Below are 72,089 nucleotides of genomic sequence, written 5' to 3' on the forward strand. Positions count from 1 at the left end.
CGGTGTAGAGATCCTTTTGTGCAGTTTCAAGAAGGTCTTTGTTAATACGTTCTGCCATTTTATAATGGAAGGAACAGATTTTGAGGTCAGAGAGCTTACCCAGTAGGTTAAGCATCTTAGAGGGAAATGGGACTCAAGCACCAGTTTCCCTGGAGTGAGCATAGTGAAGTTAAGGAACTTGGATTTTTGAACATTGAATTTGAACTTAGATAGTCTCCTGAAAGATAAGGAGTTTTAGATGAGGTACTGTGAGCCATCCAAACAAACCAACATTTAGTGACGATATAAGGAGACCCATTCTCTATATTGTGAAGTGTCTGTTGACTTATTGGACATTCCTACTAAATGTGTAGGAAATGTTTAACATAAGGCTTGCCGGGTCTGTAGTTTGGCTATGTTGGAAATAACCTCCTTGACCCAGATGTCTGCTGCCAAATCCTCTGCATCTCCAGGAGGCTGTTGTTTTCTTGTGATCCTGCATCTTCCAGTATATGTATATATATATATATATATATATATATATATATATATATATATATATATATATATATATATTTCCCTATCTCTTCCTGATTTACCTAATCAGCCATGGTAAGATCGGAATAGAATCCCTCAAAGGTGTAGTCTATGTCTTCATGAGAGGTAGCTCCACTCCCTCAAGATTAGTGCCCAGTGCAACCCTATCTCTCTGCTCTTTGGCCCTCAGCTAACATGCTAAGTGCTGCCCCTTTTTATTTACCCCTCGAGAAGTATTAATGTTTTGTATGCGGTAAGGTGTATTCCATGTTATGGCAGCCTGGAGCTTTATGTTATTTTTTGCACCAGTGTGAGTTGCCAACATATTGTGCATTCACCTGAACTTTTATGAGCATCTTTCATGGTTTTCATATGCTTATCAAAGAGTAAGGCATTTATCTCATCTCTCTTTATTAAGTCATGTTAAAATTGTTATAGAGGAGCCCCCAGTTATTGCTTTTAATGTGTCTCATATCAGGGGTAAGTTGGTATCAGCATTGTCATCATTTTCAAGGTTTTGGATGGTTTCTATAATCTCTGATTCAGCCTGCGATAATTGCATAAGGATATCATTGAGTCTCCAACTTCAACCACCTCCATCACACTAAGGAAGTGCAAGTGTGATATGTATATGAGAGTGGTCCCACACCAGTCAGACACTAATCGCCGTGTGTGTTGTGGCTAGCAAGAGGCGGGATAATGCCAAAAAGTAATCTAGCCGGTAATATGTCTGTCTGGATGTTGAAAAAAATTAATAATGTCTAGTCAGGGAATTAATTGTTCTCCAGATATCTGACAGACCCATATCTGCCAACCACTTTACCCCACCAGAGGAGATGGCACTAGATTGACCTGCCCAATTTGCCATAAAATACTATGTTAAAGTCTTTTCTGATTGGCATGTGCTTGACAAGGGTAAAGGCAACCATGGAGAGGGCATTGTGATTTAATTGTTCTTACGAGTCATTGGGATAGTATATTGTAGCCAGTGTAAAGGAGTACAATGATATGGTGATCTGGATTGTGACCAAACTTCCTGATGTTTCAGCTTAAATTTGCTGACTTTGCTTTCATGACTGAGACTGAGAATAAAGTCTCACAAGATCTCCTGGGACTGAACATAAAGTTTTGTGAGCACTCAGTGATGGCAGCCATTTCGCCATTTCCTATACAAAAGATCACACCCTGATTGCATTGTGCAGAATCCGGGCATCTTGTGCAACAATATAGGTCTTGATCCAGTGTGGAGGATACAGAAATTATCCTGACCTTTTTCACTCCTCTTTCACTGGACTTCAAGTGAGAAAGAAAGAAGTTGTGTGTACAGTAGGATGTAGTTTTTAAATTTCAATTCTTGACTTATGCTCCATTTTTCTTATTGCATAGTGTTGCACTTGATGTTCACATCATGTATATGGGTTAGGGTAGAATTGGATGTCTGAGAAGTGTGCCTGGCATGGCGTAAAGCAATGGGCACATACTGTTATGTGTTGTGGAGGTGTGGTTGTTCCACACAAACAACTCCACAGGGCGATGGATGTGTGCTGTAGGGTGTTAGGAGGGTGTAGCTTCTCTGCACAGACCACTCCATAGGGTAGATACCTACTGAGAGACCAAACTTGTATTCATGTGTAAAGACATTACTAAGCGTGCAGGACAAGCACATGATAAATTGTCTGAATTGGCATGAACTTATGATGTAGATTTAAACCAAACCAAGTCATTGCATAAAAGCTACTGTGTATGTTCTAATGACAATGGTATTTGCAGTATGAGAACATCAGGAATATAATTGCAAATGAAGGAATTATTTTGTAGCATCTGAAAATGGAGTGAACTAGATACGTGGGTAGGCAGATAAGGTGAAGAAGAAAGATCAAAAAGAATCTGAGATATAGCCGCCTCTGTCTTTAAAGGATGGAGGGGGTGCTTCAAATTTTCCATTGAGATGAGGTAGAGATTATGGGCCTTATTATAACCTTGACAGAGCTGTTAGTTCCATCACAAATGTGATGGATATCTGTAGGAACGTACCATCTTGCCTGGCATGTTACCCCCATTTTTACTTGTGTGTCAGTTTTTTTTGCCTGTGTCACTGGGATCCTGCTAGCCAGGACCCCAGTGCTCATAGTTGTGGCCTATATGTGTTCCCTGTGTGGTGCCTAACTGTATGACTGAGGCTCTGCTAACCAGAACCTCAGTGTTTATGCTCTCTCTGCTTTTTAAATTGTCACTGCAGGCTAGTGACCATTTTCACCAATACTGATTGGCACACTGGAACACCCTTATAATTCCCTAGTACATGGTACCTAGGTACCCAGGGTATTGGGGTTCCAGGAGATCCCTATGGGCTGCAGCATTTCTTTTGCCACCCATAGGGAGCTCAGCCACTGCAGCCTGAGTGAAATAACGTCCACGTTATTTCACAGCCATTTTACACTGCACTTAAGTAACTTATAAGTCACCTATATGTCTATTCCTCACTTGGTGAAGGTTAGGTGCAAAGTTAATAAGTGTGAGGGCACCCTGGCACTAGCCAAGGTGCCCCCACATTGTTCAGGGCAATTTCCCCGGACTTTGTGAGTGCGGGGACACCATTACACATGTGCACTACATATAGGTCAATACCTATATGTAGCTTCACAATGGTAACTCGGAATATGGCCACGTAACATGTCTAAGATCATGGAATTGTCCCCCCATGCCAAATCTGGTATTGGGGTGCCAATCCCATGCATCCCTGGGGCTCCAGCATGGACCCCGGGTAATGCCAAACTAGCTCTCTGGGGTTTTCTCTGCAGCTACCGCTGCTGCTAACCTTCAGACAGGGCCAGGAACTGTTCTGTACTGCATGATCTGCAGCTGCTAGGGCTTCTGTGCACTCTTGTAAGAATTCCTTTGTGCACAGCACAGCCCAGGTCCCCAGCACTCTGTCCTGCATTGCTCAACTCGCTGAGTTGACCACCGGCTTCGTGGGACCCTCTTTTGCTTTGCTGAGATGTCTGCTGTGCTCAGATTTCTTGAACTCCTGTTCAAGTGCTTCTGCGGGTGCTGCTTGCTTCTGCGTGGGCTCTCTCTGTTGCTGAGCGCCCCCCCTCCCTGTCTCCTCCTCCAAGGGGTGACCTCCTGTTCCTTCCTGGGCCCTGGCAGCACCCATTATCTTCAACCGCGACTCTTGCAGCTAGCAAGGCTTGTTTGCAGTCTTTCTGCGTGGAAACAACTCTGCATCCTCCAATGCGCCATGGACATCTTCTGACCAAAGGAAAAGTTCCTGGCACCTTCCGTTGTTGCAAAATATTCGGCTTCTTCTACCCAGAGGCAGCCCTTTTGCACCTTCATCCGGGGTTTAGTGGGCTCCTGCCCACCCTGGACACTTGCGTGACTCTTGGACTTGGTCCCCTTCCTTTACAGGTCCTCAGGTCTAGGAATCCATCTTCAGTGCTTTGCAGTTAGTTGTTGTCTTTGCAGAATCCCCTATCTCGACTTTACTGTCTTTCTGGGGTAGTAGGGTAACTTTACCCCTACTTTTCAGGGTCTTGGGGTGGGGTATCTTGGACACCCTTAGTGTTTTCTTACACTCCCAGTGACCCTCTACACACTACACTAGGCCTGGGGTCCATTCATGGTTCGCATTCCACATTTGGAGTATATGGTTTGTGTTGCCCCTAGGCCTATTGCATCCTATTGTTTTCTATTGCACTATTTTTGTAACTGTTTACTTACCTGATTTTGGTTTGTGTGTGTATTTTGTGTATATTACTTACCTCCTAAGGGAGTATATCCTCTGAGATACTTTTGGCATATTGGCCCTCATTACATCCCTGGCGGTCGGTGTTAAAGCGGAGGTAAGACCGCCAACAGGCCGGCGGTCAAAAAAATGAAATCATGACCATGGCGGAAACCACCAACATAAACAGCCACTTTAACACTCCGACCACCACGGCGGTAGAAACAAACACAGCGGCGGTCACTGCCAACAGACAGGCGGAAGACAATGTACTGCCCACACTATTATGAGAGGCCAATCCGCCACCTTTTCCGGGGTGGATTTAACACAAACAAAAACACTGCAGAAACAGGACTTGGAAGGGAAAACACTCACCTCTACACAACCCACGAGGAACCAGGACGCCATGGAGCCAGAACTCCAAATACTCCCTGCAATACTATTCCTGCTCCTCTACCAGGAGCACGAAAGACGGCAGCGACGACCACGGTGAGTACTGCACCTACAACACAGGGGGGGAGGGAAAAGAGAGTGACACACACATGCAACACGCAATACCCCAACCCTCACCCACAACAACATACACACAAATACATGCTGCAACATTACATTTACAGCCCCCCAACCCTCCCTGGAAGAACGCAAGGACAAAAGGAAATGATTGTAACGATTGTAATCAATAAAAAGCCATTAGTCAAAACTTTAAATACAGTATAAACAATTATGTACACCAACTATTCAAGTCCAGGTAGTGCACCATTCATAGTCCGTGGACCACTGGGCCCAAAATGCATGGGCGAGGCCCACACTCAATACAAGACTTGAAACGGAGAGATCACTGCTGGGGCATCAGATCGAACTGAAACAGGCACCTCAGGGCGAAGGGAAGGGGGGCACCTCAGCCGGATGAGTGCACGATGCCAGCTCCACAATGGGTCTCCATGCCCATTGATGTATCCTGGGGAGTGCAAAGCCACAGTCTTTCAAGTCTTTTCAGTGGGTGGGTTGCCCACTGCTTTATGCTGGGGAATGCAAAGCCACAGTCTCTCAAGTCTTTTCAGTGGGTGGGTTGCCCACTGCTTTATCCTGGGGAGTGCAAAGCCACAGTCTCTCAAGTGGATAACAGTCTCCATTGGTTCTGGAGGGGGCTTTGTGCCCAGAGTGCTTCATCCTGCCAACGACTGAGGTAGTGGATGTGATACTCCACTAGTTCTGGAGGGGGCATTGTGCCCAGAGTACTTCATCCTGCCAAGGACTGAGGAAGTGGATGTATCTCTCCACTGGTTCTGGAGGGGGCATTGTGCCCAGAGTGCTTCATCCTGCCAAGGACTGAGGTAGTGGATGTGATACTCCACTGGTTCTGGAGGGGACTTTGTGCTCATTGACTGCGGTGCTGGCGGTGGTGTCAGTAGCGGCGGTGCTAGTGGCGGGCTCACTGACTGAGGTGCTGGTGAAGGGCACAGTGTCTGCGGTGCTGGTGAAGGGCTCAGTGTCTGGGGTGCTGGCAGCGGTGTCTGTGGCGACGGTGCTGGTGGCAGTGCCGGTCTTGTCTGCCGTGCAGGTTGGTGTTGACCTGCCTTTGATTTTCAGGCCCTTCCCCACCTTGGATGATGGTGCAGCTGTCTCGCCACTTTCAACTTTAGTCTTGCCTGATCCCTTGGTGGCAGGTGTTTTCACCTTCTCCCTCCGGGATGTGGGCAACTTTTTCAGTTTTGGAGGTGGCGGAATGTCCTTGCCTTCGCCCCTTGGGACACTGGCAGCCCTGTTGCTTGGCGCACTCCAAAATCTTGCTATTGCTGGAACCACTGTGCCCGGTGATGTGGTGGCTGAGGTGCTGGCTTGGGACCTGGAAAGGCGGGCCCTAGTGGATGGACGGGTGGGGGAGGTGTAGGGAAGAGGTCAACATTTGATAGGAATGCTTTTTAGACACACTGGGACGGGTAGATGGAGGGGGTTTGGGAGTGGAGGAAGAGGTAGTGGTTGTAGGAGGTGTTTGTTTGGTGACTTTGGGTGAAGGTGCATGGGCTGTAGGCTGTTGTGAGGTGGATGGCTGCTGGGTGGGTGTGTGCCTGCGTTTGTGTACTTTGGGAGGAGGGCTCACAGACACACTGGTAGAGGACACTTGGGATGTGTGAATGGTAGTGGGGGTGGTGAGTGCACGTGAACGGTGTGTGGTGATGGGCGTGCTGGTGATGGAGGTAGTGGCTGAGGATGTAGTGCATGCAGGTGTGAGTGGAGATGTGACAGGGAGGGAGGAGGGAGATGTGAAGGAGGGGGACACAGTGGAGGCAGTGGATGTTGGTATGTGTGCATGGGTATGATGCTTGTGTAAGTGCCTGTGGGATGTGCGGTGCTTATGTTTGCCTAAGCCACCCTTGTGTGCTGATGTGTGTGCATGCTGGTCTGATGGTGTGCTTGGGATAGGCTGAGGTACAGGGGATTGGGTCTGGGTGGAAGAAGTTGGAGGGGGGAGGCTGGACACAGGGACAATGACTGCCATCAGTGCAGAGGCCAGAGCCTGAAATGCTCGCTGCTGGGCTGCCTGGCCAGAATGAATGCCCTCCAGGTATGCATTTGTTTGTTGCAACTGCTTCTCTACACCCTGGATGGCATTCAGAATGGTAGACTGCCAAAGAGTGAGGGATCTCAGGAGGTTAATGGCCTCCTCACTGAGGGCAGCAGGGCTGACTGGGGCAGGGCGTGAGGTGCCTGGGGCGAAGGAGATGCCCACCCTCCTGGGTGAGTGGCCACGGGGCACATGCTGAGGGGCTGCTGGGAGGGCGGTGCTGGTGGGGGGGTGTTGGCTGTACCTGTTGATGCGGGGGCACAGAGGGGCCTGCCACTGCAAGGGAGCTCCCATCAGAGGAGGAGTCAGTGTCGCTGGTATCTGCTCCTGTCCCCGCCATGGAGCTCCCCTCGCCCTCCGTTCTACTGGTGACTTCAGACTCCATTGTCTCGCCCTCAAGGGCCATGTGGAATGCAGCTCCCTCCTGCTCCGGTGGCACTGCTACTCCATCTGATGATGCTAATGCACACAAGAACAGGGAGACCACAAAAAGAGGGGGGGGAGAAGAAAGACATGTTCAGTGCATACAATACCGCTACTGTTGGTGGACACTACAGACACAGCAGCCCTCTGCACTACGCCATGCACTTAGTGTTCCCTTATTAATCACAGGGACATGGGGTACAAGGCCTATGCCCAATTGCTGCACACATGGAAGTCACAGGAGCTTGACTAGGTGTAGATGGCACTTACCACTGGTGGGGTTGGGGTGCCACATAGCCTGCCTCACAAAGGGTCCTTGCCTACAAAGCTCGCCATGGCCTAGGGTAACCCACTGCAAACCTCCCCCAACCAGACACCTCGTAATGCACGCAGAGACAGATGGATGTGATGGTACTCACCCCCTTGTGGCTGCTGTGATGCCCTCAAGTGCCCATCCAACTCCGGATTAACCACCACCAGGATCCAGAACATCAGGGGGGTTTGTGCGACAGGCACCCCTCCTACGGTGGGAGGCCATCCCCAGCTGGGCCTCTGCCTTCTTCTTGCTGCAGCGGCGAATATCCTCCCATCTTTTCAGGCAGTGGGTGCTCCGTCTGTGGTGTACCCCCAGGGTCCGGATGTCCTTGGCGATGGCACGCCAAATATCTTTCTTCTGGTGGGTGCTGACCTAGAGGAATAGTACAGGGTAAAAGGAAAGACTTTAACCGTCTGGACTGTCACAGTCATTGTCCCATGTTCCCACCCTTGCCCTGACGCACATACACTCACCGTCCGCTCATGCAGGCCTCAGTCCCCCCCATCTTCCATCCACACCCCTCCAAACAGGCATTGCCCATACAGCATGCTTACAGTGTACTCACCTGTTTGTCTGGAGGACCGTAGAGTAGCGTGTACTGGGGGAGGACACCATCCACTAACTTCTCCAATTCATCCAAAGTGAAAGCAGGGGCCCTTTCCCCAGACACATGAGCCATCGTCGCTTCCAGACACAGGTCCCAGCAGCATTTGCAGTGTAGGTCCTCTCCTGTCGAAGGTCAGGTATCAAGTGAGTGAACAGACAGAAAATGGCTGTCACATCCGCGGCGGTGCGTACCGTCACCGCCGGCGTACATCATCATTGGCTCCTGGGACCCATAGGGCCCAATATTAACCAATGCAGGATTGCGCTGCGGTCTTCGCCTGCCTACCGCAACGGTGTACAACGTCAGCGCAGTTACCTCATATCCCCTTGTCCCACATTACAGGTCAGGCAGCCGCCATTTCAAGGGGCCACATGGCATTATTTTTAAATGCGTCACACATATCTAAGCCTTGCATACACATAGAGACAGGCACATAGCAGATTGACAAATGTGTGCTATAAATTCTTTTTTTGCTACCTCAGTGTTGGCTGACTCTGTGCTCGCTGTTCTCGTCCATAGGGCACGTCCGCTGGGGCAGGTGAGGAGATGGCGGCATCCTCCGGTGTACAGACCGCTGGTGGATCTGTCGACAATGGAAGAGAGACATGTAATAGTCACCTACAGACTTGATCGTGCTACAATCCAGGAACTGTGTGCCCAGTTGGAGCCAGACCTGATTTCAGCTATCCGCCATCCCACAGGAATCCCCCCTCTAGTGCAGGTCCGGGCAGTACTTCATTTCCTGGCAAATGGGTCTTTTCAAACAACAGTGGCCACTGCATCAGGGATGTCCCAGCCTCTGTTCTCAAGCGTGTTGTCCAGAGTGTTGTCTTCCATGCTGAAACACATGCGCAGCTACATATTTTTCCCTCAGGTGGAGGATTTGCCCACAGTGAAAGGTGACTTCTATGCCCTGGGACATATCCCCAACATCATAGGTGCCACTGATGGGACACATGTGGCCTTGGTACCCACCCGCAGGAGTGAACAGGTGTACAGAAACCAGAAGAGCTACCATTCAATGAATGTGCAGATGGTGTGTTTGGCCGACCAGTACATCTCCCATGTGAGCGCCAAGTTTCCTGGCTCAGTGCATGACGCTAACATTCTGAGGAATAGCAGCATCCCTTATGTGATGGGGCAACTCCAGAGGCACCGTGAGTGGCTAATAGGTGAGGACAAGGACCCTATACCCTGTGAATAGTTGTCTGGGTCTGGGCTTGTCCCTACGGGTTAGTGTGTGTCTAACAGTTGTCCCTCGACATTTGCAGGTGACTCTGGGTACCCCAACCTGTCATGGCTACTGACCCCAGTGAGAAATCCCAGGACAAGGGCAGAGGAACGCTACGATGAGGCACATGGGTGAACTAGGAGGATTATAGAAAGAACCTTCGGCCTCCTGAAGGCCAGGTTCCGGTGCCTCCATATGACAGGTGGTTCCCTATACTACTCACCAAAGAAGGTGTGCCAGATCAATGTGGCCTGCTGTATGCTGCACAACTTGGCTTTGCGACGACAGGTGCCTTTTCTGCAGGAGGATGGTCCAGAAGGAGGTCTTGTGGCAGCTGTGGAGCCTGTGGACAGTGAAGAAGAGAAGGCAGAAGAAGAGGACAGAGACAACAGAAACACTGTGATCCAGCAATACTTCCAGAGAGACACAGGGTAGAAGACATCAATGCCTCCTACATCTGATAAAATTGTTTGACCTATCATCTGTCTGTCACTTTCAACCAGTGTATGGACCCTAAATTGCCACTTTCCCCTTTGAATTCACAGATGTGGGTACCACTGTGTGACATCTGCTATGTTACCTCATGGACTAGAGCTGTGTGACATAGGTATGTTGACAATACAATGGACATTGCTATTTTCATCAGTTATTGCAAATACACATTTGTGAAAGCACAGACAGACTCTTGATTGTTTTGTGATTCAAGGGTGTTTATTTAAGTGCAAATTAGTGGAGGGGGTTGTAAAATGGTCAGGGGTGATGGTGGAGGAATGTCCATGGCAGAGTCCAGTCTATTTGTCTCACAGGTGCATTGTCCAAAGGGGCATAGGAAGTGGCGCTAGGGCAGTTTAAGGATGGACAGGGTGACGAAGTGAGACAGAAGGATGACATTCAGGGTGGTCTCATTTCTTGGCGGGGGTCTTGGCATTGTTCTCTGTCTTTGTCCTGGATCTCAGGGACAGTTTGCGGGGTGGTTCTCCATCTGCAGGGGGTGGGGTGCTGGTGTCGTAGTCCTGTGGCAGTGCCTCCTGTCCACTAGCGCCGGCGGAGGTGGTGGGCAGTTCATCATCGAGGCTAGTGTCAGGGGCCCCTTGTTGTGCCACAGTGTCACTCCTGGTGTTCACAAGGTCCTTCAACACCCCTACAATGGTGACCAGGGTGGTGTTGATGGACTTGAGTTCCTCCCTCATCCCCAAATACTGTTCTTCCTGCAGCCGCTGGGTCTCCTGAAACTTGGCCAGTACCGTTGCCATTGTCTCCTGGGAATGATGTTACGCTCCCATGATGTTGGAGAAGGCCTCGTGGAGAGTGGGTTCCCTGGGCCTGTCCTCCCCCTGTCGCACAGCAGTCCTCCCAGTTCCCCTGTTTTCCTGTGCCTCTGGCCCCTGAACCGTGTGCCCACTGCCACTGCCCCAGGTCCCTGATGTTCTTGGGTTTGTGGGTTTGCCTGGGTTCCCTGTAGTGGTGGACACACTGCTGCTTGACGTGTCCTGGGGACAGAGGCATGGGCCCGCTGGGTGGGTGCTGTTCTGGTGTTTCCTGAGGGGGGAGGCTAGGTGGTGGCATGTGCCAGTGTGTGGGTAACTGACTGTCCCGAGGTCCCAGATGGGCCGGGCTGGTCATCTAGATCCAGTTGGACAGAGCTGATGTCATCACTGTGGGCCTCTTCTGTGGGGGGTGGACATGTCTGGAACCTCCTGTCCAGTGACGTTGGGTAGGGGTCCTGCAGGGGTGTTAAGGCATGATTATTGCATCTGCGTGTGCCATTGTGTGCAATGGGTGGGTGACCCTGTACCCCAGTGCTTGCATTCTTGTCCAGGACCTTGTGTGATATTTGGTTTGGGTATCTGTAGTGGACATGCTTTGGTGATGGGTGTCCATGCTTTGGTGTTGCATGCTGGGCTTGGTATTGGGATGTGTGGGTTGTGACAGTGAGTCATATGTGAGGTGTTGGAGTGATGGGGTGAGGGTGAGGGTGGGTTATGTGATAGCATGCAGGTAGGGTCGGGGATGTAATAGTTAAGATTCTATTTACCAGAGTCCTTTCCTCCAGCTACTCCTGCGAGGCCCTCAGGATACAGTATAGCCAAGACCTGCTCCTCCCATGTTGTTAGTTGTGGGGGAGGAGGTGGAGGTCCGCCGCCAGTCCTCTGAACTGCAATGTGGTGTCTTGAGACCACGGAACGCACCTTCCCCCGTAGGTGGTTCTACCTCTTCCTGATGTCATCCCGTGTTCTTGGATGCTGTCCCACTGCATTGACCCTGTCCACGATTCTGCACCTGAGCTCCTCCTCAGAGAACCTGGGGTGTCTTTGCGGTGCCATGGGGTGGTATGGGTGATGTTTGAGGTGGTGTTTGTTGTAATGTGTGAGGAGATGTGTTTGTTTGTGTTGTGTGAGGTGCGTGGATGTTGTGTGAGTGTGTCGTGTGCCTGTGGATGCTAGTTTGTTGATGGTGGTGTCTCTCTCTATGCTTTGTTCTCAATTTTTGTCATAGGGGTTTGTGGGTGATGTTGGTGTGTGTTTTATATTGTATTGAGTGTGTGGGAGTGTTGTGTGTATGTGTATCAGTTGTGTGTATTTCGATTTGTCCAATGTGGTTGTGTTTTGTAAATGTGTGTGTATTTTGAGCGCGGCGGTGTATACCGCCAATGGAATACTGTGGTTGAAAGACCGCCGCGTGGATTCGTGGGTCGTGATAGTGTGGGCATATTCCTGTTGGCGTGACGGTGGAGGTTTCGTTATCAACAGTTTATCACCGACCTTTGGTGTGGCAGACTTGTGTGGGTGTCTATATTTTGGCAGATTCCGAGCTGTGGGTCGTAATAGCTGTTCTGGAATTCCGCCGCCGCAGCGGTGTGTTGGCGGTCTTCTGCATGGCGGTAAGCAGGATTTACTGCCAATGTTGTAATAAGGGCCATTGTCACTAAAAAAATGTACCTTTAATTTTAGTAACTCTGAGTATTGTGTTTCGTATGATATAGTGCTATATTATATAAGTGTTATAGTAGGAGCTTTGCATGTCTCCTAGTTCAGCCTAAGCTGCTCTGCTATAGCTACCTCTATCAGCCTAAGCTGTTAGAACATTACTAATCTACTAATAAGGGATAACTGGACCTGGCACAAGGTGTAGGTACCATCAGGTACCCACTATAAGCAAGGCCGGCCTCCTACAATATCCCGTCTGCCATATTACAATCTCCATTGAATATAATGGGATCATAATACGAAGGGCAGGATATTCTCCACATTTGTGATTGAGGAAACCCCTCATTCAAGGTCATGATAAGGTCCAATGTCCATGTTCCTTCGAGTATGAGTAATCTTGCATCATTCACCAACCATTTCTCAAAATTGAGAGAAAAGCCAGTGGAATGATATGCACAAGTTGAGAGATTTGTGAAGATTCCATAAGTCTTGTGGGTGAATTTGAATACCTTCTTTGACATATGGTACCAAGGGGATTTGTGGACAGAATGTAAAGTGGCTTTCGAGTGGCCGAAAAAGGAACCTCAGAGAAATCTGACATCACATGCCCTATTACTGTTGGTGATGAAAAGGGTTTAACAAGTGATAACCTTTTTGAAAGGAAAAATTCCAGCTAAAGACATTGATTGGGTTAAGGTTGACAGGGCAAATCAGGAGCCCAAGGAGTTATGCATGCTTTTTGTGAGAGTCTGTTGCAGATATTTAAGCAGCACAGGGAAATGGAGACTCTCGAAGCTAAAGACATGGGAAATTGTGTATTTCAGTTTGTGACGGGCTTGAGCCCTGGGATTATCTTGATGATTCAACAACATTTGATCCGTTGGCAGAATAAATTGGCTGATGAGATTTAAGGATATGTGAAATATTGTAGAGATGAATTGGAAATGGAGTAGAAGTGATTGAAGGATAAATTTATGGTGGCACAGATGAAAGCAACTCAGAGAGGAAGTCAGAGTCAACATTTTGTAGGAAATGTTGGTTCTGTGCAAGAAGTGTCAACAGGGAGCTCCTGTGATACAATGTGGAAATGGGTTCCCACAACAAGGTAGAGGTCATGGTGTTTCAATTTACCCGAGTACTGGAATTGATGTGGCAACCTTTAAGAGATTAAAATCTTGTCATTATTGCAATAAATTAGGGCATTAGATGCGGGAATGTTGTCTTCATTGCAACAAAGTCATGAATAAGAACAAGGTTCAACCCCAGAGTAATTACCCCATACAGGCACAGAATGTACTGAGACTGAGAATGCAAAGTTCTAATGTGCCCCAAGCTGCAGTGATACAGGTTCCACAAGCCCAGTTGCAGCAGCAAAATACAAATGGTACCTAAATTATTTCAAATAAAGTCCCAAATTTAAATCTGAATTTCTTTTAAAATCAGAATCAGTTTCAGTAATTTCCCATGTTTGATGCACCTGAGGGCTATGGCTCTGATCAGTCACAATAAAGGTGCCTGAAAGGGAGGAAGATTGCGTACTTGAGGCAGCGTTGGAGGTAGACCAGAGTTGTCCATTTGTAGATGGTGAGGTGAATGGCCACCCCATTTCATTCTTGTTCGATTCTGGTGCTATCCACTCTTTTAGAACAGTGAAAATTCCAAACCTACCCCTATCAGGAAAAAGAATCCAAGTTGTAGGAGGTTCAAATCACCAATTGACAAACCCAGTAACAGAAGAAGTACCTGTTAAAATAAGGTCCTTTGAGGAGAATCATCAGTTTGTGCTGTGTGATTCGAGTCCTGTGAGCTTACTAGCATGTGATTGATTGTGAAAAATAAACTGCACTACCTATTGTACCCAGAGAAGTGTGGAATTCCAGACCCATGATGAAGATATATGCTTTAAACTGATGTGTCAGGGGCCAGAGGTTTAATTGTAGCCCGTAAAGGCATCAAAGGATTTAGCGCCATACCTTAAGGATACAGTGAAGCCTGAGGTCTAGGACTTTTCAGGAAAAGATATTGGTCTCATAAAGCAAGTTGAGCCTGTTCGCATAAAAATAAAACCCCATTACTGAGTCCAGTGACTGAGTCAATGATAAAAGGCATTTTGAAGGAGATAATGTGGAGTCCATGTACTTCATTCATGCTGGGCTTGCAGAAGCATAGTGGTAAATAGTGCATAGTGCAGGACCTAAGAATGATTAGTAGAATTGTTTTTCCCTGTTGTCCTGTGGTAGTAAATCCAGCCGTGATTTTTTTCAAATTCCAGGTGACGCTGGGTGGTTCACTTTATCAATTTGTGTTAGGAATTTTTTGCTTTTCCCTTACATGAGGACAGCCAGTACCACTTTGTTTTCTGGGTCCAGGACTGTGATTTGGCATCATGCTGAGTCGAGTCCTACAAGGGTATATCAAGAGTCTGTCAATCTTTAATCAGATCCTCAAAAATAATCTTGAGGCTATAATCATGCCCGGTAACTCCTAGTTCGGTATACTGACGACCTGTTAGTGGCATCTAATACTAAAGAAGTGTGCAAATGAGACAACATTGCATTGTTGAACCAGTTAGCTGAGAATGACCATAAAGTGCCCCCAAGTAAGTTGCAGTATTGCCAGAAAAATGTTTTGCATCTTGGACATACAGCTTGCCTGTCTCTAAACAGCTGAGAGTGACTAGATTTACAGATAGTCATCATGACTTTGGACAGTTATGTTTACAAAGAGGATTTATGACATCATCTGTAGCCCTGATATGCAATGGAGAACATACATGGCATAAGATTGCCTAAAGCACTACATCTGCCTGCAAAAAATGTGATTGTGATCTGTTACGCTCAGCGCAGTGGTGATGATTGTGTGACAGTGGGCAATCGTTATGCTGATGAAGTTATACAATACTGTGTTCATGGGTGACAGACATTCAACAGTGAATATGTAAATAAATCTGGAGGTAAGATGAACTATAACCATTTGTTATCAACAACTAAAACTTGGGAGGAAGTGGCGAGATTGCAGAAGGAAGTATCGGAGGCAGAAAAGTAGGGTTGGATCACAGCAGGATGTGTGAACAGAGATGATGTTAAATGGGTTTCTGTAGATGGCAGACCAATGTTGCCTCATACCAGGCTGTCCCCAATTTCAAGACGGTTCCATGGGCTAGAACATATTTGGAGGGAGGTCATGGTCAGGTTATTCAAATAACATTGGTTTAATCCATGATTTAGATTAGTGATTGAAGGACTGTGCCACAGATGTGCTGTGTCAACAGTTGAATATAGGGAAAATAAATCCAGTGATGTTGAGTCATATAGGAAAATCAGAAGGGCCATTGAACAGAATGTGATGAACTTCATCGAAGTGCCTGTGTGCAATGGGCTGAGATATGTCCTAGTGACTCTGTTTATTTTCTTGTGTTTGGGTGGCGACCTATACGACTAGGAGAAATGACAGTCTCACAGTAGTCAAATTGCTGTTGAGGGAGTTGATACCTAGGTTTGGTTTCTCAACTTTGCTGGAGTCAAACTGAGGGGCTCTTTTCACTATTGAGGTCCTGTAAATGTTGCATAGAGCATTAGAAGTGGCACAGAGATACTAGGATATGAAGGAACCAGGTCATCCTAGTGACAAATACTGATGTTAAGTGGGGGGTCTTCCCAAATGTATTCATACAGCCCACGCTTGTAGGGTGGACTGTCCTGTTGATGATATCACAGTAGCACTTTCTGAAGTGCAACACACAAATGAGAGACAGCCAGAACAGGGTGCACAGACTAATGAGACTAGGCAAGAACCTTTGACAGTACATACTCAGCCTGCGGGGATCTTGATGAACTGACAGTTGAGAAGTCTTGGCCTGAACCGCTACCTGAGGCAGATTCAGAGCCTGATGAAGGGCTTAGCACTGCGTCACACCCAGTAAAGAATGAGAACCATTAGCAGACAAGGCAAGAAAGAGAGAGCTCAAGATTGGTTATAGAACGAGGACTGAGACCTCGTTCCATAACGAGTATCTAGAGAACACTAGATATTCTGGCCTGAGTGACAGTAAAAGTGAACAACCTGTACTTAGGAGATCAAAAAGATCTAGAGTGCCATGTCAGAGGTCCTCATTCCCTGAATGGACATATTTTGCTGATAATGATTGTTAAGGGGAAATCTGTGATTTGGGAGACACAATTGACACCCCAGTTGAGTCTCTGTGTATCATAGTTGCAATTTGAACTCAGTTTGAACTTGTATTCCGATTGAACAAACTGATTTGAAATTTTATAGGTATGATCATTTGAACTGACCTTTGATTTGTAAATAATAAAAAGAACATTGTATAAAAGAAATAAGAAGATTACCCAGGCCTGAGGCAGCAGGAGGTGCGTAAGGGTATAATTTAGAAGATGTCAGAGTAGAGCTAGGAAAGTCTCACAAAGATTTGTAAATAATTTCATTGCACATTGTTTGAAGTTTGTTTTGCCATTTGCACAGTGGCAATAAACAGAGAAGACTCTGTTGCTGGTAATCTCTACTCAGAGGTCATGGAAAGTAATAACACAAGTAGACGTAGATATATATTAGTAGCAGTGTGGTTTGTCACTGTTCTAGTACTAAATGTTCTCTGTGTAAGATTATCTTCACCTACATTTTCAACATTAGCCAAGTTTCAGCTTAGGATTCCCCTTAAGACCCTGAGTACTACAGATAATACTTTGCACACACTAGATTATGAAGCTTTGCATGTAGAGTCATCTAGAGGAGATAGTTCTTCTAATGCCTATTTTAAATTGATTTATGGATATGTTGATGGATGCAAAGGACTGTTTTGTCTGTATGCAATTACCTGCCTCAGCGGCAGAGGGAATTACCTATCACCATATTTCTCTTAGATATGGTGTTACGTGTAGCCTTCTATTAAATCTGGTTTATGGAAAGGGACATTTATAATATTATTACTCAATTTATGAGTTGGTACTTCCTGAAGTTCCTTTGTTCAAGGATTTGAATCGTCATCTTCATGCTAAGAAGATGTAGACAGTTAACTGTTTCTTTAGACCGAAGTTGATACTGGACATGGCTTATGATTATAGAAACAATTTGAGATCTTCTTTAACTGAGGTTGAGAAAAAATTGCTGGATTTAAAAGAAGACAGGAAGAGAACAATAGATGCCAGGGGGAAAACAGGATGGAATCAGAGATATAAATGACAGTGGGCTGAGGAAAAAGTGAAACATCGAGTTTTAAGAGTCATGCCTGCACTACTACTAAATGTGGAACACAAAAGGAAATTATGCATGAATAGAAATACATCTTTCCTTAACACTAAGTACATGGGCAGAAGTGATTTTGACCATATTTTTGGTGTAGGAACTTGCAAGTTTCCTAGAGGATGGTAAGGTACATGTTATTCACATGTAGGTTTCCCAAAGATTTATCCTGTTCAACATTTGATTGATCCTGTGTAGGAAACAAAATCTAGAACTAAACAAGGTAGAAGTGGTGCTGAAATTGTGGGACACATTTTGGTGCAGTGATTCCATCTGTAGATGTAATCTTGAATGATCTCAAGGTTAGAAAATTGTTCACCATAGTGGATAAATTATCAATGAGAATAACAAGTTCCTTGTTGACTATAGATACTAAATCGATAGCTATGAGATCCATGGTTTTGCACAATCGCCTTGTATCGCCTTGTATAGATATTGTAAAAGAGGGCAGAGTCTGCAAAAAGTTAAAGGTTCATCAATGCTGTACCTATATCTCTGACAAGAGTGAGGACTTAAAGAAATACATTAAGAACATGACTGCTCTCAAAGGAGATTTGAAGGAATTAAAAGCTACACCTGTTTGAAGAGCAATTGAAGATGGGTTTTCTAGGATTGGCAAATGGTTTGGAAACCTAGGAAGTGAAATAGTGGATTCTGTCTTGAAACCTCTTATTGTTATCGCAGTCTGTGAGCTATGTCTGCTCATTATCTTTAAAGGATACAAGAGTATAAAAGCAAGGAAGGAAGGTTAACATGAGAAGGGATTTCCAAGAACTAGAAGGGATATAGAAATGGAAGAGAATCAGTGTAGATTTCATGACATGAAACACCTGAAAAATACTAAAATAAAGTTGTTGAGAACTTCAAGGCTTCGATTTGATGTCACCTGAGAAAAAGATTAATGCTTGTGTTATTGTGATGGCTAACATCACCAACAGGGGCATTGGAATAGCGCAATTTAGACTCCGTCCTTTACACGTTATTGTTGTAGAATTTCACTTTTATTTTTGAAATTATTTGTACTGTGTGCCTTAAATAATATAAACTTATGATAATATTTAAATGCATTAATGAAACGTATCTTTTGAAAAACTAAAGCTTTTAAATTATGCATTAATGTTCATTTAAATTGCTTTTCATGTATTCATGATTCCTGTTGATATTTGCACTTTAAGTTATATTTGCAGAGGTAGCATGCATTTCTTTTGTTCATGTTTTGCATTAATTTTGAAAGTTATATCTGTGCATGTATAGTCATATACTCGAAATGCACATTAAGGGCCTGATTTAGATTTCGGCGGAAGGGAAGGGTGAAGCCTCATGCTAAACACTTATTCCACGCACTTTCGAAGTTTCTTTGAGACCCGACTCTATGAACGATCCTTATTCTGAAATTATAACCTTGATTAAATGACTTTAGCACTTGTTCGTGTTTAGGAGAGAAAATGGGAGTTTCTGAAAGGGACACCTGTTTCTAATTCTCAGTTTCTGTATTGCTGAGGCTGTGATTATTTTGTATCTTATCCTACTGAGACTGAACCCATTGACATATTACCAGCTGTAATCTTGTGTCGTTATCATATTCTCCTGACATAAATATATACTGGACTGACTATTAATTGGTAATAAAATTACTTAACTTCATTTACTAGCTAGTCGTGGTGGCAAGCCATTAATCAATGCTACAGCCCTGGGGTCTGTTTATTATGAAACGTTACAACAAAGGCAGTAAATCTGGCATACTTATGGTAAAAAGCATATTTTAAAGTAAATACGTTTTAAGGGTGGATTTGTATTACTTGTTGTTATAATGTGCAGATAGCTGTATTACATGTAATGTCACAGATTAGCATAGCATTTTACTACTGTTATTTCCCTAATAACCCTATATAGACTCCTCCCTCCTCTATCTCTCCTTTGAATCATCCCAAACCTCACTTTGCTTTTATTATCTCCCAAATAACACTTTCTAGAGTCTTCCCTCCTCTAACCCTCTTTTATCTTATCAGTCCAACTAGCAGACTCAAATGTCCACTACTCGAATTAACAACTTGTAGTTTCCTATGCTAACCAACCACTAATCCATTTTGCATTCTGGAGTAGCATGCTACTCTGTGAAATGCAATTACAACTACAATTAGGATTACAATCTCTGGCACCCCAGCGAATTTACCAACCTCAGACATTTCGGCAAACATGAGACATTGGAAAATAAACAGTGATGTGGTTTGCATGAATTCCAACACATTTTATAACCCAGATTGCACTGTAAGTGTCATTGTAAGGGTAAACAAATCAAAATTTCTTCCATTTTCTGTGGCAGAAAACAACAAAAATTCAGGAAATTGGCAAAAATCTTAACATCCACTGTTCCCAGACATCCTTGATGAAATTGGTACCCAAGACGAGTGGGTAGGATTGTTGCATAGCGCAGGAATATGTCAAAAGTGTTGTCGTAGTTGGTCTCTTGCTCTAGGCCAGACTGCTTGTTTAGGGATGATAGTACTTTTGTTTGTAGGTGACTAGGCCAATCCTACAACAAGTCGCAACTGTCGGCCCAACCCCCCCAGCTCACAAGGAGTACCTCACCAAAAACCAAAAATAGTAAAAGGTGATTTGTGGCAGTCTTTACACATGGACTCAAAAGTGCGATATCTCAGGGGAGTCGTGGTTAAATGGAGATTACACTTTTCTCACATGAGCAACAAGTCTCAGTCACAAACAGGCAATGATGGCGATGGAGCAATATTTTCATTAGGTTTTATTAACAAGACTGCAATCTACTGTAAATTGCATGGGCTGCAATAATTAGTGTTAGACCTGGCATCCTTGGCGTGTTCTCCCCTAACTTTTTGCCTCTGTTTCCTAAGTTATTGATGTGTGCTGGACTCTGTTTTTGCTGTTTTCTATACTCTGGGCACTTTACCACTGATATCCAGTGCTAAAGTGAAAGTGCTCCTGTGTAAAATGTATATGTAATTGGCTTTCCATGACTGGCATATTTCATTTACTAGTATGTTCCTACTACAGTGCACTAGAGGTGCCCAGGGCCTGTAAATGAAATGCTACTAGTGGTTCTGCAGCACTGGTTGTCCCACCCAATTGAGTAGCCCTGTAATTATGGCTCAGACCAGCCACTGCAGTGTCTGTCAGTGCAGTTTTAACTGTCAATTTGACTTGACAAGTGTACCCACTTGCCATGCCTAAACCTTCCCTTTTTATACATGTAAGATACCCCTAAGGTAGGCCCTAGGAAGCCCCATGGGCAGCGTGCAGTTTATGTTAAAGGTGGGACATGTACTTATGTGTTTTACATGTCCTGACAGTGAAATACTGTCAAATTTGTTTTTCACCATTGCAAGGCCTATCTCTCTCATAGGTTAACATGGGGCTGCCTTCAAATATTATTAAAGTGCAGATTCCCTCTGGGAGCAGATAGAAATTTGGAGTTCAGGGTCTCTGAACTCACAATTTAAAAATACATCTTTTGATAAAGGTTGTTTTAAGACTATGGCCCTCATTACAACCCTGGCGGTCAGTGATAAAGCGGCAGTAATACCACCAACAGGCCGGCGGTAAAAAATTTGGAATCATGACCACGGCGGAAACCGCCAACACAAACAGCCACTTTAATGCACCGACCGCCACGGCAGTAGCAACAAACACCGCAGCGGTAACCGCCAACAGCCAGGGGGAAGACAATGTACCGCCCACTGCATTACAACATGCCTATCTGCCAGCTCTTCCAGGGCAGTACCAAAGCCGTCAAAAGCACGGCAGAAACAGTACTCTGAAGGGAAACGACTCACCTCTCGACACTCAAGGAAGAACCACGACACCATGAAGCCCGAGCTGCACTTTTTCCCAATGCTGGTGTACCTTCTCATACACCAGGAGCAGGAACGCCGGCGAAGACGACCACTGTGAGTACTGCACCTAGCACACAAGGGAGGGGAGAGGAAAAAGAGAGTGACACACACACTCAACATGCAACACCCCCACCCCCAACACAATACTCAAAAACAGATGCAACAATATTACATATACACCCCGTAACCCTCAGGAATAACGCAAGGACAAAAGGAATGGATTAAATTGAGTGCAATATTAGAAAAATTGAAAAATACGTTCTTAAAGCAACAAACAGTATGTACAATATATACAAATGGAGGGACAATGCTCACTCCAAAATGTCCGTGGCCCACTGGGCTAAAACACACAGGCCAAGGCCACACTTGACTCCTGCCTCAATACGGAGAGAACACTGCAGAGGCATCAGGTCAAAAACACACAGGCACCTCAGGGGGATGCGGAATGGGGGGGCACCTCAGCCAGAAGATGGTACAATGCCACTGGCCTGGAGGAGGTTCCAAGCCCACTGCTTGGTCCTGGGGAGTGCAAGGCCATAGTCTCTCTAGTGGGTGGTTTTCCCACTGCTTGGTCCTGGGGAGTACAAGGCCACAGTCTCTCTAGTGGGTGGTTTGCCCACTGTTTGGTCCTGGGGAGTGCAAAGCCACAGTCTCTCAAGTGGGTGGTTTGCCCACTGCTTGGTCCTGGGGAGTGCAAAGCCACAGTCTCTCTAGTGGGTGGTTTACCCACTGCTTGGTCCTGGGGAGTGCAAAGCCACAGTCTCTCTAGTGGGTGGTTTGCCCAATGCCTGGTCCTGGGGAGTACAAGGCCACAGTCTCTCTAGTGGGTGGTTTGCCCACTGCTTGGTCCTGGGGAGTGCAAAGCCACAGTCTCTCTAGTGGGTGGTTTGCCCACTGCTTGGTCCTGGGGAATGCAAAGCCACAGTCTCTCCAGTGTATATTTTCTTCCACTGGTTCTGGAGGGGGCCTTGTGCCCAGTGTGCTTCATCCTGGCAAGGAGGGGCTGAGTGGATGGCTTCTTCCACTGGTTCTGGAGGGGGGCTTGTGCCCAGTGTGCTTCATCCTGGCAAGTAAGGGCTGAGTGGATGGCTTATTTTACTAGTTCTGGAGGGGGCCTTGTCCCCAGTGTGCTTCACCCTGGATGGTGCAAGGTCATAGTCTCTCACCAGTGTGTCACACCGACAGGTGTTGCAGGGGCCAGGATGCACTGCAGCCCATGTAGTCACCACTACACACTGCTCGCCAGCGGTGACGGCTCCTCAGTGAATGCCAGTTGTGCTGCAGGTGGCGGTGCTGTCAGTGGTGGTGGTAGCCTCCAGGCCTTCACCTGCAGCCTCGGACGGCTGAAGTGCCATGGCTGGTGTTGTGTCCCCCTTCCTACCCCCTGGCAGATGGTGGTGCCTCCTTGCCTCTGCCAGCTAGTGTCTTCTTTTTCTGGCTGGTGGTGCTTCCTTCCCCTTGCTAGCTGGTGTCCACTTCTTGCCCTTGCTACGTGGCGCACCCTTCTTGCCTTGGCAGATGGTGCTGGTACACTGGCTGGGCTGACGAGTGACTCCTTGGAGCCTCTCACACCTGCAGTTGCTGCAGAAACCACAGTGGCCGTGGAATGGGTGGCTGAGGTGCTGGGCTGGGTTCTGGCCACCCTGGCCTGCGGTGAAGGACGGGGGAGGGGTAGGGAATAGGTCAACGTTGGCGAGGAAAAGCTTCTTAGGGACACCGGGGCGGGAAGAGGGTGAAGGTTTGGGTGTGGAGGAAGAGGGAGTGGTTGTAGGAGGTGTCAGTCTGCTGTGTTTGGGTGCAGGTGCATGGGTTGGATGCTGTCGTGGGGTTGATGGCTGTTGGGTGTCTGAGTGCTTGCATTTGTGTACTTTGGGAGGAGGGGTCACAGACACAGTGGGAGAGGACACAGGGGACGTGTGCATGTATGTGGGGGTGGTGACTGCCAGTGAGGGATGTGTAGTGATAGGCATGCTGGTGATGGAGGTAGTGTATGAGGAAAAAGTGCATGCAGGTGTGAGTGGAGATGGTACTGGGAGGGAGGTGGACGATGAGGAGGAGGGGGAAACAGTGGAGGCAGTGGATAATGGTGTGTCTGCATGTGGATGGTGCTTGTGTGAGTTCTTGTGAGATGAAGCGTGGTGCCTGTGTTTGCCTGAGCCACTTCTGTGTGTTGATTTGGGTGATTGCTGGTCTGAAGGTGTGCTAGGGATAGGCTGGGGTTGTGGGAATTGGGATTGGGTAATGAAAGTTGAAGGGGGGAGGCTGGAGACTGGGACAATGGCAGCCATTGTCGGCCAGACAGTTGGCCAACAGTTGGCCAGAGCCTGGAATGCTCTCTGTTTGGCCGCCACGCCAGAGTGAATGACCTCCAGGTATGCATTTGTTTGTTGCAAATGCCCTGCTAGACCCTGGATGGCATTCAGTATGGTTGACTGCCCAACAGTGAGGGATCTCAGGAGGTCCATCACCTCCTCACTTAGGGCAACAGGGCTGACTGGGGCAGGGCCTGGGGTGAAGGAGATGCCCACCCTCCTGGGTGAGCGGGCACGGGAAACTCACTGAGGGGCTGCTGAGAGGGCGGTGTTGGTACGGGGGTGGCAAATGTACCTGTAGTTGGGGTGGCCACAGAGGTGTCAGCCACTGCCAGGGAGCTGCCATTGGAGGAGGTGTTACTGTCAGTAGTGTCCCCTCCTGTCTCCGTTGTGGTGGTCCCCTCACCCTCCGTCCCACTGGTGCCCTCACCGTCAGTGGATTCGGCCTCCAGGCCCATGTGGGATGCAGCTCCCTCTGTCACTGGTGCCTCTACTCCTCCGCCAGATGATGCTAATGCACACAAGGACAGGGTGACAAAACAAGAAGGGGGGAGAGACAGAGGATACACTTGGACAATGCCAGCAACAACACTACCGTTAGCGTACACAACTCACAGGGAACAGCCCTATGCACTAGGCCATGCACTACCAGTTACAATGCTAGTAACAAGCCCATGAGGTACAATAGCTGCACACCTGAAACCCACAGGACCCTGCCCAGTAGTACATGCCCACTAACATTATTGGGGTGGGAGTGCATCTGAACTTGCCCATCATTGAACATACCCTGCCATGTTCTCCCTGGCCTATTGGCACCCACAGCCCACATCCCCCACACAGGTAACACCTTAACGTGTGCAAAGTTATGATTCTGAGGCCCATATTTATACTTTTTTAGCGCCGCATTTGCGCTGATTTTTGACACAAAAACGGCACAATCGTGCAAAATACAATTGGATTTTGCAAGTTTGCGCCGTTTTTGCGTCAAAAAGCGGTGCAAATGCGGCGCTAAAAAACTATAAATATGGGCCTGAATCTGTACTCACCCCCTTGTGGCTGCTGTGATGCCTGCAAGAGCCCATCCAACTCCTGATAGGTCACAGCCAGGATGCAGAACATCAGGGGGGGTCAGGGTATGATGTGCACCCCTTCCTCAGTGGGAGGCCAGCCCCAGCTGGGCCTCTGCCATCTTCCTTGCCCAGTGGCACAGGTCCTCCCACCATTTACGGCAGTGGGTGCTCAGCCTGTCAAAGACCCCCAGCGTCCGCACCTCCTTGGCGATGGCACGCCAAATACCCTTTTTCTGATGGACGCTGACCTGAAGAAAAAAAAGAGCAGAAAAGGTATCAGTCATACCGTCCAGATTGTTATACTCATGGCCCAACATACCCCCCAAACCCTTACGCACATACATTGCCCACCATACAGGCAGCACTCTGCCCAGGACCCCTCAGACCCCCACAAAAGGCTTACACACACAGCAATCCATACATTCATGGCACACGCATCATGCTCACAGTGTACTCACCTGTTTGTCTGGAGGACCATAGAGTAAAGTGTACTGGGTAGGACCCCATCCACCAGTCTCTCCAACTCCTCTGAAGTGAAGACAGGGGCCCTTTCCCCAGACACTCGAGCCATTGTCGCTTCCAGGCACAGGTCACAGCAGCACTTACAGTGTAGGTCCTCTCCTGTTGAAGGTCAGGTAGCAAGTGAGTGAACAGATAGAAGATGACGGTCACGTCCATGGTGGTGCGTGCCGTCACCGCCAGCGTACATCTCCATTGGCTCCTGGAACCCATAGGGCCCAATGATAACCAATGCGGTGTTGTATGGCAGTTGTCGACCGCCGACCGCAATGGCACACAACGCCAGCGGAATTACCTCATTTCCACTTGTCCCTCCTCACAGGTCAGGCAGCCACCATTTCAGGGGGGCACAGGCCATGGCACCTAACTGCATCACAGCAGACATTGGCACATCAACTGACTTACTACTTCACATGCTGGTTTTGTAAAGAAAAATTTGCATATTCATGTTGGAATATGCGTGTATATGACCTTCTGCTCACTGTTTTTCACCCTAGAGTTCAAACCACTGATGATGAATAGGAGATGGAGACATCCCCCGTGTACAGACCCCTGGTGGACCTGGTGACAATGGAGGACAGGCACATTATCCTGACCTTCAGACTTGATGGGGCCACAATCCAAGAACTGTGAGCCCAATTGGAGCCAGACGTGATCTCAGCTATCCGCCACCCCACAGGTATCCCCCCTCTAGTGCTTGTCCTGTCAGTGCTCCATTTCCTGGCAAGTGGTTCCTTACAAGCGATAATGGACATAGCATCAGGCATGTCACAGCCTATGTTCTCAGACGTGCTGAACAGAGAGTTGTCTGCCCTGCTGAAACACATGCACAGCTACATCGTATTCCCCCAGGTGGAGGATTTGGCAACAGTGAAGGCTGACTTATATGCACTGGGACATATCCCCAACATCATTGGTGCCATTGATGGTACACATATTGCATTTGTCCCCCCCCCAGAGAAATGAACAAGTGTTCAGAAACAGAAAAAGTTTTCACTCTCTGACTGTACAGATGGTGTGTTTGGGGGACCAGTACATCTCCCATGTCAATGCAAAGTATCCTGGCTTTCTGCATGATGCCTTTATCCTGAGGAATAGCAGCATCCCATATGTGATGTCTCAACTCCAGAGGCACCGGGTGTGGCTAATAGGTGAGCCCATGGTCCCCACCCAGTTGATGTAGGTATATGAGTGTGGGTTTGGCCTTAAGTGTGTGGCTAACAGGTATCCCTCGATATTTGCAGGTGACTCTGGTTACCCCAACCTCTCATGGCTACTGACCCCAGTGAGGAATGCCAGGACAAGTGCATAGGAATGTTAAAATGAGGCACATGGGCGAACAAGGAGAAGAAATGAGCGAACCTTTGGCCTTCTGAAGGCCAGATTCCGGTGCCTCCATCTGACAGGTAGGTCCCTGTACTACTCACCCAAGAAGGTGTGCCAGATCATCATTGCATATTGCACAACCTGGCCTTGAGATGCCAGGTGCCTTTTCTGCAGGAGGATGAGCCTGAGGATGGTCGTGTGGCAGCGGTGGAGCCTGTGGACAGTGACGAAGAGGAGGCAGAGGAAGAAGATGTGGACAACAGAACTACACTAATTCAACAGTACTTCCAGTGACACACAGGTAAGACACTGTAACTTCACCTTCCATTGCAGTTTTGTGTTTGACATTGAACATGGCAGCCTGAATTCCCTATTTCCATGGCCACCTACTGTACCCTTTGGCATCTCTATTTTCAGATCTCTGTGCCCCACTCTGGCTCCTGGTGTGTTTACTGCTGCCCACTACAGGTCATACCTATGTAAATATTACAGTGCATTTGAATTGCAATGTTTACAGTTTGTGAAACTAATACATTACTTACTCCTGCTTTGGGCCAGGAGTACACTTCGGCTCCACCAGCCTACCTTCGTGCCCCTGACCCTGCCGTTTTTGCTGCTAAGAAGTTTGAGGCCCTCCACCACCCGCTGGCACCCGCCTGCGCCTCATCCCTGGTGCCTGGTGGTAGGTGTGTCTAGTATACCATGTATTTCGTTCCATAGCTTGTATTTCATTTCTTGTATTTGTTTTTTTGTTTTTCATACTGTTTTTACCCTAAACTGTGCCCATTTTGTGCTCCTCTTTGTATTTGCGTTTTAATTGTGTCCGTTTTCTTTTCTGGCTCTCGCCGGTTCCACTAAACCCAGCCGCTACATCCCCTGCAGCCCCGCTCCCCTCGCGCCCCCATTGGACACTCCCTCCCGCCTCCCAGCTGTGCCTCCCTCCCACCTCCCCTTCTTAATGGCAGCTGCTGCGTACAGAGGATGCGCACAGCGGGCGTGCCGCTGGGGCGCCAGAGGTGCACCAGAGGCAAGCCCGTCAGCACCCAAACGCGCCTGGACTGCGCCCAGCGCCTGCCCCCCTGCTCCACGCTTCTCCGACCCCCCCAAGCACCACTACTCCTCCACAGAACTCATTGCTCTCAACCCAGCCCAGTATCCCGCCTTCGCCCAGGCCAACCCCAAACACACACATGGACCTTTCACATGCCACTCATGCCGTTTGTCCTGCACTCACGCCAACAACACCAACACCAACAAGCACCACAACAACACCAAACCCTGCAGTCACCTCAACTGCATCCTCCTTAACACCTGCTCCATCCACAAGCACGCCATCGAGCTTTGGGACCTGCTCACCACAAACTCTCCTGACATCGCCTTCCTCACCGAAACATGGATGAACCCCTCATCAGAACCCGACATCGCCATAGCCATCTCAGAAGGTTACAAAATCACCCGTAGAGACCGCATCAACAAACCAGGAGGAGGTATCACCATAATACACAAAAACTCCATCAAAATTTCCACCAACACCAACTACACCCTAGACAACGCAGAACACCTACACTTTCAAGTGCACATCAACCCCAACACCACCCTTAGAGGAACCCCCACATACAGACCACCAGGACCCCTCCCCCCATTCTGTGACACCATCGCCGATACCATCAGCTCCCACACCCTCACCTCCACAGACTACATACTCCTTGGTGACCTCGCCTTTCACCTGGAAAGCACCCATCTTCACCTCCAGCAGCCACATCACCTTCACTCACACCACCGAACTCCACTGGACCGACCACCACTGCGTCCACTTCTCCTTTATCAAACCCACCACCCACCACCAACAACAAACTACACCCTACCACAAGTGGAAAAAAATCTCCAAAGAACACTTGATCTCCAACCTCGCAAAAGCTCCACCTCCCATCACCAATGACCCCAACACCGCCGCACTCAACCTCGCACAAACTTGTGCAGACTTCCTCGCCCCTTTGAAAACAAACAACAACACCTGCACCATCAAGACCGCCCCCTGGTTCACCACAGAACTTCAGTCTTCCAAACGAGAATGGCAAAAATTTGAGAAAGCCTGGCGCCAAGAACCCTCAATGAACAAGTTCTCTGCCCTCAAAACAGCCATGCGCAAACACTACCAACTCATCTGGACCACCAACGGTCCTTCTACAAAGAACGCATAGACAACAACACACACAACAGCAAGGGACTCTTTGCCATCATCAAAGAAATCACCAAGCCCAAATCCTGCACCATCGACCCTCCACACTGTCAAGACCTCTGCAACTCCCTCGCCAACTACTTCCACTGCAAAATCGCAGACATACACGACAGCTTCACATCATCAGCACCCACATCACCACTACCGATAACCAACACCACAACACCCTGCTGCACCAACCTACTGAACACCTGGACCCCCACCAATGATGAAGAAATCAGCAAAACCAAGAACTCCATCCACTCAGGCTCCCCAATAGACCCCTTCCCTCACCACATTTTCAACAAGGCCAGCCAAATCATCACTCCCCAGCTCAGTTCCTTCGACACCGCAACCTTCCCGGATATTTGGAAACACCCTGAAGTCAATGCTCTTCTCAAAAAACCCAAAGCAGACCCTGAAGACCTCACAAACTACAGACTAATTTCTCTTCTCCCCTTCCCCGCAAAGGTCGTTGAGAATATAATAAATGTACAACTGTCTCTGTTCGTAGAAGAGAACAACATACTCAACGTCTCCCAGTCTGGATTCCGAAAGAACCACAGCACTGAGACCGTCCTCATCGCCTGCACAGACAACATCAGGACTAGAGTGGTCAAGGGCGAGACTGTCGCCCTCATCCTCCTAGACTTCTCAGCAGCTTTTGACACTGTATGCCACCAAAGCCTCTGCGCACGCCTTTTCGATGGTGGAATTCGCCACAAAGCCCTGGACTGGCTCACCTCCTTCCTCTCTGAAAGAACCCAAAGAGTTTGCCTCCCTCCTTTCTGGTCTACAGCCACCAAGATCATCTGTGGGTCCCCCAAGGATCCTCCCTCAGCCCCACCCTCTTCAACATCTACATGGCTCCTCTCGCCAACATCCTCCGCCCTCACGGCATCACCATCATTTCATATGCTGACTACACCCAGCTCATCATCTCCCTCACTAGGAACTCAGCCACCGCCAAGAATAACCTGCACGCCGGACTCCTTGCCATCGCCAAATGGATGACAGCAAGCCACCTCAAATTGAACTCAGACAAAACAAAGATCATCATCTTCGGCCCCAACAAGACAGCATGGAACGACTCCTAGTGGCCCACCACCCTCGGACCACCCCCAACAACCACCACCCACTCACGCAACCTTGGCATCATTCTAGACTCATCTCTCTCCATGACCCAGCAAATCAACTCCATATCATTCTCCTGCTTCAACAGCCTTTGCATGCTATGCAAGACTTTCAAATGGATTCCTTTAGAAACAAGAAGAACAGACACCCACACCCTCATAAGCAGCAGACTGGACTACGGCAACACCCTCTACGCAGGGACCACAGCCAAGCTTCTAAGAAAAATCCACCGAATCCAGAACACAGCTGCACGTTTCATCCTCAACCTCCCTCGTCATGAACACATATCCACCAACCTCAGATCCCTACACTGGCTGCCCATCAACAAAAGGATCATTTTCAAAATCCTTGTCTACGCTCACAAAGCCCTCCACGACACTGGACCGGTCTATCTCAAAGAACGGTCAACTTCCACATACCAACTCGGCAGCTCCACTCCGCCGACCTCGCCCTCGCTACAGTCCCCCGCATCCAATGCACCACCTCCAGCTGCAGATCCTTCTCCCACCTCACCGCCAAGACCTGGAACTCCCTCCCCACCAACCTACGCAAGACCCAGGGCCTCCTAACCTTCAGAAAGCACCTAAAAACATGGCTTTTCGAACAGTAACTGCCCCCACCTCCTCCCAGAACCTTGAGACCCTACCGGGTGAGTAGTGAGCTTAAGAAATTATTATTTGATGTATTTGATACACTTGTCATACAAATGAGAGACTCCATATTTGATTTTGTTCCAAGGGTGTTTATTTTGGTGCTAATAAGTAGAGTGGGTATTGCAATGAGCTGGGTTGCTGATGGAGGAAAGTCCAGGTTAGACTCCAGTCTATTGGTATCACAGGTGCATTGTCCAAGGGGGCATAGGAAGGGGAGCAATGGCAGTTCAAGGTGGACAGGGTGACAGAGTGGGACAGAAGGGTGAAATCAGGAGGGTCTTGTTTCCTGTTGGGGTCTTGGCAATGTTCTCTGGCTTCTGCCTGGATTGCAGGGACCGTTTGCGGGGTGGTTCTCCTTCTGCAGGGGGTGGGGTGCTGGTGGCCTGTTGGTCCTGTGGCGGGGCCTCCTGTCCACTAGCGTCAGAGGAGGTGGAGGGCTGATCTTCAGTGTGGCTAGTGTCAGGGGCCCATTGGTGTGCCACTGCCTCCCTCATGGTGTTGGCCATGTCTGCCAGCACCCCTGCAATGGTGACCAGGGTGGTATGGATGTCCCTCCGGTCCTCCCTGATCCCCAGGTACTATCCCTCCTGCAGCCGCTGGGTTTCCTGCAACTTGACCAGTATCTGGCCCATGGTCTCCTGTGAATGGTGGTATGCTCCCACGATGTTGGTGAGTGCATCGTGGAGAGTCGGTTACCCGGGCCTGTCCTCCCTCTGTCACACAGCAGTCCTCCCAGCTTCCCTGTTGTCCTGTTCCTCTGTCCCCTGAACTGTGTGCCCACTGCCACTGACCCCAAGTCCCTGATCATCCTGTGTTTTTGGGGTTGCCTAGGGTCCCAGTAGTGGTGGACATACTGCTGATTTACATGTCCTGGGGACAGAGAGCTGGGCCCGCTGGGTGGGTGCTGTGGTGGTGTTTCCTGAGGGGGGGGAGGCTCTCTGGTGGGTTGGGACTGTGCCTGGGTCACCAACTGTCCAGAGGTCCCTGATGAGCCAGGTTAGATGTCGTGATCCAAGCGTGCAGAGCTGCTGTCATCACTGTGGGCCTCTTCTGTGGGGGGACTGAATGTGGCTGGCACCTCCCCTCCGGTGGCAGTGAGTGGGGGTCCTGTGGGTATGTAAATGTAGTGTTATTGTATCTGCGTGTGCCATCTTCTGCATGGATATGTTTCCCTCTATGGTTGTTATTAGCAAGGTAGCTTTGGTTTGTGTGAGTTGTGATTGGTTTGGCTAAGTGATTGTCACTAGTGTGCATGCTGTGGTGATTGGTGTCCATTCAGGTCTATGATGGGGGTCCATGCATTGTTATTGCATGCAGGACTTGGAATTGGGATGGGTGGGTTGTAATGGTGGGGTATATGTGAGGTGGTGGAGTGATGGGGTGAGGGTAGGGGTAGGAGTTTGTGATGGCATGCAACTGGGGGGGGCTAAAGTAGCAAAGATTTGACTTACCAGAGTCCAGTCCTCCTGCTACTCCTGCCAGGCCCTCAGGATCGCCAAAACTTGCTCCTCCCATGTTGTTAGTTGTGGGGGAGGAGGTGGGGGTCCACCTCGAAAAAAGAGGGGGGTAAGAGAGGAGGATTGGTCGGTCCAGTGTACATCCTCCCAACACAGTACTAATATGATATGGTACTCTGTTCCGAAATCGAAAGGAGAGGAAAAAGAGAAAGAGTCCTGTTAATCAGGAGCAATGGTCCTCACACACCGTATTTGGTGTCATGCTTCATCATCGGATAGCTCCTCGTCAGACCGGTGCTGCAATGTCTGACGGGCCCCCCCGAGGGGGGGCTCTTTGCCGGAGATCTTTTTGAATATACTCGATGATGCCGCAGAGCCAAATATGGGTCCGAGAGAGGAGAAAATGTACAGAAAAAGAATAATAAAATTGGCTCAGATCCCTCACCTAATAGTTTATTATTTGCTGTTGGGAAGTGGTCAAGATTAAAAAGAAATCAAGGGAGTGAAACTAGAGACAATGCTTGAACACTCACACAAGATCAATCAAAGTAATTAAGGAGGACGGAGAAGGTCCGACACTCCTTAATATGCGGTCGACATGTTTCGCATCGTTACTGGTCCAACAGGATCCCGTGACGCTTCTTCAGGACCTAATTAATCATAGATTTTCTCCACAAGAAAAAAACAAAACAAAATACTTATACTTCTGTTGACTAACGTTCACAGTCAAGACGTCATCAGTCGCTTAACAGGACTAAAGCAGACTGGGTTTCCTTTCCTATCAGTCGCCCTAAGTATGGGAAACAAAAAAGGGGGCTAAAATTAGCTCAGTATATCATCGCTTCACCAGTATTAAAGGGCGACGAGTACAGGTTAATGTGGAAAAAGGGGGGGAGTGACAAAATAGTACAACACTCAGTGATCAAGTGGTTGTAGGCACACCATGCTGGTAACGTATAAAGTGGCTTACCATCTCAATTTAGAGAATAGGCTTCATGGGATATCGCTGGCCCATCACCCGGTACACATTAAATCTGATGGTAAGAGAACATATGCCAAAAGGGGGGGCATCATATTGAAGTTATGCAATCATCATAAAAGTGCGAGGCACAACTGGCTAGGGATGAGCCGACCAAATTGAGGAAATGAGGGACTGACAGTAAAAGTGAAATTCAAAAATTATATTTACATATGACTCACTTCAAATCTTATACACATACATCATAGAAGCAACAAAAGAAAAAACAGTCATCAATTCTGTGGGAATGTTCATAAATATCCCTAATATCACGTATAGGGTAGGGCATGTAGCCAGTTTCATTGAGTGAAGAAATACTTCATCATAAAACACAATAAGAGATGTGCCAAAGGTCAAAGGTAGAGTGGCACATGAGGGGGATAAAGATAGGGGGGTATATCGTGACCCAGGAGTAATCATGCCCTTATGTAACACACCGTAGTCAGTTCGAGAAGAAACAAAGAATTGGACTGAAGGAGTACAATCTGTTAAACTACGGCAGTATCATTAAGTGCAGTGGGGGTCCACCGCCAGTCCACTGTACAACTATCTGGTGTCTTGCAACCATGGAATGCACCTTCCCTCATAGATCGTTCCGCCTCTTCCTGATGTCATCCCTTATTCTGGGGTGCTGTCCCACGGCATTGACCCTGTCCATGACTCTCCGCCATAGCTCCATCTTCCTTGCAATGGACGCCTGCTGCATCTGTGATCCGAATAGCTGTGGCTCTACCCAGATGATTTATTCCACCATGACCCTTAGCTCCTCCTCTGAGAACCTGGGGTGTCTTTGTGGTGCCATGGGTGTAGTGTGAGTGGTATGTGTGAGGGTGTGTGGGGTGATGCGTTGAGGTGTATGCTGTGAGGTGCATGGATGGTGTATGGGTGAGGGTGTTTTGTGGCTCAGATGCAGTGGGAGCTCCTGGCTTGTCTCTCTCTCACTTGCCAAAATCTTTGGGTGGTAAAGGGCTGTGGGTATTGTGGGTGTGTGTTTTATAGTGTTGTGGGTGTGGTGTGTGTATGTGTATCTGGTATGTGTATTTTGAATTGTCCAATGTGGTGTTGTTTTGTTAGTGTGTATGTATTTTGAGCGCGGTGGTGTGTACCACCAATGGATTACCACGGTTGAATGACCGCTGCGGTGATTCAATGGTCATGATGCTGTGGGCGTATTTCTGTTGGCGTAATGGTGTGGGTTTTGCTAGCGCCAGTTTATCACTGACCTTTAGGCTGGCGGACTTGTGTGTCTGTCTGTATAGTGGTGGATTTCTATGTGGGGGTCATAATACGGCTAGCGGTATACCGCAGCGGTATGTTGGCAACAGTCAGCATGGCGGTAAGCGGCACTTACCGCCAATGTTGTAATGAGGGCCTATGTGTTTGAAAATGCCAATTTTAGAAAGTAAAACCACTCTGTGGTTCTGCCTGTTTGTGGATTCCCTGTCTGGGTCAGTTTGACAGTTGGGCTGTTTGCACCTCTCCTCTAGACAGTAACACAAAGGGAGCTGGGGTGTAATCTGACCATCCTGACGAGTCATCTGTGCTGTAATGGTGGTAAGGAGAGGTCTATCACACCTGAATGGGATGTGCCTGCCCTCACACAATGCAGTTTCCAACCTCCTGGTGTGTGGTTGGGATCTGGCCTGGACAAGAAAGGATCTTACAGTCCTTTGAGAGTTTACTTTGAAGTTTGCCAACTTCAAAGGCAGAAAGGGGTGTAAGTATTGGACCCAAAAATCCAGACTTTAGATTACTTCAAGGATTCAATAGGAACCTTTGCCTGGAAAAGAGCTCAGGAGAAGTGTTGCCCTGGCCTGGGACTGTGCTGTGTTGGGCTATCCTGCAGTTGCTGCTTCTGCCTGTGCAAGGGGACAGAGACTGGATTTTGTTACATTCCTGCTTGAGAAGTGACTCCAAGGGCTTGGAGTAGAGCTTGCCTCCTGATTTGAAGCCTTATGGACAGCAATGGCTTCACCAACCAGACCTGAGTCTACATGCTGTGGACTCTAGCTTGTAAGAGGGTGTTATTCCAGTTCCTGGACATCTGGAAATGAATTCCAGGAGAAAAAACAGTCTAACAATGCCAGACGATGCTGTGCAACTTCGCAAAGGACGTCACTGCCCAGAACTGCAACACCACTTGCCCCAAGGCCATGGACCTCACTGAGTGCGATGAATCCGCTGACCCTGTAAGCTGATGCCACTACCCCAGAACCGCAACACCGCTTACCCAGAGGCTGTGGACCCCGTAAAGGTCCAATGACCCTGTAGGCCTCACATCGCCACAGCCACTGATCCTGCCTGACTTTGCTGACACCGGAGTGTCGAGCATCTGTGACGACCCAACGCCATCACAGTGCCTGCAGCCCTGTGACATCATCGTGACCCCTTGAAGTCACCCTGCAGCATCGTGGCTCCTCCAGACTTCGCATCTGCCGGAATCAAGGGACCAACTTTGTATCTGACACTGCTTTGCCTCTACCACCCTGTAGTGGGGACCCAACGCCACTGCTCGATGCTGCAGTCCTTCTGCCCCGTGTCACCGGAACCGACCCCTCATCGGATCCAGTAAAGCCGCTCTCCCCGATTCCGTGCACTGTCCTGTTTTCTACTTGTTTCTTAAGGTACTATACCTGGGGGTCAAACGACTCCATAAACTGCGCTATTGGCATAGAATTGTAGGAAACGGCTCTGTTACGATGCAGGATAACGCCATCTTGCAGTATTTGTTTCTCAAGGCACTGTTTTATGCAGACACTGAAAATCGCGACGGGTGCCACTGCACCCGTCGCACCCCTGCAAATCCGCCGGCTCCATTCGGAGCCGGCTTCCTCTTTGCAGGGGCTTTCCCGCTGGGCCGGCGGGCGATCTTTTGGAGATCGCCCGCCGGTCCAGCGGGAAAGTTGTTATGACCCCCGCGGTCATTTGACCGCGGTGCGGTCTTTTGGAGGTTTCCACCCGGCGGGCGGCGCCCACCGGGGTCGGAATGACCCCCTATGTGTGTTTGTTCAAATATTTAGCATATTGTCTCTGAGTTAAGCCTGCCTGCTCATGCCAATCTACCAAGGTGGTGAGCTGGGGATAACTGAGTGATTCTTCCTTACACTGACTAGAGCGAGGGTCCTTGCTTGGACAGGGGTAACCTGACTGCCAATCAAAGAGTAAGGCCATCATTATGAACATGGCAGTCCATTCTGCTCCGCCGGAGGTGGTGGTAGAAACCACCAACAGAGGAGTGCGCCGGACTGCCAAATAATGAACCAAACGAAACACATGCATCCCGCCCATCACCCCGCCAGGAAAGGAGTCCTGCTGACGATGACAGAGTCCGCCCACAGGCCGTCGGAAAGGCCCAACCTGCCCATCATATTATGAACCACCATTCCGCCGCCAGTTCCGGGCAGGAACCCCCTCCACACAAAGCCAGGTGGAAATGAAACAAATCGAAGGAAAGACTCACCGGAGTTCCACAAAACGTGTGGCGGCAGTCATGGACAGAGAGCTGCTGATCATGCCAGCCTTGCTCCTTGCCATATACCTACATGACCGAGACCGGCAATGAAGACGACGACGGTAAGTACCGTAACCTACCACACAAAGGAGGAAAGGGCACAGTTACATACCTACCCATACATACATACATACCTACGCCCCCCCAACCCTTCCCAGCAGCACAAATCATACACCCCACACCAAGAGGCACGTACCCGACCGAAGGCCACTGCAACTTGACCATAGTACATAGAATAGCCCAACACCCATAAAAAGTTAAAACAAACACCAGGGTGGAACTGCATGCAGCCCAAACACAGGCCACACAGAAACTGTAATTAGTAGCTCACTGAGCTAAACAGTGCCAACAGGACCAATGGCCAGTCCACAAAATTCACATTGTCCTTGGCCACAACTGGCCACACCTGACTCCCACAAGTGCTGGGTACTCCACTAAATGGGGCACCATATGGGGATCCAGGCATCTCACGGAAGGGGGCAGGTGGGTTGGGGGTGGGGATTTTTCGACGGGGGTGGGACTTTGACTTGCATGAGGAGGTTGGAGGGGGGGTGGTCTTCTTCTTTGAAGGGGGTGGGGGCTGCTTGGCTCGGGTGGAGCTGGATGGCCTAGGCTCTGAGCGGGCCTTCTTCTTCACCGAGGAAGGGGAATGGGAAGGCTGGACCGGGGTGGGCTGTGATGTGGAAGGAGCGTAAAGGGCAAGGAGGTGGGCACGTTTGGGGACAAGACGGGGTGGGCCAGTGGGTTGGAACAGGTCTGCACTGGAGAAGAAAAGTTTCTTGGGAGCAATTGGGGTGGGTGTGGATGAGGGTGTGGGAGTGGAGGCAGAGGGAGTTGATGAATGGGGTGTAGGTGTGCATGTAGTGGGTGCAGGGGACTGCTCAGTATGCTGTGGGAGAAGACAAACAGCTAGTGTGGATGTATGTTGGATGGGTGTCTGCAAGTCTGGTGAGTGTGCTGCATGTGTCAACTACAGTAGAGGTGGTGAGTGCAGGTGTGGTGTATGGGGTGCATGTATGGCTGTCTGCTATCGTGGTGAGTGCAGGAAGAGGAGCAGTAACAGTGAGTGAAGGTGCAGTGCATGAGGGTGTGGATGTGGAGGGGACAGACAGGGAGGCGGAAGAGGTGGGCACACTGGGGGAAGTGGATGTTGTTGTGTGTGCAGGTGTCTGTTGGCTGTGTGAATGTTTGTGGTGGGAAGTGTGGTGCTTGTGTTTTGAAGTGTGCTTCTTGTGTGTTAATGTGCCTGTAAGCGGGTCTGATTGTGTGCTTTGGATGGGTGAAGGGAGTGGGGTGCTGGAAGGGGTAGAGGAGGTTGGAGGGGGGACGGAATGGCCAGGGAAATTGGCTGCTATCAAAGAGGAGGCCAGAGCCTGAAAATATCTCTGTAGGGCAGACACAGCACTGTGAATGCCATCCAGATAGGCACTGGTCTGCTGCACCGCTGATGCCAGACCCTGGATGGCATTGGCGATGGTTGTCTGCCCTACAGAGATGGTTCTCAGGAGGTCAATAGCCTCCTCTGTGAGGGCAGCAGGGCTGACTGGGGCAGCGGAGGAGGTGCCTGGGGCGAAGGAGACACCCACCTTTCTGGGTGGGTGGGCACGGGCAACTCAGTGGGGAGCAGAAGGGAGGGCGGTGATGGGTAGTGGTGGAAGATCTCACGGTAATGGTGTGTCCACTAGGGTCCACCACCGCTGGAGGACCCCCATCGGAAGAGGTCTCAGAGTCACTACCTCCTGTGGTAGTAGCCTCCCCTGTGGAAGTCCCCTCACCCTCCCTCCCACTGGTCCCTGGGCATCCGTTGTCTCTGCCTCAGAGGATCCGTGGGCCGCTGCCTCCCCACTTGCTGATGCCTCAGCTCCCTCGCCTGATGTTGATGCTGTACCAAACCAACACAAGAGAACAGGGATGGGGAGACAAAACAGGAGAGACACTTGCTGAATGCTGATATGGAATGGCCAGACATACATCCACCCAGCAGACACACCCAACAGGCAGCACCGTGCACTATGCCCATGGCCATGCCCCTGACTACTGAGCAGAATACTGACTTACACCCATCCCCTGAAATAGTATTGGAGCTGAGGTAGGTTAAACCTGACAGGGACACCCCTACACCCTTTGGGGAACATACAGTAGATGGACACCAGTCAAATTCCCTGCTCTAAGCAGCATGAGCCCTCTCGCACACACACTCATCCTTCCAGACTGAAGTATGGTCTGTGAGTACTCACCCCCTTGTGACTGCTGTGCAGCCTTCAAGCGCCCATCCAGACCTGGGTACGCCACCACCAGGATTCGACACATGAGGGAGGTCAGTGCCCGACGGACACCCCTTCCACGTTGGGTGGACTTCCCCAGCTGGACCTCAGTGATCTTTCGCGCCCAGCGCTGCAGGTCCTGCCACCTTTTTCGACAGTGGGTGCTCCGGCGGTTGTAGACCCCCAGGGTCTGTACCTCCTTGGCAACTGCATGCCAATGTGCCCTCTTCTGGTGGGCGCTGACCTAGTTGGGTGACACAGAAATGGAACACAGAGGTCAGGCACTTGCACGATGGGAACAGCTGGCAGAATGTCAAACATAGGACTGACAGTACTCTCAGACATGCAGGACAGTGGCACGCAGCCTTCCATGCACCATGGACCCCTTCAACTTGCTTCTCCAGTTATTCCTGGGTGAAGGCCGGGGACCTTTCCCCTGCACCACATGGAACATCCATAGTCAGAGGCAGGCGACAGCAGTACACAGAGTGGAGTACCTGTCCGCACGAGATCAGGTAGTCAAGTGATCAAACGATGATGAACGCTCGAACGTTCCGCGGCGGTATGCACTGTCACCGCCGGCAGCGATCATGATACGCATCATGATGGCATCCATGTTAGCCAATGAGGGTGCGAACAGCGGTCCGCTGGGACGTCAACCGCTAGCGGTATTAGGTCACTTCCACAACGAAGGGGCAGAACTACAGTGGGCAGACATTTTTCCATTACCTACGCATCTTGAAATTCATATTACTCACAGTGCAGGGCCTACTACCCACATGAAGCACCTAGGCCTCTAGCCATTGCGTATAGTAGTACACATGATTTACTCTGTTCCCTCCTAGTGATGTACATGCACATCTGTCAGGTTGCAGTTATTGTACGGACACTACTAAGAACAATGCACTGCATGTATTTAGCAAATATGCCAATGTATGTGTGCACATCACTCCTTTTTGTAACCCCTCATAGGTACCGACCCTTGTGGTGAGGATGGGCACCATCGGTGTACAGACCACTTGTGGATATGGGGACCATGGTGGAGCGTACACGTGCAACTATTCAGGACCTATGTGCATTACTGGATCCTGCATTGACTCCCGGAAATCGTAATCAGAATGCCATTCCAACTGAGGTGCAGGTGCTCTCTGCACTCCATTTCCTGGCCACAGGCTCATTTCAAGTGACAGTGGGCATGGGTGCTGGTTTCTCACAGCCAATGTTCAGCCAGGTACTGACAAGATTTCTGAATACATTTGTACAACATCTGCAATCCTAAGTGCGATTCCCCCAAAGTGCTGACCTTCCTGCCATCAAGTCTGAATTCCATGCCTTTGCAAACATTCCCCATGTCATAGGTACCACTGAAGGCACCCACATAGCTATCATCCCCCCAAGAGTGAGTGAACAGGTGTACAGAAACAGAAAGAACTTTACCTCCATGAACATCCAATTGGTATGTACTGCAGACCATGTGAATGCCATGTTTCCGGGTTCAGTCCATGACTCATTTTTTTTTAGGAACAGTAGTGTGCCACAGAAGATGGAACAACTACAAGAAAACAGAGGGTGGATCATAGGTAAATTTGCCCATCAATAACTGACACATTGCAGAAAACCTGCCTGTCTGACTAAGGGACGTTACAGTGACGATTCTGTATTGACCCTTTTTCTAGGTGATTTTGGCTATCCAAACTCGTGTTGGCTCCTGACACCAGTGAGGAGTCCCAGGACGGATGCAGAGAGGAAATACAATGAGGCCCATGGACATACTCGGAGGGTGATAGAGCGTACTATAGGTCTCCTGAAGGCTAGATTCCGGTTTCTACATATCTCTGGGGGTTCCCTGGCCTATGGGCCTGCTAAGGTGTGTAGAATAGTGGTGGCCTGCTGCATGCTGCACAACTTGGCTGTGAGACATTCTATCCCAGTTTGAAGGTGGAGGGTGCTATAGATCCTGATCAGCTACCTCAGAAAGGTGAGGAGAGTGATGGTGAGGATGACGAAGGGGAAGATGTCAATTCCAGGAACCAACTGATACAACTCTACTACCCACAACTGTCTGGGACTTATGCCTGTATTTGTGGTTAGTGACTGATACTGTCAGTGTGCCATGTCATATAGGGGGGATTGGTCATGATAGGTGAGACATGAACCTCTTTGGCATGGTACTGACAGACAATATATGCATTCCCTCCTTGCCTAATTTGAAACACACATTACCACCACCAAGCACAAAATGACAATAAAGTTGTTCTTCGCCAGTGTTACAGGTGCGAAATGTGTTTTATTGGTCGAATCCAGTGAATTGTGCTATATATAGTGATGGTAGTCATAAGGGTTGGGTCTCCTCAAAACCGACTTGAAGGCATCCCTGTTGGATGTCATAGGTGGGTCCTATTTGTAGTATAGTACTTCAATTTGCCCTCAGCTAAGTGTTGTTGGTAAATGGGTGGGATGGTTGCTTTGCAGTAATAGCAGTGTCAAATGTTGGAATGGGGCTTGTTCTTAGCTGGGTTTCCAGTGCCATATCTTGGCCTGAGACTACGTTTGGGCGCCTGCTGTGGAGCTTCTTGGGGTGGCATGGTTGGTCCTTGTGATTCCTTGAAGGGTATTTCCTGTGCTGTTTCTGCTGCTTGGGTCATCTGTTGCTGGTTGTCCAGGGCTGTTGTGGGGGCCTCTTGTCCGGTGTGGGTGTCTGACGGTTTGTTGACCAACTCTTGTCCGATGTGGGTGTTTGACTGTTTGTTGACCAACTGCAGAAGTGCTCCAGCAATGGTGGCCATTGTGGCATTGTGTTCTTTCCACTGCTCCATGGGATGTTGGTGTTGTTGCTGCTGCATCCTCTGACTTTGCTCCAGGGTGGACACAATCTGTGCCAACCTGTCTTTGGTATGTTGGTAGGCCCCCAATACCTCTGCAATGATGTCCTGGGCTGCTGTATCCATCTGGTGCCCTACCCCCTGACCAACTGGGGCACTTGAACTTGCCCTAACCCCCTGTGCCTGTGTCCCCTGCGCAGGTCTTGATGTGCCACTTGTACTGGGGCCCTTCCCTTCCTGCATGTTGGGAGTGGGAGACTGTGGCCTCTGTAACTGTGTTCCACCTGTCTGTGCCCTGGGTACACTGGTGTGGGCATGCCTCCCCTGGCCTGCTGGTCTTGACTGGTGTTAGGGGTGACAGTGGTTTCCTGGGTGTGGCTGCTGCATGGTGAGCTTCCAGGGCTGTGTGAGGGGCCTGCCTGCTTATCAGTGTCCAGGGGTCCTTCGCCAAGGTCTTGTGATGTGCCTCTGTCTCCCTGGAGTGCTGTGGCACTCCTTGTCCCCTCCTTTAGGGTTGCATGGGTGGTGGTGCCTGTTGGGGGACATAGACATGTCTGTTACATATGCCTGAGGGTTAGAGGTGTACAGAACTGTGCAATTTTGTGCTGGTGTGACTTTCAGTGGCCTTCCAGGGTGCCTTTGTGAGGTAGACGTTGCATTTAGTGGCAGTGGTGGGCTTTCATTGTGTTGGGAGGTATGATTCCATTTTGGGTACATGCAGGGGTGGGTGGCTGTGCACAGCGGGAGTGATGTGGGCCTGGTAGTGATTTGTGGGTAATGCAGGGTGGTGGGTGTGGTAGGTAATGGATGGGTGGGATGTGGGTCGAGGTGGGTGTGGGTGGGGTGGGGTGGTGCATGCATTGCAGATGTGTTGTATATATGGGGTAATTGTAGATTACTTACCCGAGTTCATTCCTCCAGTGAGTCCATTGAGTCCCTTTGGGTGCAGGATGGCGAGTACCTTCTCCTCCCAGTCGGTGTAGTCGGGTGGTGTTGGTGGCGGAGCTCACCCAGTCTTCTGCACTGCGATGTGGTGCCTCGATGCCATGCCACGGACCTTCCCCTGCAGGTCGTTCCATCTCTTGCGGATGTTGTCCCTGGTGCGTGGATGGTGTCCCACTGCATTCACCCTGTTGACAATGGTCTGCCACAGCTCCAATTTCCGCCCGATGGGTGTGTGCTGTGCCTCGGACCCGAATATTTGTGGCTCCACCTTCAGGATCTCATCCACCATGGTCCTTAGCTCCCTTTCGGTGAAGCGTGGATTTTTGGGGGGACATGGTGAGGGTGGTTGATGGCGTCGGGACTGGGGACGGTGTATGGGTGCTCCTGTGTGGGTCGATATGCGTGTCCTGTATGCTGGCGTTTGCTTTCTGGCTCTGGTGCTCTCCGTCTTCTGGTCCTGGTTTCGTTGCAAGGGATTTGGGGTGTGTCTGGGGGTGTTTTATGGGGTTCTGGATATGTGTCAGGTGTGTGGGTGATAGGCCTAGCCAATATGTGCACTTGTTGCTGTTGAGTCCTCTTGCCGCCCGTGGTGGTCGCAGCCCCCAATGGTCGTCCGGCCTTCACTGTGCGCTGAGGTGATTTGTGCCTCATTATTTGGAGGGTGGGATGTGGGTGTGCTTGGCGGTGGCGGGCTGGGGTGGGCCGGGATTCCCGCCAACAGGGTCCGGGCGGGGAGTGGTGGTCTGGGATTTTTTGGCGGGGTTGGGTTTTCAAATCATTATATGGCGGGTTTCCATTCGCCGCCACTGACGGGATTCTGTTCACCGCCGACACGGTGATCTCTACCGCCATGTTCATAATGACCGCCTAAATTTCTAACAATTAGGATAATGAACAATGCAAGAAACTGAATTGTAAAAACGAGAGTCAGGACTACAAAGACACCCACCATCTTGCAATGACGTGTAATATGAAATAGATGTAAAATAGGCCCTAAAACCCTAACATGATGAAGACAATCTCTAACCTAAAAGAGAGCTAGGTGTGTTAAACCTAATCTGCCAGTACCATGTCCATGAGAAGAGCCCTCCAACCCTTGTTACCTTGGAATGAGGTCTCTCGATCAGACTCTGTTGTGACACGAAGACTGGGTCTATATCAAGGCGATGTGTAGCATAGATAGTGTTGATGGCAGCTGGTAGAAATCCCTCTGACAATCTTGTCTGTGAGAGATACAGATCTTGCAGGACCCCTGACACAGGTACGTTCCCAAGCAATAGAAAAGAAGGCATGATTGAGGCGGCAATTAAATTAACAGTTCCCTGAAAAGGTACCTTACGTAACTGTCACACGAAAGTGGGAAAGTACATGATGCGAATACCTAAGTAGCTCATTTGTCTTTGACACTGATAGTGTCACATTTACAGAGTGGCACTGATAACGAGAAACTAAACCATCTTCCTACCTATAAACATAGCAGCCATCTTGAAATAAATAATTAAATAAATGTGCTAAAACAGAGCAAGCTAAGTAGGTTAAAAGTCACTAGGTGACAGGGGCACAGGCCTGCAAGCTAGAAGGCTAAGTTAAACTCCTGATTCCTATTAAAACTACATAGGATCCACTACAGTGTGACTATGTGAACATCACAAAGACCATATATTGACTTCTATGCCCATATATTTTGCCTGTTCTTGTCAGTCATGATTGACCTGCCCACCCAGGTGAGGTACAGTTTGACTTAGGTAGACATGTGGTAGCGATATATTCCAGAACTTTCTGTCACAGAAATTTTAGGACATCCCTTTATCTAACCAATGTTTGATGTGTGTGGTGACTTCCGTGCAAATAATAGTAGTGGTATTCTCTTAAGCCACACCACTGAGGACTTGTGCAGTTGTCTGGTGTTCATAAATCTCTGGGATGCCCAGGTTTCCCCAGATGCTAGCTAGCTCTAGGCCTAGATATGAGTTTCTATGACACCGGTAGGAGGCAGGCACTGTTTGGATTTTTAGTAGGTTAGGTAAAAATCCTAAGTGCATATAGACTCCTTCCTGGGCCACAGCTGTGTGTGTATTTGTGCCCCAGCAAGGAGCCAAGTACTGTTTAGTATTTTCCTGTGGCTAAGAAAAAATGTATAAAATGTGTCCTGGCTGCTTAATGATGCAGGTGGTGTTTAAAGTTTTCCTAAGGTCAATTAAAAAATCCAAACAGCATCAAGGCTTTTCCCTGGTGTGCATACTGTACCCCAGCAAGGAGTCAGTTGCACTTTGTGTTTTAAATGAGAGTAAGAACATTCCAAACAGCATGTTGGCTCATCGCTGACACATAGATGTGTGTCTGAACCCCAGCAAGGATATAGGTGTTGTTTGGAAACTTGGATAAGAAAGGTTCCAAACATAATCTAGTTCATTGCTAAGGTGTACAATTGTAAATCTGTGCCCCAGCAAGCACTAAGACACTTTTGGATTTTTCTTCAGGATAAAGATAATGCAAATTATGTCTAGCTTCTTACTAGTCCACAGACACAGCTCCTTCCTCTCCCAACACTTCTATTGCACAGGGAAGCAGGAGGAGAGGAAGGAGGTTTTTGAAACTCTATTGGCAAAGAGAACTGGAACACTCTTAATCACTCCATGATCAATTGTTGTCCTTTTGCAACTTCTTTAATTGCAACTAAGGGGCATATTTATACTCCGTTTGCGCCGAATTTGCGTCGTTTTTTTCGACGCAAATTCGACGCAAAACTAACTCCATATTTATACTTTGGCGTTAGACGCGTCTAGCGCCAAAGTTCATGGAGTTAGCGTCATTTTTAGGCGTGAACACCTTCCTTGCGTTAATGAGATGCAAGGTAGGCGTTCCCGTCTTAAAAAATTACTCCCAGGCATGTGCGTGGTATTTATACTCCCGGGCAAAAATCACGCCCGGGAGTGGGCGGGGCAAAAAACCCCGCATTTGCGCCTCTTTTTAACGCCTGGGTCAGGGCAGGCGTTAAGGGACCTGTGGGCTCAGAATGAGCCCAGAGGTGCTCTCCCCTGCCCCCAGGAACACCCCCTGCCACCCTTGCCCACCCCAGGAGGAAACCCAAGGATGGAGGGACCCATCCCAGGGAAGAAAAGGTAAGTTGTGGTAAGTATTTTTTTAAATTTTTTTTGTGGCATAGGGGGGCCTGATTTGTGCCCCCCTACATGCCACTATGCCCAATGACCATGCCCAGGGGACATAAGTCACCTGGGCATGGCCATTGGGCAAGGGGGCATGACTCCTGTCTTTGCTAAGACAGGAGACATGTTAATGGCGTCTGGGCGCCCCAAAAAAATGGCGCAAATCGGGTTAAGACGATTTTTTTGCCTCAGCCTGACTTGCCCCATTTTGGGACGCCCAAACGCCATTTTTCCCTACGCCGGCGCTGCCTGGTGTACGTCGTTTTTTTTCACGCACACTTGGCAGCGCCGGTCAGCTAACGCCGGCTAACGTCATTCAATAAATACGGCGCCCGCATGGCGCTTCAGAATGGCGTTAGACGGCGCTAATTTTTTTGGCGCAAAACTGCGTTAGCGCAGTTTTGCGTCAAAAGGTATAAATATGGCTCTAAATCTCTACTATAGACTGAAGAATGCTATTCTGATCTTACATCAAGTTGCCAATGCTAGCCATTGCTTTCTTGATATTGGTGAGTGAATGTAACAGAGGCCAGGTGTGACTACATCCTGCAGTTGAAATACGCCTTCTTCCCTACTGCATGTCTCTTACTCATGCATAGCTTGCTCCCAGTAGGTTATACAGGGCTGTGGTGATAGAATGCCAACAGAAGGCCAGTGTGGAGATAGCATCCCTCTGATGGCCAAATGTGTTCAGGGAAGTGAAGCAGGTCATGAAGGTAGGGGGATGTGGATTATGCATGTGCCATATGGTGCTATAGAACACCTGTAGATATATTTGACAAGGCCTGTGACAGAGCGAAATCTGAGACAATTAATTGATGGGTGTGGCTGGTAACTTCAAGGGAGACAATGCAGATAATGCCATGTTGCCATGACAGTTACAGACACACCTGGCTATGACATAGTGGTTGGCTGTTTGGCCGATTCGGATTGCATTTTAAATCCACCCTGTCAAGTGGAAATTGCAGGAAGAGGTTTTCATTGCAATGCTGCAGCTGTCAAGTAAGACAATCAATGAGTATGCATTTTCTGGCAATGATGTTGCAGGAAAGACAAAGAAGATAAACACATACTGGAGTGGCACATAACTTATAGAGATAGGGTTATCAAGGACATCTGATGATATGTATTGTAGAGAGGAAGTCATTTGCAGAGACGACAGCACATCATTCCATGATAATGGCACACTTCACCAGTTTTACAGAGTCGCAAAGTATTCACAGAGATAGAGTTGACTTGGATAGTATCACAGACACATATATGATTGTATGTAGTTTGGACAGGCTGAAGGTAGTTAGAGGAAATGCAAAATGAGTAATGTAATCACAGCGGCACACTTATTTGGCCCTACAGCAGTCGTTGGTTATATGGTCTGCCCGGAGGCAAAGTGGGACCTTACCCACTGAATGGAGAGGTGGAGGAGTTTGCCAAGTGACCTATTGCAACACAAGGGTAAGAAACATTCTGTCACATCTTTTGTACATAGATATTTGTATATTTGTGGTGGCAGACAGAGCGAAGAGTTTGCCATGGTATTGGTATTATATATTTATTGTTTCTTAAGTATGCGCATAAATATTCCTGGGGTAGTGAACAAAGTTAGCAATAGGTATGGCAGTATTTAATTACAAAACAGTCAGGTTTGAGGGGGCATTCTGAAACTCTGTACTATTGACTGAGAGAGAACATGAAAGGCAAGCATATTCTGGAGATTAGACCATATGGAAAAGAGTGTCCTCCTTAACGAGCTCTCTTGACCATGAAGGTAAGCCCAAAGGATCGATCAAGATAAGTCAAAGATGAGACATAAAGATCTCGCCAAAAACCCTGAGGAGTCCTGCAGTAGATGAATTTGACATATGAAGAGACAATGAATAAGATGATGGTCTCAAAGTGCTCCAACCAAAAGGAAGTAAGTCAGGCCAGGGTTTTATCACTATCATTGTTACAGAGGCCACACAATTGCAAGATATGGGTTGCATGGGAAATGGTATCATGGACCACCAATAGAGCCAACAGTACCAATGCTTCATTGCTGACCTGATCAAATATCATGCACAATTCATTTTGAATGACTAGTGCAGCTACTTTTGTGAGATGACAACAGTGAAAATCTTCTTGAAAGGCATTTAGGAGCATTCTCTTTTGCATAAAAAATTTAAAATCTGGTATTCCACACAATCAATCAGCAACTTTGGCTGCAAGAACTGCAAAGAAATTGGTCTCTAATCACTCAAGCTGACAGAATCTGCTGAAGGTTTTTTTAGAAGATGTAGAAAGTGTGCCTGCTTCCAAGCAATGGAAATAGAAGCATTAAAGAATGCTAGATGTATTAAGTTCCCCAATTGTCTAGCTATTGAGTGTGCAACCATTGTGGTAAACAATTTAGGCATCTAAAGAGTAGGGTCCTCGTTTAGGGATTGATTGAGTGTGAGGAGCAGACGTCCTTCTGACTCATGAATTCTGAAGCTTCCTTGCCCATTTTAGAGGTGGAGGAACTACTGGGTTACCATTGATAGAACTTAATCTGGCTTTATTGATAATAAACTCTTACTTAGCCTTTTTCCCAGTGCAAGCATGGTGGACATGGGCAGAAAAATGTGTGGTGGACATGGGCAGGAAAATGTAGAATGTCTGCGACCTTCATGGAGAAAACACCAGTTTCTCTACACATTAACTTTTGCAGAACAGGAGCTTTAAAAAAGAGACACCCACTCTGCAAACCTGTTGTACTGTGAAATGAGCTATCACAGCTAGACCTCCTTTGACAGTACAGAGATCCCCTCCAAGAAGAATGGCATCTGAGTTTAGGGTGGATGGTTAACCACAAGGTTTGCAGAGGTCATGGCCTCTGTCCCCATTGAGGGCTGGCGGATTATTTGCTAGGGTATGAATGCCTGGGTTTCGACAACTCATTTGAACATTGTGGCAAAGGAGTTTGATGATGGCACAATATAAGAACCTTTTCTGCGCTACACAACCTAAGGCCCAGCAGCAGTTTGCACAGAATCACGAGTTGTGTGATAATTATCACACCCTCGCTGTTTTGCTTGGAGAAATTTTGACATGCCAAACCTATTTTTATTAGTGTGTTGAAGTAAGCCTCAGCAAGGCCTACTAGTGCAAGGGGTTCACCTTTCTCTGCACAAAGTCCTTAGACCATGTAGGAAGAAGTTGGCACAGGAACTGACATAAAAGAAAATGTTTATTAACCTCATGAGGTGGTACTACAGTTCAAACAGCACCCTTAGGTAATGTCTGAAGTAGCACACTGAACTGAGAGAGCATGGTCCTTTTATACCCACGCAGGGGCTAAAAGGAGGTGGTACAATTATAGAAGCAAGACTTGTATACATGTAAGGCCATGTCAAAAATGCACGGTTGACAGGTAGGAGGCGCTAACAGTTTTCAAGGACTAACAGCTGCAGACCTTACTGAGCATGTGCGAAAGTGAGAGATGCTAAATATAACTTGTCACTAGGCAGATTTCAAGAGTACTTAACAGAAAGGTAGGACAGAGCACATGGTGAGCACATGGCAGCATGTGGCAGAGAAAATGGCTGCCATGAATACAAAATGGATTCCGCGAAATGTTCACAATAGTTACAAATACAGATGTCTTCTGCTAATGCTTAATCTAATCGCTGCTAAACTACAACAGACGACCCTTTCAGCATTAGCTGAAGACATTCGTCTTTCTGGGATAATCTAAATATTCATCTTGTATATTTATGCTCATCATTTCAGCTATTTCTTTATCTAACATATGTTGTGCTTTCATTTCTGTAATATTTCTTTTGGTAGGCATACAAGCAGTAATACACATGGAGCAGAACATTGGACCATACTGAATACAGATGCAGCATGTGAAAAATATTGCAATCATTACACACAGGATAGTCAGTAGTTTCCAGCCCCAGGCAGAAACAAGAGCCCAAAACCATCCAGAAAAAGTCCAAGTACCAGTCTCTGTGTGGATTTCTGCAGCAATTTTATGCAATTTAGATATTGCATCATATACTGAAGGTGAGTGATCGGGAATGAAAACACAGCAACTACTACCGATGATGCAACATGCACCACCTCGGTCAGCTGATATCACATCTAGTACCATACGATTTTGGAGCGCTACAATCCTCGCAATTTGGAGCTCCTCAGTAATATTCCCAAGTGCCAGAGCTGCCTGATTGGTAACAGCTTCCACAACCCTAGTCAATCGTCTCACTTTCCTACTGTTTAACGCAGCACCCACAAAGGGGAACAATCCTAAATTAAAATCAACATATTGTTGCAGGCTAGTATCCGTTTGGTCTACCTCATTTGTACTTATTTCCCTTTTATATCTATTGTTAATGATGTTATTGAACAGTTTTAAATCTCGGTGATATGATGCAGGGGCCAAAAACACAGGGGGTAATAGAAAAGATACATAACACACACCTGACCACCGAACAGGTAATTGGTAATATCCATAGTTACCACAAACAAAATATGTATTATGTGAAGCTGTAAAACTACTATTATTTACACCCTCAAGAGTTAAAATCAAGGTACAATCGCTTATCCCTACTGGAATTCACCCAATGCTATGTATACATAAATCTGCTTTAGTTTTTGAAACAGAAATCACAAATTCTTCTTTCTTGTCAGAGTCTCTTATATTTGTGAAGACATATGGTATTGAAACATTGTCCGGTTGATACTCTTCCCATTCCCATTTAGTTCCTTTGGCTTGGGGATACCCATCTTTGTCTTGGTAGTATACTTTATTAAGGCGAAAAAGAAGTCCGCCCTCTGTACGTTTGCCAGATGCAAACAAAAGCGTGTACCAAGCTTGATAAGAACCATTGTGTGAAAAAGGGAGAGGAATGAAAGGTGTGCCTCCTTTCTTTTGATACACAGGTATCATTCCACATACCCAACAGTTAGTAGTAATTGTAGCATTATGAGTATGATGCAACATCTGAATGAAAGTATTATTGAAGTACGATTGACGGTGCTTCTGCTCCTGATAGGGAAGCGTAAAGTAATAGTGATCCTCTGGTACTGCAGTAGTGGCAACAAAAATCTCACGAGCAGGAGACTTCTTTTCAACAAACCAGGTGATTGTTGCTGTAACCACCAAAACAACAACAAACCCCATAGTACTAATGATCAGTTTGTTATTCATTTTAGCAACAATGATAATCGACCCTTTCAGAAATGGATTAAAAACAATCGTTGGAGCTCTTATATCTGGGCAGCCACTGATTTCTTCACCACGGGCCAAGACGGGTGTCACTACTCTACTGCATGGCTGATTCCTCCCCCCCCCCTTGCCACATTGGCTCTCCGTTTTACTTACCCAGGGCAGTAGCTCAACCAGTTTTTTCAAAACATTTTCAGATTCTTTCCTCGGTCTCAAATTATATCGCGACACTCCAGAAGTCGTATGGTCCGGGAAGACCTCTGCAGATTTGTCAGGTGATATAGCACGGCCTTTCTCCGTAGTCAAAATCTCTCGATGATCGGTCAGCACAGCAGGTTCCACCAAGGTAGGTAGCACTCTCTTGCAGTGAGTACTATGGACCCAATTCTTTCAGTTCGTCACTCGAACTGCTGTCCTAGTCGCAAGGAGCACCTGTTCTGGGCCTCGCCACCTTGGTTCCAAGCTGCTTGATATTTCAAAAGACTTAATCATCAACTGGTCACCAGGTCGGAGTTCATGGCATTCACCTGTAGATCTGTCAGGAAGTGCTTCTCGAACCTGTTGATGAATAGAAACCAAATTGTCGGTTAACTGTGCCAAATAATCATTCATCAGGACACAAGGAACATCATATACAGATTTTGGCTTAGGAACTCCCCAAATATTCATTGGCCTCCCGAATACCACCTCATAAGGACTAAGGTCGAGTCGGGAGTGTGGCACTGACCTAATAGACAATAATGCCAACAGTAATGCATCCGGCCAAGTTAAGGATGTGGAAGCCTGTATCTTCGCTAACTTCAGCTTTAAAGTAGCATTATACCTTTCCACCAACCCTGCTGACTGTGGGTGGAAAACCGCATGGAACTTCTGTTTGATCCCTAATCCTTTCAGGACATACTTAATAACTTCCCCAACAAAATGAGGTCAGTTATCACTCCATAAAAGTCTGCAAACACCAAACCTAGGGAAAAATTATTTCAAAAGCACCTTCGCTGTGGTAATGGCAGTATTATCCTTTGTGGGGTATGCCTCTATCCATTTACTGAAGGCACAAACCACCACCAAGACATACTTTAAATTGTTGCAGCGTTCAAGCTGAATATAATCCATTTGTAGAACTTCAAAAGGTGCAGTTGGTGTAGCAAACCCTCCTGCAGGAGTACGTGTCCCTTTTCCAGGATTGTATTGTAAACAGATCAAACAAGACTGTACTACTCTCTTAGCTGTACTGGAAATTTCTGGATGCTCCCAAACTTGCGTAAGCAACTTCGTTATTGTTGAAACTCCAACATGTGCCAGCCCATGTGCCATCTGAACCATAGGTTGTACAAAAGCTATAGGCAATTTCCATTTATCCATCTGCTTATTCCGCCAACAGCCCTCATCATCCAATTCTCCATCTTCAGACCATTGCTCACATTCTTTCACAGAAGCAGATTTCTGTATATCTAATACGTCTTGTCTAGCATTATGCCAACGTTCAGCTTGTGACTTCACTACATACATAGAAGTAGTACTTCGCTGCATCGCAGTCTCACGTGCTACGTGGTCTGCAAGAGCATTACCTTGCCCTATCTTATCGGTCACTTTCTTATGTGCACTACATTTCACAATAGCTAGTTTCTTTGGATTTGTCAATGCAGTCAAGAGGTTATGCACTAATTCTACGTGCATTATCTGCATCCCGTGGGATGTGAGAAAGCATCTCTCCTTCCAAAGCAAACCAAAATCATGAGCCACTCCAAAAGCATAGCAGCGGTCTGTATAAATGTTCACACATAAGTCAGTACTAAGCTCACATGCTCATGTCAAAGCTATTAGTTCAGCTGCTTGAGCTGACTTCTGTGGTATACGAGCTGTCTCCACTACCGTGTGTATTGTGGTGATTGCATATGCAGCTGAGGTCGTACCATCTGGCAACTTCAAACAAGACCCATCAACCCACAATTCCCCGTCTACATCTAAAAGGGGCATATCTTGTAAATCAATACAACCCTTTGTCTGTTCTTCGGTAAGGAATATACAATCATGTGTTTCTTGTGACTGAGGCTGAGTCACCGGATATGGCAACAAAGTGGCTGGATTTAGTGTTGCACATCTCTTCAGTGTAATGTGAGGAGCCAGCAATGTCAACTCATATCCTGTTAAACGGGCGCTAGTTAAATGTTGTGTTTTTTTTTTATTTAAAAGAGCATCATCCGCATGGGGTACTAACACCAACTGGATGGCGGGAACGGGTGTCGTGGGGCCTCTGGGGGCCCCTGCACTGCCCATGCCACTGGCATGGGCAGTACAGGGGCCCCCTAACAGGGCCCCATGAAGATTTTCACTGTCTGCTTTGCAGACAGTGAAAATCGCGACGGGTGCTACTGCACCCGTCGCACCCATGCAACACCGCCGGCTCCATTCGGAGCCGGCTTCTATGTTGCAGGGGCTTTCCCGCTGGGCCGGCGGGCGGTCTTTTGGCGGTCGCCCACCGGCCCAGCGGGAAAGCCAGAATGGCATCCGCGGTCTCCTGACCGCGGAGCGGCCATTTGGAGGTGACCGCATGGCGGGCGGCGACCGCCGCCCGCCGCGGTCAGAATGACCGCCAAAGTGCACTTTTCACATTGCTCAGGGGTATCAGCCGCCAACAAAATATCATCGACATATTGTATGAGAGCCACACCTTCAGGCAAAACAAAAGAATCAAGTTGTCATTTTAACGCTTGACTATAAATACTTGGACTCTCCGTATAGCCTTGAGGAACTCTGCAAAATCTACATGATCATTTATTCAAAGTAAAACCAAACAAATATTGGCTGTCAGGATGAATAGGGATTGAAAAGAAAGCATTCTTCAAGTCTATCACAGAGAACGTAGTTGCTGTCGGGGAACCAAAGTGAGGAGTGTCGTGATGTCAGATACCACAGGATATTGTGGTATCACAATCTTATTGACTTCTCGTAAATCAATAAGGAATCGGTAAATCCTAGTATCAGTATCCTTTTTCAGAATAGGAAGAATCGGACTGTTACAAACATTATACAGAACTTCCTCAACAACTCCAACTGCAATAAGATCATGCACAATTCATGTGAGTGCTTCTTCGCCCTCTTGTGAAATTTTGTATTGAGGCAAACGTGGCAATAAAGCTCCCTCCTTAACACTAATATGTACCGATGGAATAATCATTTGTCCCACATCAGTATCTGAAGTAGCCCACAAAGTACTAGGGAGTGAAGCTAATGCAATATCCTCTTTTTTTTTTTTTTTTTTTTATATGTTTATTGAGAAGTACATGTCAATATACAGACTGTGTTAAATAGAGAAACAATACATCAAATTATGGCCATATATGAAAAATATTATGAAATATTAACTTCTCAGATTTCTAAACACAAAAAAAACAACAAAAAAACATTACACATATATCAATAAATGCAATATATGAGATTATTTATAAGGCATCCAACTGTGCATTAACTTTTAGAAGTAGACCTATAACAGAAAATATGGAAAGAAAGAATTATGCAATATGTATTAAGCCATATATTATAGGTTGTTAGAAGACAGTCGAGATAGTAATATCATGCAAATCCACATATATAACATTTCAAATGCAGATATTCCTGCCAATTCAACAGTGTTGAATTGGTGAACAGTAAGTCCTACTTAAAATAACAGTGTTAATGGGTAAGATATCAATTGTCTTAATAACAGCATGACTCAAAACAATAATAAAAATGTCTTAATAAAGATAGGAGACAAAGAATGAGAAAACGTTTACGTGTGAATATTAATAGAATATGTATTAGCTAGAAAGGGTTTCCAAATTTTGATGAAAATCCCAACATTATCTTGCAATCTGTAAATCAGCTTTTCATATGATGCCATGTTATACATTTCAATAAGCCATTCATCATGTGTAGGACGTTGTGGTGTTCTCCAATGTCGGAATATACAAATGAAGAGATATGTGAAATTCCTTTCCTTGAATGTCGAAAGGCAGCTGTATGAGAAGCATGTAAACGTTCACTTCAGAGATATTTTTCTAAATCTGACAATTCAGACTCTACTACGAAATTACATAAACGCCGGAATTCCTATCAGCAGAGGGGGTAAAGTGAATTTGGGTAGGCAGACGAAAACTGTACAACATTTCTGATGCACTGTTTCTCAGCGACACCTGCTTGAAAACATATAGCCATAATTTTAAAATCCCAGATGTCTGTCACCATTTACAGTGTTAATATCTACCTACTTTGTGAGTCAATTAGATATCATATTTGATTACTAAGCTGTACTTATTTATTGTCTTCTCTAACATTAAAATATAACAGTATGGCCAGTGGCAAATCTAATAGAAAGCCTTTGTATACACAAGTAGTAGGGAACACTGTACCTCCAGGCACGTCTACTGTTGTCCCACAAGACATTGCTTCTATAGACCTTATTTTAAAAGAGATCTCTGCCGTTGGGCAAAGATTGGGATCTATGGATGTAAAAATTTCAGATCTCGCAACAGAAATGAAGACAATACGGATGGATCTAAACTGTTTTCATACCAAAGTGGAAATTTTAGATCAAAGAACCACTTTTTTGGAAGAGAAATTAGATAATGCAGAGTATTGGGGTCCGGATATCTGGCACCTAAAACAAAAAGTTATAGATTTGGAAGACAGGGCCCGAAGAAATAACATTCGTTTTTATGGAATTCCAGAAAAAATGGAAGTCAATAATGATGTGAAGAACTTGCTACTAACGTTAATACCGCGGCTACTGAACATATATTTTGAGCATCCCCTTGAGTTGCAGAGAGCTCACAGAATTCGATCAAGAACTTCAACTTCAACTCTTGAATCTAGACCTCGATAGATTATAGCATGCCTCTTACGCCATGAACAGGTCCGCCAAATATTAACAGCTGCTCGTAAACATGGTCCGTATGACTTGGAAGGCCATAAAGTATTTATTGCTGCAGACTTCTCCACTGAAACCAATGCCAAACGAAAAGCGTTCCTGCAACTTAGGCCAAGACTTCGCAAATGGGATATCAAATATGGTCTTTTAGAACCTGCCACAATGTGGATCACAATGGATGGGAACTCAAGGTACTACACGGAGCCTGAGGATCTGGTATGCTTCCTGGACAGTTTGGATGACCAACATATGGACTCAACGCCACTGGACAAAACATCTATGAATAGTCCGCTTCAATTATGAAAGAATGAAATTTACTCTTTTCAAAATTCTTCATAATTGGTACTGGTCACCACAAAAACTCAAAGCAGCAGGTTTACTACACCATTCTACCTGTTGGAGGTGTCCTCATGAGGACTGTGATATCCTACACATTTTATTTCGATGTCCAGTTTTGACGGAATACTGGTCTTCCATAACTTCCTCTATACACAGAGCTATACATGTGCAATATCCTCTTTAACAAGACGAACTCTTTCCATCACAGGATGATTATCATTTAAAATAACATGCACCCCTTCAGGAGAGCATCGTATTGTAGCCCTGAAATACTTGAGCATATCAAGACCCACAATATTGTCTGGTGTATTTGGAGAAAGCAAAAATGGACATGGAGCAGTAAATTCATCAACATGGAATGCAAGTGGTTGTGACAATGGGCTAGGGGAAGGTGTTCCATCGAAACCTATCGATGTAATGGTTAAGCCAGACAGGGGAGCCCTTGGAATCAATTGTTTAGACAAGGCGCTACGAGTAGCTCCTGTATCAACCAGAAACTGATCAGTAGAACCCAAAACATGTGCTGTAACATAGGGACCCCTCTGATCTACGGGAACTTCAACTGATTCCTTACCCCATCCTAGGCAATCCTATGCATAAGCAGAATCTTGGAAATCAGGCTGCACATAGTTAGACATCTGGTATTGGTTCCGTCTATCAAAAGTGTTAAACCCATCCTGCCCTCGTACATTGGCATCAACCCTAGCATGATCATTCGTGCTCCTTCTAGGTCCTGAATATCCTGAGCGATTTCTCATTTGTCCCCGACCACGTGAACACTGCTGAACACGTAGTGCTGGACAATCGGCAGCCCAATGCCCAAATTTCTTACAATACGCACACTGATCAACAGACAAATTTGAACGAGTGTAAGAAGAACCATGAGATCCACGTCCACCTCTATCACTACCTCTAAAAGGCAGACCATAAGCTTGAGCCAACATAACCTTCATCTTTAATTCTTTAATCTTTTTGTTCTCGCTACCTTTTGCTTCTAGTTCCTGACGTTCATAATACTGAGCCATAGTCAAAAGAGAAACCGGAGTAGAGGTAGTCCATGAACTTTCACTAGCTTTTAGACGACTAGCTATTCCTGGTAACAGATTTGCAAAATATTTATCGACAATCAATGTCTGCCCGTATCATCTGCCAATAACTGACCGCTAAAATCATGAAATGCTTCTTCAAAGCGTGTAAAGAAATCAGAGACCAATTCATTTGCCTTTTGCTTACAAGACGCTAAAACAGTCCAATCTATCTTTTTAGGGGGAATAATCGTTTTTAACTTAACTAATATGGCTGCAGGAAGATCTAGAATCAACTGATATGGCTTTTTCGCATGTTCCCTATCCCCGTCCATCTGTTCTAATTCTTTCCATGACGGCCCAAAAACTGCACGATCATCAATTTTACGAACAGTTCTCCACATATCTGGCAGTAATATCAATCCGAAAAATAAATCAATGTCAGCCAAAGTCATGGTACAAGAACTAATTGCTCCCTCAACTTCCTCATAAAAGGCGGCTGGATTTTTCCGCGGGTCAGGAAATGCTGTTTTAAGTGCCATTACATCTGCCCTATTCCAAGGAGTATACACCCAATTATAAATAAAATAACCCTTAGCATCAACAGAAGTTTTATCATCACTTGTACCCAATCCTTTAGGAGGAACATACAAAGGTGCGGCCTCCCGCATTGGTTTAGCGTGAACTATCATAGTCTTATCTGTTCCGAAGATGGAAGCTTGCACCCCACCGGTCTGAGATGTCTGTGCAACTACATCCACAGCCCTTTTCTCCTCTTGCAAGCGGACTGCCGTAACACATAATTTCACCAACCGCCTGATTGCATCAGCCACCTGGGAGAAAACAGAAAAACCATCACGCATTTGCTTATGATCAGCTGCTACATCATCGGGCTCTAACTCATCAGAATATTTCCGATATAGTTCAATAACTTCTGAGCCAAACACCTCAGTAAAATATAGCTGCTCCTTTTCCGTCCACCCTTTCATGTTGTCTAAAAGTTCAGAAGCAGAGACAATGCTACGAATTGTTTTACGAGCAATAGATCTAAGCTCAGACGCAGGGTCAGCAGGCAACATAGAGCGACTGTCTCGCATCTTCTGTTGCTCCGAACTGGAGACCTTAGCTATCTCATGAGGGGCAGAAGGGATGACATACAGAGGTGGAGGGCGATCTAGTAACAATAAATCATCATGTGGTTTATTAAGGATAGGATAGAGAGGTTGCCTAACGGTGTATTGGCCAGTTACCTGTAATTTATGTTCTTTCTCTTCTAGCTCCTTTAAGTCATTTCTTTCTTTCTTTCTCATTTCCAATGCTTTCACATATACATTCTTCCGCTGCTCTTTCTCAAGCAAGGCTTGCTCACGCTTCACTCGTCCAAGCACTTCTTTCTCCCACATTCGTACACATTCAAACATATCTTGCCTAGACTTTCGCTTACACATACATTGTTCCACATACTCAATCTTTCGCACATCAAATGACCCATGCATAGGCCAACGTAACTCAGGATCCGCACGAGTGTATTTATTCCATAATGTGCTGTACATTATAGAAGAAAGACCATGTTTAACATACATATCTCTATTTGGCATCCCCTCTGGGGGTGCCAGTTGCGATTCTTCAAATCAAATCAAATCAAATCAAATCATTAACATTTATAAAGCGCGCTACTCACCTGTGCGGGTCTCAAGGCGCTAGGGGAAAGGGGGGGGTTACTGCTGCTCGATCAGCCAGGTTTTTAGGAGTCTCCGGAATGCGGAGTGGTCCTGGGTGGTCCTGAGGCTGGTGGGGAGGGAGTTCCAGGTCTTGGCTGCCAGGAAGGAGAAAGACCTCCCACCCGCCGTGGAGCGGCGGATGCGAGGGACAGCAGCGAGCGCGAGGCCAGAGGAACGGAGGAGGCGGGTGGGGACGTAGAAGCTGAGGCGTCGGTTGAGGTATTCCGGTCCCTTGTTGTGGAGGGCTTTGTGTGCGTGGGTGAGAAGTCGAAAGGTGATCCTTTTGCTGACTGGGAGCCAATGCAGGTGTCTCAGGTGTGCGGAGATGTGGCTGTTGCGGGGCACGTCGAGGATGAGGCGGGCAGAGGCGTTTTGAATGCGTTGCAGGCGATTTTGGAGTTTGGCGGTGGTCCCAGCGTAGAGGGTGTTGCCGTAGTCCAGGCGGCTCGTGACGAGGGCGTGGGTCACTGTTTTTCTAGTGTCGGCGGGGATCCAGCGGAAGATCTTGCGGAGCATGCGGAGGGTGAGGAAGCAGGCGGAGGACACGCCGTTGACTTGCTTGGTCATGGTGAGAAGGGGGTCCAAGATGAAGCCGAGGTTGCGGGCGTGGTCTGTGGGGGTCGGTGCGGTGCCGAGGGCCACCAGGAGTCGTCCCAGGCGGACGGGGTGTTGCCGAGGATGAGGACTTCCGTTTTGTCAGAGTTCAGCTTTAGGCAGCTGAGCCTCATCCAATCCGCGACGTCCTTCATCCCCTCTTGTAGGTTGGTCTTGGCACTGGCGGGGTCCTTGGTGAGGGAGAGTATAAGTTGGGTGTCGTCGGCGTAGGAGGTGATGATGATGTCGTGCTTGCGTACGATTTTGGCGAGGGGGCTCATGTAGACATTGAAGAGTGTCGGGCTGAGCGATGAGCCTTGAGCTACGCCGCAGATGATCTCGGTGGGGTCTGGGCGAAACGGTGGGAGGTAAACTCTTTGGGAACGGTTTGAGAGGAAGGAGGCGATCCAGTCCAGGGCCTGGCCTTGGATCCCGGTGGAGCGGAGGCGGGTGATTAGGGTGCGGTGACAGATGGTGTCGAAGGCAGCCGAGAGGTCGAGGAGGATGAGGGCGACTGTTTCACCATTGTCCATCAGGGTTCTGATGTCATCTGTGACTGAGATGAGGGCGGTTTCCGTGCTTTGGTTGGTTCGGAATCCGGTTTGTGAAGGGTCGAGCAGGTTGTTGTTTTCCAGGAAGGTGGTCAGCTGTTTGTTGACGGTCTTCTCTATTACCTTGGCTGGGAAAGGCAGGAGAGAGATGGGGCGGAAGTTTTTCAGGTCGCTCGGGTCAGCCGTAGGTTTCTTTAGGAGGGCCTTGACTTCGGCGTGTTTCCAGCATTCGGGGAAGGTAGCAGAAGAAAAAGAAGAGTTGATGACGGCCTGGAGGTGCGGGCGATGATGTCGTCGGCTTTATTAAAGATGAAGTGAGGGCAGGGGTCCGAAGGGGCGCCGGAGTGGATAGAGTTCATGATGGATTTGGTTTCTTCAGTGTTGATGTGGGTCCAGTTGTTGAAGGTGAAGGCCGGGGGTGCGGGTTCGGTGATGTTTGGTTGGGTCTGGTGTCCAAAGCTGTCGTGGAGGTCGCTGATCTTGCGATGGAAGAAGGTGGCGAGGGATTCGCACAAATCCTGTGAGGGCGTGACGGCATTGGCGTTGGCGTTGGGGTTGGAGAACTCCTTGATGATGCTGAAAAGTTCTCTGCTGTTGTGGCTGTTTTTGTCCAGTCTGTCGGTGAAAAAGTTCCTTTTGGCAGCGCGGATCAGGTGGTGGTGTTCGCGGGTAGCGTTCTTGAGGGCGGTCATGTTGTCAGCGCCAGGCCTTCTCGAGGGTGCAACAAGTTTTCTTTGATTCTTTGAGGGTGTCAGAGAACCAGAGAGGATTTTTGGTGTTGGTCTGTCGATGCGTGCGTTTGAGGGGAGCAAGGTTGTCTATGCAGTTGGAGATCCAGTTTGTGAGGCTGAGGGCTGCGTCGTTGGGGTCGGTGGTGAGGGTGGGTTGGTTGGCGGCGAGTGCGGGGAAGAGTTGCTCTTCGGAGATCTTGTTCCACTGTCGACGATGGATGGGTTGAGTGCGGAGGTGGCGGGTCTCGCGTCGGAATGTGAAGTGGACACAGCTGTGGTCGGTCCAGTGTAGAGCGGAGGTGTGGCTGAAGAAGATGTGTTTGCTGGCGGAGAAGATAGGGTCGAGCGTGTGTCCGGCGATGTGGGTGGCGGTGTTCACCAGTTGCTTGAGGCCGAGGTTGGCGAGGTTGTCGAGCAGGTCGGTGGTGTTGGGGTCGTTGTTCTGTTCCAGATGGAAGTTGAGGTCGCACAGGAAGATGTAGTCCGGCAGGAGCGTGCGGGGAGATGAAGTCGGCGATGGCGTCGCTGAAAGGGGAGCGCGGTCCGGGGGGACAGTAGACGAGGGATCCTCTGAGGGTGGTCCTGGGGTCAGTGCGAATTTGAAAATGCAGATGTTCAGCGCCTAGAGGGGTGTCTTCTGTGGAGGTGGTGACGCTGATGGAGTCTTTGAAGACGATGGCGATACCTCCTCCTACTTGGTTGGTGCGGTCTTTTCTGGAGATCTTGTAGCCTTCGGGGGTGGCAGTGGCGATATCTGGAGCTGATGAGGCGTTCATCCAGGTTTCCGTGATGAAGGCGACGTCCGGAGCTGTGGAGTCCAGGAGGTCCCAGAGTTCAACGGCGTGCTTGTGGACAGAGCGAGCGTTGACCAGGATGCACTTGAGGTGGTTGATGGCGCGTGGGCTGGTGGTCGTGGTAGTTGTGTGGTGGAAGATGCGTTTGCAGGAGTTACAGGCAAATATACACAAGATATATGTACACAATACTAAAATATGCAGTAACAGTCTTAGAAAACAGTGCAAACAATGTATAGTTACAATAGGATGCAATGGGGACACATAGGGATAGGGGCAACACAAACCATATACTCCAAAAGTGGAATGCGAACCACGAATGGACCCCAAACCTATGTGACCTTGTAGAGGGTCGATGGGACTGTAAGAAAACAGTTAGGGTTAGAAAAATAGCACACCCCAAGACCCTGAAAAGTGAGTGCAAAGTGCACTAAAGTTCCCCAAAGGACATAGAAGTCGTGATAGGGGAATTCTGCAGGAAAGACACAAATCAGCAATGCAACAGCGATGGATTTCCAGTCGAGGGTACCTGTGGAACAAGGGGACCAAGTCCAAAAGTCACAAGCAAGTCGGAGATGGGCAGATGCCCAGGAAATGCCAGCTGTGGGTGCAAAGTAGCTGCTACTGGACAGTAGAAGCTGAAGATTCTGCAGGAACGACAAGGGCTAGGAACTTCCCCTTTGGAGGACAGATCCTCCACACCGTGGAGAGTCATACAGAAGTATTTTCCTGAAGAAAGACCACCAACAAGCCTTGCTAGCTGCAAATCGTGCGGTTAGGGTTTTTGGATGCTGCTGTGGCCCAGGAGGGACCAGGATATCGCCAATTGCGTCTGGAGACAGAGGGGGCGTCGAGCAAGACAAGGAGCCCTCTCAGAAGAAGGCAGCACCCGCAGAAGTGCTGGAACAGGCACTATGAAGTGGAGTGAAACAGTGCTCACCCGAAGTCGCACACAGGAGTCCCATGTCACCGGAGGACAACTTAGGAGGTCGTGCAATGCAAGTTAGAGTGCTGTGGACCCAGGCTGGACTGTGCACAAAGGATTTCTGCCGGAAGTGCACGGAGGCCGGAGTAGCTGCAAAAGTCGCGGTTCCCAGCAATGCAGTCTGGCGTGGGGAGGCAAGGACTTACCTCCACCAAACTTGGACTGAAGAGTCACTGGACTGTGGGAGTCACTTGGACAGAGTTGCTGGATTCAAGGGACCTCGCTCGTCGTGCTGAGAGGAGACCCAGGGTATCGGTGATGCAGTTCTTTGGTGCCTGCGGTTGCAGGGGGACGATTCCGTCGACCCACGGGAGATTTCTTCGGAGCTTCTAGTGCAGAGAGAAGGCAGACTACCCCCACAGCATGCACCACCAGGAAAGCAGTTGAGAAGGCGGCAGGATCAGCGTTACAGAGTTGCAGTAGTCATCTTTGCTACTTTGTTGCAGTTTTGCAGGCTTCCAGCGCGGTCAGCAGTCGATTCCTTGGCAGAAGGTGAAGAGAGAAATGCAGAGGAACTCGGATGAGCTCTTGCATTCGTTATCTAAAGAATCCCCAAAGACAGAGACCCTAAATAGCCAGAAAAGAGGGTTTGGCTACTTAGGAGAGAGGATAGGCTAGCAACACCTGAAGGAGCCTATCAGAAGGAGTCTCTGACGTCACCTTCTGGCACTGGCCACTCATAGCAGTCCAGTGTGCCAGCAGCACCTCTGTTTCCAAGATGGCAGAGGTCTGGAGCACACTGGAGGAGCTCTGGGCACCTCCCAGGGGAGGTGCAGGTCAGGGGAGTGGTCACTCCCCTTTCCTTTGTCCAGTTTCACGCCAGAGCAGGGCTGAGGGGTGCCTGAACAGGTGTAGACTGGCTTATGCAGAAATGGGCACCATGTGTGCCCATGAAAGCATTTCCAGAGGCTGGGGGAGGCTACTCCTCCCCTGCCTTCACACCATTTTCCAAAGGGAGAGGGTGTAACACCCTCTCTCAGAGGAAGTCCTTTGTTCTGCCATCCTGGGCCAAGCCTGGCTGGACCCCAGGAGGGCAGAAACCTGTCTGAGGGGTTGGCAGCAGCAGCAGCTGCAGTGAAACCCCGGGAAAGGCAGTTTGGCAGTACCCAGGTCTGAGCTACAGACCTGTGGGATCATGGGATTGTGCCAACTATGCCAGGATGGCATAGAGGGGGCAATTCCATGATCATAGACATGTTACATGGCCATATTCGGAGTTACCATTGTGAAGCTACATATAGGTAGTGACCTATATGTAGTGCACGCGTGTAATGGTGTCCCCGCACTCACAAAGTCCGGGGAATTGGCCCTGAACAATGTGGGGGCACCTTGGCTAGTGCCAGGGTGCCCACACACTAAGTAACTTAGCACCCAACCTTTACCAGGTAAAGGTTAGACATATAGGTGACTTATAAGTTACTTAAGTGCAGTGTAAAATGGCTGTGAAATAACGTGGATGTTATTTTACCCAGGCTGCAGTGGCAGGCCTGTGTAAGAATTGTCAGAGCTCCCTATGGGTGGCAAAAGAAATGCTGCAGCCCATAGGGATCTCCTGGAACCCCAATACCCTGGGTACCTCAGTACCATATACTAGGGAATTATAAGGGTGTTCCAGTATGCCAATGTAAATTGGTAAAATTGGTCACTAGCCTGTTAGTGACAATTTGTAAAGAGAGAGGATAACCACTGAGGTTCTGGTTAGCAGAGCCACAGTGAGACAGTTAGGCATCACACAGGGAACACATACCTATAGGCCATAAACTTATGAGCACTGGGGTCCTGACTAGCAGGGTCCCAGTGACACATAACAAACATACTGAAAACATAGGGTTTTCACTATGAGCACTGGGCCCTGGCTAGCAGGATCCCAGTGCGACAGTGAAAACACCCTGACATACACTCACAAACAAGCCAAAAGTGGGGGTAGCAAGGCTAGATAGAGGCTACTTTCTCACAGTGAGGCAGGAGCAGGAGGGCAGAGACAGGGGCGGGAAGAGACAGGAGTCAGAGAGGGCCGAAGAACAGAAGAAGCGAAGAACACAGAAGACCAGAAGAACACAGAAGAACCGAAGAACACAGAAGAACAGAAGAGAAGAACACAGAAGACCGGAAGAACACAGAAGAACCGAATAACACAGAAGAACAGAAGAGAAGAACACAGAAGACCGGAAGAACACAGAAGAACAGAAGAGAAGAACACAGAAGAACAGAAGAGAAGAACACAGAAGACCGGAAGAACACAGAAGAACAGAAGAGAAGAACACAGAAGACCGGAAGAACACAGAAGAACCGAAGAACACAGAAGAACAGAAGAGAAGAACACAGAAGAACCGAAGAACACAGAAGAACAGAAGAGAAGAACACAGAAGAACCGAAGAACACAGAAGAACAGAAGAGAAGAACACAGAAGAACAGAAGAACACAGAGGAAGATGCAGGGGACGAAGAAGCAGAAGAGCAGACGAACAGAAGATCAACAAAGAAGATACAGAAGACGAAGAGCAGAAGGCAGAAGACCACAGAGCAAGATGAGGAAGAAGAGAGGCGACAGGAGAGGCTGAGGAGCACACAGAGAAAGAGAGAAGACGGGGAGGAGAAGAGTACAGAAGAAGATTGCAGAGGAGGAGCGAGGAAGAAGAGACAGAGAGGAGGAAAAGAAGCAGGAGAGAGGGTGAGTAGCGCGGGGCAGGGCGAGGGGCTGGGAGGTACTTACTGTGAGGTGGCTCTCAGGAACTCAGGAACCTGGAGGAGCTGGAGGAGCTGCAGCGGCAGGGGGAGCGACCTACCCTTGGGTCAAGGGTCGCTACCACTGTTGCGCAGCGGCCGCCATAAGAGGGAGGAGGGGGGGAGGGGTCAGCTGGGGGCGAATGGGAGCTGGGGCGCGGGGGTGTGCAGGAGGTCGCGGCGGGAAAGCGCGAGGGAGGGGGGACAGGTAGAGTGAGAAGAGCTGGGGGAGGGTGGTTTAAGGGTGGAGGGGGGGTGAGTGTTAGAGTTTTAGGAGAATAGGGAGATAGATAGGAGTAGGGTTGAAAAGATAGGGGAGGGGGGGTGGTAGAGGTGGGTGAGGGTGAGAGGTGGAGTGAGAGGATAGGGAGATAGGTAACAGAGGGGGTGTCGGGACGGGGGGAGAGATAGGGAAATAGATAGATGGAGAGATAGGTGGAGAGATAGAAAAATAGGTAGATACGAGGAGGGGGTGAGTGAGGGAGTTAGGTGGAGAGATAGGTAGAGGAGTGAGGGAGGCAGGTAGCGAAAGGGTAGATGTGGGTGATAGTGAGAGATAGGTGGAGAGATAGAGGGGGGTGAGGCAGGAGCAGGAGGGCAGAGACAGGGGCGGGAAGAGACAGGAGTCGGAGAGGACCGAAGAACAGAAGAAGCGAAGAACACAGAAGACCGGAAGAACACAGAAGAACCGAAGAACACAGAAGAACAGAAGAGAAGAACACAGAAGACCGGAAGAACACAGAAGAACTGAAGAACACAGAAGAACAGAAGAGAAGAACACAGAAGACCGGAAGAACACAGAAGAACAGAAGAGAAGAACACAGAAGACCGGAAGAACACAGAAGAACCGAAGAACACAGAAGAACAGAAGAGAAGAACACAGAATACCGGAAGAACACATAAGAACAGAAGAGAAGAACACAGAAGAACAGAAGAACACAGAGGAAGATGCAGGGGACGAAGAAGCAGAAGAGCAGACGAACAGAAGATCAACAAAGAAGATACAGAAGACGAAGAGCAGAAGGCAGAAGACCACAGAGCAAGATGAGGAAGAAGAGAGGCGACAGGAGAGGCTGAGGAGCACACAGAAGAAGAGAGAAGACGGGGAGGAGAAGAGTACAGAAGAAGATTGCAGAGGAGGAGCGAGGAGGAAGAGACAGAGAGGAGGAAAAGAAGCAGGAGCAGGAGAGAGGGTGAGTAGCGCGGGGCAGGGTGAGGGGCTGGGAGGTACTTACTGTGAGGTGGGTCTCAGGAACTCAGGAACCTGGAGGAGCTGGAGGAGTTGCAGCGGCAGGGGGAGCGACCTACCCTTTGGTTCTTCCAGTCTCAAATTGGTACCATTACAAAAGCAACACATCCTACGAAGTGCGCTAAAAACAGGCATGCCAAAAATAGTGCAAAATATGCAATATTATAATCAAAGTAGCACTTAAGGTGCCGTTCAAATCAAAATTAAATTGGAGAAAATTCTCCTCATTACCTGCCTATATAAATTGCAATTTATATATCAATTCAAAGGATACAAATTGACTAGTCACCCAAAACACGAGAGCCACAGTAAGTAGTGCTAAACTACATTACCAAACAAAGGCATCAAAACCCACAGCAAGTGCCGTAAAACGGCTCTTACCAATCACAGGGTGTCCAGGTTCCAACTGCCAAGATCTAAAATCGACCAAATGGTCACTGCATGACGAATGAACAAAAATTATCTCAGTCGAGGACCGGCGCCACCTGGATGGCTAAATCAGAAAGAAGGGAAAAACGCCGTGGTTGCCAAGACTCGGGTCTCGTCAGGCATTGATCGTCCCCAGCGAGATCCCAATCCTTCGTCGCGACCAATCCATTGGGTGTCCGAGTCACCGATGAGTCCCTGTTCGGGCGCCAATTTGTTGAAGTAAGCCTCAGCAAGTCCTACTAGTGCAAGGGGTTCACCTTTCTCTGCACAAAGTCCTTAGACCATGTAGGAAGAAGTTGGCTCAGGTACTGAAATAAAAGACAAAGGGCCATATTTATACTTTTTGACGCAAAACTGCGCTAACGCAGTTTTGCGTCAAACAAATTAGTGCCGGCTAACGCCATTCTGAAGCGCCATGCGGGCGCCGTATTTATTCAATGACGTTAGCCGGCGTTAGCCGCCGGCGCTGCCTGGTGTGCGTGAAAAAAAACTCGCACATTTTTCGCCCCAACCCGATTTGCGCCATTTTTTTCGACTCCCAACCCCCATTGAAATGACTCCTGTCTTAGCAAAGACAGGAGTCATGCCCACTTGCCCAATGGCCATGCCCAGGGGACTTCTGTCCCCTGGGAATGGTCATTGGGCATAGTGGCATGTAGGGGGGCACAAATCAGGCTCCCCTATGCCACAAAAAAAAAAAAAAAAAAAACTTACCTGAACTTACCTTAATGTCCCTGGGATGGGTCCCTCCAGCCTTGGGTGTCCTCCTGGGGTGGGCAAGGGTGGCAGGGGGTGACCCTGGGCGCTTGGGAGGGCACCTCTGGGCTCCTTCCGAGCCCACAGGTCCCTTAACGCCTGCCCTGACCAGGCGCTAAAAAACGGCGCAAAAGCGGCCGTATGTCATTTTTTTTGACCCGCCCACTCCCGGGCGTGAATTTTGCCTGGGAGTGTAAATACGGCGCACATGCCTCGGAGTAATTTTTTTAGACGGGAACGCCTACCTTGCATATCATTAACGCAAAGTAGGTGTCCACGCTAAAAAATGACGCAAACTCCATGGACTTTGGCGCTAGACGCGTCTAACGCCAAAGTATAAATATGGAGTTAGTTTTGCATCGGAATTGCGTAAAAAAAAACGACGCAATTCCGGCGCAAACAGAGTATAAATATGCCCCAAAGTTTATTAACCTCATGAGGTGGTACTACAGTTCAAACAGCACCCTTAGGTAATGTCTTAAGTAGCACACTGAACTGAGAGAGCATGGTCATTTTATACCCACGCAGGGGCTAAAAGGAGGTGGTACAATTATAGAAGCAATACATGTAAGGTCATGTGGAAAATGCACAGTCGACAGGTAGGAGGAGCTAACAGTTTTCAAGGACTAACAGCTGCAGACCTTACTGAGCATGAGCGAAAGTGGGAGATGCTAAATATAACTTGTCACTAGGCAGATTTCAAGAGTAGTTAACAGAAAGGTAGGACAGAGCACATGGTGAGCACATGGCAGCATGTGGCAGAGAAAATGGCTGCCATGAATACAAAATGATTCCGCAAAATGTTCACAATAGTTACAAATACAGATGTCTTCTGCTAATGCTTAATCTAATCGCTGCTAAACTACAACAAGTGGGGGTAAAGGATCGTGAAAAAACACATACCATTCAGATTTCGATGTGTTTAATATTGATTCTCTATGCTATGCCTCAATTCCAAGTGTGAAACTGGTGTAGTACTTGCATCATCCTGTTTCTCACAACTTGACATGATTCCCTAAAGCTAACATCATAATCTGATGAAATTAATCTAGTGCCAGCAAGAACAGACCTGAATCTATCTTGTCTAATTTGTGAATTATTTTGGAGTTGGATCGCTAGCTACCTGCATATGTGTGGAAAACAAATTCAGTGAAAACGGTGATTAATAGATGGTCTGTGAAGGGAAGCGGCACAGATTATAGACCTTGAAGAAACACTTCAGTCTTAATACAAAGTCAAGTTCTTACAATCTTGTGTACATCCAGTAAAAGGAGAAAAGGTGACGCTTTTGGGGGCGCCAGTCGGGTGTTCAAATTGCCGAGTTTAAAAATATTAGAAAAATAAAGGACAAGGGAAAGTATAAATTGCGAGAAATTAGGGTCCAAGTTATCCAGTATATTCAAAATACCGTCACACTTTTTAAAGCTCGAGCAATCTCATTTTAAATAAATATGGGGCGAAGGTGTAAAACATTAAAGCCATGGATCAATATAAAATACGAACGTAAACGAAAATAGTTGTTAGATTGGCATAGTAATCCCGCTTTGCATGTTCCTGACATATTTACATCTTTATCAGGCTGCTAGGCTAATCATTTTCCCTTTAATCTTACTTTATTTCTTCCTATACTTTCTCAGTGGTGATCGGCCTTTTCACTACTCCCTTCCTTCTGAAAATAAATATTTGTCTCTTGGCACTGTTAACAGTTATCCTTTTTCTCTAAGTTACAGGGATACATGCAATCAACGTGCGTTAGAAAGCTAATAGATGTTTCGTATATTCTTATCAAATTTTGAACTTACAACACAATGTGTATAGGAAACTGGTTTTAGTCTTTGTGGGAAACAATATTTAATCATTTGAAGCATACATTTTATGTAGTAAACAAACATGTGCAACTGTTCTTGCAATATGACTGGTAATGGATGCATATTTTATAAGATACATACACATATAAAAACAATGATAAATGTATTTGGAAAAGGTTTTCGGTGAGGAAATGCAATTAATGAAAACTGTAGTAGAAGGTCAATCTTTTCAGAATTCTATTTGAAGGGATTTAAGTAAAGAACCACTGCTCGGTCCGAGGTTTGACAATATTGAATTACAGTCTCTAAGTGGAACAACCATTGACAGTGCCAAACGTCCTGGCTATAAATGAATGGTGTGTAGTAATGTGTGTTGCAAGCAAACAGCATTGGAATAGACATGTATTTGTGTGGAAGCAAAGAACTGTAGATTAATATTGCTGCATGTTAAAAGGTCAGGGGCCAGTTGCAATGGCCAGACCTAAAAATCCATGTAGGTTCAAGACTGACCTCCTTCCATCTATGTTGCTACCAGAGAAAAGCAACATAAATCATCTAGTTATCTAGAACACTTTAATAGCATTCCAGTGACATGTATGTGCTCCTATAAGCTCAAGCCTAGGTTGCTGGACAGATAAAATTATCACAGCTGCATCGAGGGCAACCACTTTTCTTTGGAAGCAAAAACCCTCTACCCAATCAAAATAAGTACTTTTGGCTTCCAATGTGTGGGTGGAGTCAAAGGCCCTTTATAGTGATGCTCACATAATTGTCTAAAAACAGCTTCACTGCCAATGCAAATCATAAAAATATACCCTTCATATCAGTGAACTGAAATTTAGGGGCATATTTAGGAGCCCCTAGTGCCACATTAGCACTGCCATAGCGTAATTTTTCTGACACTAAAGTGGCTTTTCCACGTGCCATATTTGCAAAGTGGCACAATGCATGCATTGCACCAATTTGTAACCCCTTGCATCACATTATGCCTGTGTCCAACATAATGTATGCAAGGGGGGCGTTCCCCCGTTAGGGGGGGGAGAAAAATGGCGCAAAGAAATCTAAAAGATTTCTTACCGCCATTTTTTTCAGCTTTTTTAATACCTGCAGAGAGCAGGCATTAAAAGGAGGCTCCCATTGTTATCAAAGGGCTGGGTGCTGTGCAAGATTAGCTTCACCATTTTTTATGCTAATCCTGCAAAGCGCCAAACTAGCGTAAACAATTCTGATGCTAGTTCCCTAACTACGGCTATGGTGCATCGTATGTTAAGTACGGCGCACACATGGTGGCATTAGGGTGGGGCTAAGAGGCGGAAGGAAAGTGGTGCTGCACTGGGTGCAGTGGCACGTTTCTTAAATATGCCCCTAAGCGAACGAAAATTGCGGTCATCACTGGGGCATCAGTATAACTATATACCCCACTTGTTTTAATCTAGTATGGAAATAAAATGAATGTAAGTATCTTAATATAGTATAAGAATTACTAAATTATTTGCTTGCAATGATTATAAAATGATAATTATAAACTTTGCAAATCATGAGGACAAAGATAATATGAAGTATGTATATTATCTTTTATGTTTTCTAGTTTTGGAAATCGAGAGGGCACCTCAAACACGTGTTGGCCAGCAATACAATTATCAAGGATATGCTATTGCAAGGAGAAGTATGACAAATTGCACTTAATTTAAGTAAAGACTGTAAACAGCAATATCAACGCTTCAAAATGCTATCTGTTGCCCGCTTCTCTTCTGAATGATCATCTCACAATAGTGTTGGTAGTTGTTTGCACTACACACTCACTTACTACTATGGACATGTAATTGCACCAATCAAAATTGTTTGATGAACCTGCTCCAAGTGTTGTTTGAGGTACTAACCTATGATCATTGGTAAGAAGATATTTTGTAACAACTTTAGAAATTTTGTAGTAGGAAGATTAAATTTACTGCTAAACTGAAATTCCCACATTTGATGATGTAGTGGAAATAATTTTATCCAAATGAAGCGTACCTTGTAAAAAAATTGATTTGAAAATATATACGTTCTGTGGTTTGAAATGGATTGTGCTAAAGTAAGGCACAAATTGAAAAAGTGTACCTCACCTATTAAAAGGCAAATACGAAGAGTAAATACAGATGCATATACTTGAGAGATGAAATGATAAAAATTTCATTAAATAAAGAAGCGATTAAGCACTAGTCAAAACTAACAATAAATCGAATATCACATTCAATTTAAACACTTCAGGAGGTTTTGGCTATTGGGTACTTTGAATCTTTCCTGCTCTCCAGAACGCCACACCACAGAGAAGTTATGGATTGCCCATCTAACAATTCTCTGTTAGGAAGATGAATCCTACTCTTCCTTTGTCTGCACAATTCTCTTGTCAAATTTGTTAAGTTTAGCTAATGCTATCAAAATAGGAGACTC

The sequence above is a fragment of the Pleurodeles waltl genome, chromosome 5 (genome assembly GCF_031143425.1).
Source record: "Pleurodeles waltl isolate 20211129_DDA chromosome 5, aPleWal1.hap1.20221129, whole genome shotgun sequence".
Classification (NCBI taxonomy): Eukaryota; Metazoa; Chordata; class Amphibia; order Caudata; family Salamandridae; genus Pleurodeles; species Pleurodeles waltl.